Source organism: Schistocerca piceifrons, unplaced genomic scaffold (genome assembly GCF_021461385.2).
Source record: "Schistocerca piceifrons isolate TAMUIC-IGC-003096 unplaced genomic scaffold, iqSchPice1.1 HiC_scaffold_441, whole genome shotgun sequence".
Lineage (NCBI taxonomy): Eukaryota > Metazoa > Arthropoda > Insecta > Orthoptera > Acrididae > Schistocerca > Schistocerca piceifrons.
Genome location: NW_025728669.1, coordinates 56341 through 128429, shown reverse-complemented (window position 1 = coordinate 128429; position 72089 = coordinate 56341). Strand labels below are relative to the sequence as shown.

The 72089-nt window shown below is 39.4% G+C and overlaps 1 protein-coding gene across 1 annotated transcript; it reads right to left on the bottom strand.

The window, feature by feature from the left end:
• Positions 1–35638: 35638 nt before the first annotated feature.
• On the bottom strand, positions 35639–67563 carry LOC124749570 (ankyrin repeat domain-containing protein 16-like). Its single transcript, XM_047248971.1, has 3 exons — positions 67304–67563; positions 47818–48216; positions 35639–36183 (listed from the first exon to the last, which is right to left on the bottom strand). Exons 1-3 carry the CDS (start codon positions 67521–67523, stop codon positions 36152–36154), a joined length of 651 nt encoding a protein of 216 aa, XP_047104927.1. The 5' UTR covers positions 67524–67563; the 3' UTR covers positions 35639–36151.
• Between the last annotated feature and the right edge of the window lie 4526 nt (positions 67564–72089).

Sequence of the window (72089 nt, the reverse complement as noted above, 5' to 3'; positions counted from 1 at the left end):
CCTGCCATTCATCACACCAAATAGAAGTTCTGTCTTTTTCCTAAGCACTGTAGCATCATCAGCAAACAATCACAGTTTGTTGCTCATCCTACCTGTCACATCGTTCATGCGTATAGAGCAAGAGTGGTCGTATCACATTTAGGGGGCACTCATAATGAATCCATTGTCTCTGGTGAACACTCACCATCGAGGATAATTTACTAGGTTCTATTACTTACGAAGTTGGAACCACTCGCATATCTGAGAACTTATTCTGTTTGCTCAGACCATCGTTTACAGTATGTACTGGGGTACTATGTCAACAAATTTTCAGAAATCTAGGAATGTGGCATCTGCCTGATATGTCAATGGAAGCTTTTCACTCTCAAGGAAATTTATGATAGTCGAACATAGAATATGCTCAAGAATATTGCAGCAAACTGATGTTTTGCTTGTAATTTTATGGGTCTATTCTTTTACCCTTCTTATATACAGGAGTCGTATGCACGTTTTTCCAGTTGCCAGGGACCTCGTATTGGGTGAGAGATTCATGTTAAATGCAAGCTAAGTAAGAGGCCGATGGAAAGAGTACACTCTCTCAGTGGTGGATTAATGAAATTTTGTGGGTGGAGACAGTTGCCTGGAAGAGAAAGAAGGTCTATGGTTCCTCCCTTTAACAGTTAAGGGGGAAAACCTCTAAAAACTGCTATTTAACCTGTTTTGATACTTAAAAATATCAAAGAATTGCAAAAATTTGCTTTATTTTAGACAAAAATGCTCTAAATTTCTTGAAATGTGAAGCATTCACAGCCTTTTTCTAAGCAGCTATTTATATAAATGTCCATTTAAAATCCTATAAACTGAAATTGGAATAAAATAATTTTAAAATGGCAGTTTTTAATTTGGTGACAGTTACATTTTTTGCCACTTTTGTTCAGAACTATATATACTTATATATTTAAGATAATATCTGTATACAGTCTTGAAGAGTTACATAGATTTTTTATAATTTCCATTTTCGGTACAATATACAATTTTTTTGAAACAAACATAGCAGGAATAAAAATGTAATGTGTATATAAACTATATCAGTAAAACAATCTATTTGAGAGTAATACCTCCAAATAAGTACAATGTAGGCAGTGAGAATAATACGACCTATTCTTGTGTATTGCTCGAGCATTTGGGATCCCTATCAAGTTGGATTGAGGGAGGACATAGAAGCAAATCAGAGGTGGGCTGCTAGATTTGTTACTGGTAGGTTTGATCATTACACGAGTGTTACGGAAATGCTTGAGGAACTCGGGTGGGAGTCTCTAGAGGAAAGGAGGCGTTCTTTTTGTGAATCGTTACTGATGAAATTTAGGGAACCAGCATTTGAGGCTGACTGCAGTACAATTTTACTGCCGCCAACTTACCTTTCGCGGAAAGACCTCAAAGATAAGATAAGAGAGATTAGGGCTCGTACAGAGGCATATAGGCAGTCATTTTTCCCTTGTTCTGTTTGGGAGTGGAACAGGGAGAGAAGATGCTAGTTGTGGTACAAGGTACCCTCCGCCACACACCGTATGGTGGATTGCGGAGTATGTATGTAGATGTAGATATCATAGTGTTGCAGTAATTTGGAAGCTTAATTAAGGTGCATAAAACTGAAGTTTCTAATGTAATATTGTATTTTTTAGTATACTGAGTGGTTAAAATCTGACACAGAAGCATTTTTACAAAAAAATTATTGTATGTATATTTTTCATTTTAGTTCTCTACTTGTACAGGCACGCATCATGCATATTAGCAGCTGATTTTCACTTTTTTCAGTTTTTGTACGAACTTATACAGAATAATCTAAGTATGTGAAAGCTAATTACTCACCCTTTTAGCGTCACTGGAGAACAATTGGCTTATCTACCAGTACTTAAGAAAAATATCTTTTCTGTTCCTTCCAACCTGCTCAGTACACCTATCTATAGTTTTTTCTTTGTACATAATGATGTCTCTATGGACGTACAACAAAGTAAGCCCAGTTAAACAGTTTTGCCTACAACAGTTGCTCAACCAAGTCTCATTGAGTTTCACTGTTGAGGAAGATACCTCTGATGTTGCAGTTGCCACAAGAAGGAAAGAAAGAATCAACATTGAAGATCTAATTGGAGGGTAAATTTCTGGAGTGCTAAACTGCAAGCATTCAACTGCATAACCTGAGAGAAGTATTTTGTTTGCATCTTCCCTTTTTTATTTTGCCACCCATAGCTTGATCTCTGCCTTCAGAATAGAAATACAGCCACTTTCATCCTCCCTGATTTGTAGTACTTTGTAACCAGAGTTTCTGCATTCCTAATCACTAATGCCATGGACCTTGTTCAAGATGAGCAGATTTTTGGTAGGTCTGTATTGAGATTCTACAAATTGAGAAGATGTTTTCTGGATCAGTGTTTATTGTGTCAAGACATTCACCCTAAAATAATTTTCTATACTTGATGGAGGAGCAGTAGACCTGTTAACATGTCGGGAAGTGATCCTGGGTGTTTCAATGGTGCTTCCTATAATATCTGCCAGTTTTTTTAGCTTGATAGTACAGCAGGCAGAACTCTGCAGCCACAGTTTCTCACTTTATTTTTAAAACTGATGAGTATCAATAAAGATTACTGTTGCTTTGCTAACATCAGTAGTACAAAGGATCTGGTCAAGGATGTGCAGTAGCAGGGTGTTTGGTTATCAGGGAGGGCAGGTGGTCACTACTCATAGACATAGTCCAGTTACTCTTACATAGCTATTGATAACACGATACGTACATACACTATAGCAGTCAATGCTCTTGCGGCCTAATGTCCTGAAACTGACACAGTTGTAACTAGTGACGACTGCAACATGAGAGCTGACTGAAAAAACTACTTGTTACAATTCATTCTTAGTAGATGAGAAGTCAACTACAATGTCACTAAGAGTAACAGGTTTGAGCGCAGGTGGTGTTGAGGACATTGACCGATTTAGCTCCAAGGAACCAAAGGTGATCAAACATAACAAAATGGTTGGGAAAGTTGTTGTTAACTCAACTGAAAACTTAAACACTCTGCATAAGTTGGTGATACTGGTCAATATTGTTTAAGGCATGAATTAAATTGTTTGTACTATTTAGTTGTACAGTTTGTCTGTTCCACTGAAAATAAAATTGAATGAATTCATTGGCTGAAATAAATTGGTGTTATTGTGGAATACAGTAGAAATGGGAGTTAGGGATAGTTTGCTTTCTGAATATAAAGTAACTTGGAATATTTGGGTATGTAAAAAAGTCACTTGACAGTTCACAGTTTTCTATATCTACCAAAAGACTGCTACCTTGCATCTGTTTGGTAAAGGGAGAGTAAGATTTTTTACACATAAAAGTTAGGTCAGTTTTTGAGCTGGATGACTAGTGTTGCCATCTGCGAACTGTTGTAGGAAGGGCTGAGTTAATATTTTCAGTTTCCTGGGACAGTAGTTCCAAGGTTGAACATTAGCAAAGGGATCTTTCTCTCTCAGCTGTATGCACAGCTGTTGTGAAATACTGAATTTGAAGGACAGACAGATTTTCAGATGTGCTCACATTCACGTAAAGCAGTTTGTGACAAAGCTATGAAATATTTTCAGTCTGTTTATTAAAAAGTATGCCTGTAGGTGGTACTGAACAAAGGCATGGAATGGTGCCCAGAATACTGGATAAGCTTATACCCAGTGAACTTCAGAGTGATGCTTAGACTTAGCTAAGGGGATGGTGACAAACAGAATTGATACATTTTTCCTCATGATTGCATCACCACCACTCAGTTGATAGTGAAAATACAAATTTTGCATATTGACAGGTCAGGTCATAGTGGTAGGAGTAGTTAGTTTCCTTTCCACAGCCAACAGCAATGACAAAAAAATTTTTTAGGGTTAGCAAAGCATTCTTCAAGTGATTAACTACATTAGTTGCTATAGCATACCTCAAATAATTAGAAGCATCAAGCAGACTATCAGTAATTCTAAACGATAGAGTATATAGTTTTACATGCACATTCAAGATGCTGTATTCTTTTTTAAATTCTTTCTGGATCATTCTAGTCCAGTTGTAAATATCACTGAAATGAGCAATGAGCAGCTTAACAACCTTACGTAGGATGGTGTTATTGTTAACTGCCTGTTGTGTATTGTGTAATGTTACCAAACGTTCAGAAGATTTTACAATATTAGAGTATACTTTTCATAGCTGCTGTAACTTGCCTCTCACTTCAACAAAGTCATCATTAGTTAAGGTTCCAAAGTCAGTTCGAAGTAATTACCACCAAAATCAAACAAAGCCACTTTATGTCTAACCAGACTGTTGGGGGAGGGGGGTAAGGATCTAAAAAGCAATCGATTTTCTTTTTATGGGCCATAGCTGCTACTTTAACTTGTGCTTTAGCTGTTACCCAACTATGGTACCATGAGATTTCTGAGTCCCATATGATGTGGTTGAAGGGAATTGACTCAATACGACTCATGATTTTGTGTATGTGCTGGAACTGCTCATCTACTTCAAGATAAGTTTAAATTTACCACTAGCTACTACCATACTTGATTGTGGCTTAAAAAGAACACCAGACTGATGTGGAAGGATTCTGATAGATAGACAAAACTCATAATAAGAAATAGTCATCAATTCAAAAACAAGAATCATTATCATTAAGCATAACTTAATGGAGTCAAGGAAGTTGAACATTTCAGTGAAAGAAAGACAATGTTAACGTTTGACTCAGTTGTCAGCTTGTTGCTTACAAGAGATGATCACACTTTCCACTTCTGAACATGGGAACTTAAATACTCACTCACTCACTGTGATCAACGTATAAATACTTAGCCCACATTTAGTGCCATCTGGGGCATTGTGGATACTGTCTTGAGTGCTGCTCATGCCCAGACCCTGGTCTGTCCGATGCCATATCATGGCTTAACAGTTTCAAACAGCGGATCTTGGTGTTGGTGGGTCACTCGTTGGTTAACATCTGGTGTGTTCTGTGGATGTCTCAACTGCTTCCAGGGTCTGATTCATGGTCATTCTTCTTGTACATCAGCTGGTACCTGCTCAAATAGGGCTATACATGGTTCACATGCATTGTGATAGAGCAAAATGGCAACTGGACGTTTAATGTGACTGGGGAGATGATTTCAAGGACTTTACAAATTACTTTATGATGCTGTTTAAACCTCCTGATGCAACCCTTCTTCAGTACTGGATTGCTCAAATAATTAAGTCTCCAGTAGTTTCACGATCACGCCGAGCGGCCTACTGGAGAAATGAATGATGATTTTGAGCCTTCAAATGCTTCCCCACGTCATGTAGTTTGCTGGCTAAGTGTCTGTCATGTTCATTGCTGCTGCCTCTTGCTGATGTTGCGAGCCGGCCGCTGTGGTCGAGCGGTTCTAGGCGCTTCAGTCCGGAACCGCGCTGCTGCTACGGTTGCAGGTTCAAATCCTACCTCGGGCATGGATGTGTGTGGTGTCCTACTTAGGTTTAAGTAGTTCTAAGTCTAGGGGACTGATGACTTCAGATGTTAAGTCCCATAGTGCTTAGAGCCATTTGAACCATTTTTGATGTTGCGAAGTCAAATGGTGAGGTCAGTTGCCTCCCATGGACGATTTCCTAATGACTGAGTTGTGTGCTGGTGTGGACCTTTGTGTTGTAAGTGGTGAGCACATACGGTAGGTAGATGTTCCATGAATCAAGCTTACTGAAAACATAGTGATTTTTCATTTTCATGAGGATTCTATGAACTCTTCCCACTCGGCCATTCCCCTCTGAATGAACAGGTGGTGTCCTTAGCTTGTCAGCCTTCAGTAACATGCATACTTGCTGTAGGGAGTTGGAAGTAAAATTGTAACCTTGGTCACTAATTATAGAAGAAGGTGAGCCATATTGATCCAGTATTTAACAAACACACATCTTATAGTCTCAGCACTTGTCGTCATTAAAAGGTATCACAAGAAATGATCCAGAATAATCAAGATAATGACATGCATCTTGTGTTTCTGGTAGAGGACCTACAGTATCAAGGACCTACCCATTCAAATGGTGCACTCAAGTCTGGGAGTTCTTACAGAGGTGCTTTGATTTTGCCCACATCATTGCACTTACTGCACGAGTCACAATGTGAAATGTAACTGCAAGCATTAGCTTTCCAGTTGGCCACTGATAGATTTGTGCTGTTTGTATGTTAGTTCCTCTTTTGCCTTTGTGTCCTGCCAATTGACTGTTATGACAGTCTTTTAACACTTGTTCTTGTAGAGCTTCAGGTAGAACTATACGGTGCTCTTGTACAGTATGCGATCAACAACTCTGAATTAAGGATCTTGTTTCCAGCATTGATGCTGCGCGTCAGTCTCTTGCACGTTTGTCAATTCCTCTTCCCTGCTGATTGTGTGTGCCACTTTTAAGTTGGGTTGGACTCCATCTGTGGTTATCCCATTTCCTAAATATTCTATTTGAGGCACAGCAAAATGACATGGATGTGGAAAGATTTGCACTGTGTAGTCTCTCAAATATGACTTATAGTCATGCTATTGCATGTTTTAGCAGAAATTGATAACATCGCCAAGCTATACCAGACATTGTGTGGGTGTTAATCTCCTGAGTACAGTATATATCAGTCGTTGGAATGTTGCTGGTGCATTCTGAGGATGGAAAGGAAGACAGTTACACTTGTATACACCTGTAGGCACAATAAATTATGCTTTAGTCCTATCATCTGGATGTACAGGCAGCTGATTGTATCCTCTGGTTAGGTCACAAACTGAGACAAGTTTGCACAGATCAACTTATCTATGGAGTATACTCGATTTAGCAATGGATGAATATCCAATAATGTCACAGTATTTAGCTTTCTGTACTCAAAACAAAGCCTCTGCTTCTATTCTCCTGTAGGAGATTTCTTCCTTGCAATTACTGTCCTATGAGTTATGCCCAGGATGGATCTGACAGTTCTCTAGGTTCAATGAACCCCACTGCTAGGCATTTCATAATCATAATTTCGACTATATAGAATTCTGTATGCTAATGGGCACTGCTCCTCTTTTATGTATCCTGTGTTGAATGAGGGGGGTTGCTAGAAGTTTATCCTTTTTTCAGAAAATATGAGAGCAGGTAAGTAGCATTGGCAAAATTATTTTGTGGCCCTCTGGTGACAAGTGATTTAATTTAGTAAGCAGTTCTTGTGTATTTGGTCGAGTGCTTCATCAGTTGATTTCTTCACGCTCTCATTAGGTGGACAATAAGGTACTACCTGCATGTCTTGCTTCCTGGTAGGTACTTCTATCACATCATTTGGTCCTACATTTGACACTGTGGAAACAATAGTTCCTCACAGTAGCTCCGCTTATGCATTACCCGTATTAATGATTCTGATTTCCCACTTGGTCCTTCTTTAATGACACTGACAGTTCTCGTTACATAGCAATGCCTCTGGTCTAGCAAGTCACTGTTTACTGATGACTCTGTTAAAAAACAAATTACTTCCCATGCTCTTCGGCATCTTCATGTTGATATACAGAGTTTTTGCTGTTACTAGAGGAGGCACTCACTTTAGTCAAATGTACAGTCGTGGACAAAACGAGCGAGACCCCTTGCCTTTTCGTTATGCTGATCCGCACAGCTTTCAAGTCTGCTACACAGCATAACAGGCAAGGCGACGAAGTGCTACCAATATACTACACACAGGTGTGAAATTGAAAAACTATTCGAACTTTGTCAGACTGTTTTCAATCATGTGTAAGACTATATTAATGCTGATTAGTGTGTTAAACACAACACGTAAATATAAGATATAAATTAAAGAAGAAACGCTAATTAGTATGAACTGTACTAATAAAAACTAATTTAAGCGTATCGAGATAACATAACTGTTTTAGTAAGACAAAGTACCCCAGATCGTTACGAATTAGCAAAATATTATTCACGTTCGGCTGCGAAATGGTCTGTGTCAACGTTCAGACCAGTCATATTGGGTTACAGTTGCTGACCTACCATGGAAGTGTGGAAATTCAGCAATGCATGAATATTCATAACGAAATTCAGCTAAAAATCATTCAGTATCACACTTAAGTCAATTCAATTATTGACTGAAGCGGAAAAAATAGGCAGTAGCAAGTACGAAATTCTACAAGAGTTCCATATTGACATCCACAGGGCGCCAGTACAGAATAAAGGTAGCAATAAAACGTGTTGGAGGCGCGAGAATTTCTTAAAATTGCTTTACTGATAGTCTATCTGCCTCCATCGAGATTACAACCGAAAACAAACCAGACCTTTTAGCGTGTAAGGATTCAATTGAAGCGGTGGCTCAGCTGCTAAAAGGTGTCCACACTATAGCAACAGCCCATTGAAAACTTTGACGGTTGTTTTCTCAGAAGCAGTCGAGTGTTTGCAGATTACCTGAGACTTATGTTCGCTTATTTTTGTCCCCTCTTTCACTGAGCGAAGCTTCAGCAACATCAGGGTATGACACTTGGCGGGTGCCCTCCGTAAGTGGCGTGCGTTGCGATGCAGTAGACAGAATGCGTCCACTTTCCTTGACTACTCATTGACTCGTTTGGAAACTTTCGTTCTAGTAGTGGCAGTTTGCATTAGGAGGGCTGGTTTTCCTGATAACGATCTACTAATGGACTTTGCCCCTAATTTACGTAACTATGTAGTAGACCTTCTGCAACGACTTGAACCGGGAATGTTTGTTTATTTGGATAGTGCGCTTCTTAGTTGCCATATTTCGCTATAATATTTTCCTTTGTTTCAAAACGGCAAGTTAAGATGACCACTGCAACTTGGTGACATCAGTAACAATTTAATACTTTGAAACAGCTACGTGTATGTACGAGGAGTGTACTCTGTTGAATGAGGAATACATTAAACACAAAAGCTACGTCCAGTAACAATAATTGACTTTCGGTTACATGACAAAACAAAAGTCGAAATACTGTCTATTCATTTCAGTACCCAGTAAAACTTACACTGGAACTATCGCAAACATACTTCTGTGGGGAAGGCAAACGAAAGACTACGTTTTATTGGCCGCACGCTAAGAATATGCAACAGGTATATTGAAAACACTGCCTACACTACGTTTGTCCGTCCACTGCTATAATTTTCCCGCGCAGTATGGCATCCTTGACAAACGTGATTGATGGTGCACGCCAAAAACGTCCAAGGGACGGTAGAACGATTTGCAGTGTCACGAAATAGGGGAGAGAGAGAGTCACAGATTTGATAAGCGAGTTGGGGTGACATTCATGAAAACAAAAGCGTTTTTCGTTGCCGCGAGATCTTTGCACGAAATTTCAATCACCAACATGTGTTATGAATGCCAAATCATTATTTCCTCGCGAACTTACACAGGAAAAAATGACCATAGTAATAATGTAATTCTGGGCTCGTAAGAAAAGATTTAAGTGGTCCTTTTTCCCGCACGCTGTTGAAGATTGCGACGGTAGAGAAATAGTCCAAAGGTGATTCGACGAACCCTCTGTCAGGCACATGTCTGGATTGCAAAGAAATCCTGTAGATGTAGTCACGTAAATGTAACAACGAAATTATGTTGTAATATGCTACATGTAAGTTACATTTGATTTGAACATTGAGGTTGTTTGCTGTTTATTTATATTTTGTTCATTATTTTCAGCCATAGACAACACCTAGGTGCGTTAAATTGATACTGAAATAAAGTGTCGTGCATGGACCAATAGCAATAAATTAATTACTACGTGTTGTGGTACTGCAGTATCTACCAGCGTCTTCAGGAGTGGATATCGCATACGACGTTCCAAGAGTGTTTATAAGTGGATATTGCAGACGACTTCGAACAAAATTTGAATGTAGCTTCGTAAAAGTTCCGTGATCAAACGATCTGAGTTACTGGCGAATACAATTTATCCTTACTAGACAGTATATATTATCATTACACATGAGGTGAAAAGGGTTTTCCGGGTTCGGTGGCCGAGAGGTTCTAGGCGCTTCAGTCACGAACCTCGCTGCTGCTTCAGTCGCAGGTTGGAATCCTACCTCGGACATGGATGTGTGTGATGTCCTTAGGTTAGATAGGTTAAAGTAGCTCTAGGTCTAGGGGTCTGATGACATAAGCAATTTGGTCGCATAGTTCTTAGAACCATTTTTTTATCTTTCTCGTAAATTTTCTTTACATAAACGGCCGTATCTTTAGATTGCGTTGACATAGAAGCTCACTTTTTTACACCACCAAGGGACCGTATAACGCAGGAAGTGCGAAACATTTCCGGCTATTATGTCTACTGGAGGTAAACGGGTTTTAAGCATTGGGTAGACAGATAGGCGGTCAAGAATGTGGGACTAGTAGGGTTCCATTTTTACCGATTTAGGTGATGAAATCCTAACAACGAAAATAGCTACGACAGTTACTGAAGATGAGGGCCGCATAAATAATTCCCCCTACTCTTTATTCTAATGTTCTAGTCACAGTCGATACATCAGCATATTAATCGTAGCTACGCTTTCGATCCAAATCACGTTTACAGGAATGCAAATAAAATCCATTTGCCTATACATGTGGTAATTCAGATCCCAGTATTAATGCCACCGCGTTTTAGAAATGCGATCATTCTCATAGTTAGCTCGCTTAAGAAACACTTCGGCTAATGAACGGTTTCTGGCTGTGGCGAGTCTAATGGAGAATTCGAAACATTGTAGAATACGTTTGGCAGCTATGTCGCCGTTTATGTCCTAGGGTGGTGCAGAATTATCCTACTAAGTTTACTCGCTAATAACAGTATTTTGTTATTTCGATAAACAACCCTGAATGATTGTCACATAAGTGGTGACATAAAGGTAGAAAATTCATGTTTTCAAGTCCAGAAAGCTCTATGCAACAGAAACTGCAGATCATTTTGCCATTTTCATTACGAAATTGGCGACTTTTCATGTCTAGGGTAATAATAGAGGGCTGTTTACATGGGTTGTCTGCTAGCGTAGTGAAAGGTGTTTGCTACTGCAAGGGAGGTCTGGTTTGTATTCGGTTTTAATCTCGATGGAGGCAGATAGACTATCAGTAAAGCAATTTTAAGAAATTCTCGCGCCCCAAATACGTTTTATTGCTACCTTTATTCTGTACTGGCGCCCTGTGGATGTCAATATGAAATTCTTGTAGAATTTCATACTTGTTGCTGCTTACTTTTTCCGCTTCAGTCAATAATGAAATTGACTTAAGTGTGACACTGAATGAATTTTAGCTGAATTTCATTATGAATCTTCATGCATTGCTAAATTTCCACTCTTTCACGGTAGGTCAGCAACGGTAACCCAGTATGACTGGTCTGAACGTCGACACAGACCGTTTCGCGGCTGAATGTGCATCATATGTTGCTAATTCGTAACGATTTGGGGTACTTTGTCTTACTAAAACAGTTATATTATCTCGATAAGCTGAAATTAATTTTATTAGTACAGTTCATACTAATTAGCGTTTCTTTTTTAATTTATATCTTATATTTACGTGTTGTGTTTAACACACTAATCAGCATTAATATGGTCATACACATGATTGAAAACAGTCTGACAAAGTTCGGATAGTTTTTCAATTTCACGCCTGTGTGTAGTATGTTGGTAGCATTTCGTCGCCTTGCCTGTTATGCTCTGTAGAAGACTTGAAAGTTGTGCGGATCAGCATAACGAAATGGCGAGGGGTCTCGCTCGTTTTGTCCACGACTGTACATCAACTCAGAATGGCATTATTGTGATGCTACTTGGTTTATGCATTACCTCAGTAGCACTAACATTAATTCAAGTCTGACCTATTGCAGCCATAATTGTTATGACTGAATTGGATTTCTCTTTCCGCTACACTGATCTGAGCATGGTCAACTGCCAGGACATCTAACCTCAATATACCTTTGTAACATTTCTCTCTATTCCTTATCGCTTGCATTTCAGCCACATAATCATATTGGTCTATCACGAAGTTAATCACTTCTCCATAATTGTACACCCATTGCCATTTAACCCTTTACTTGTACAGCTAGGCTGCCACCAACTTTCTTCCGTAACTGTATGGCACCATGTCAAAGAAATTTGAGCCCCAGTATTGACTAGAAAATGGACATTTTGTCTATGGTAAATTGTGTCAAGCAACCTACAGAACTGTCATCAGTGGAACTTGCAGAACTACTGCTTCTTGTGGTGTGGAAGTAGTGGTGGCTCCTCTGTCATTTAATGTACTCTCCCAAAGTTCTCCACCTTCGGCCCTGAATTCCCCCTCTTACAGTTTCGCACTATGCGACCTTCCACTTCACAGGCGAAACATTGAATAATTTTCCTACGAAAATTTGGACTTTGTTGCCTGTTTTTGTTATAGCTGATTCCCCCGAGTACACTTTGAACACGCGACCCAGATTTGATCAAGTTGAGATATCCATATCTTCTCAAAAAATCGAACTGCCATCTGTATTGCTTCTTCAAAATGTCTCGGAAATCTCATCGCTCAGCTAACTGCACACTATAGCCAATTCAAAGATGTATCTAATGCCGTTTGTATGGATTCAAACAATTTTGCCTCATTGTATGAATTGTTATTACTGAGCTCATATGTGTTAGAATTAACTATCCTAATTCAATGCGCAAAATGTTCAATGAATTGTCTGTTAAAAATATGCATGCTGTGGCGTTGCACCCTGTGAAACCTTGGTGGGTTTTTCTTCTTGTATGTTGTACAAGTCTCTGTTTAAATTCATCGTAAGTAGTTGCATACCTGCATATGGTATCAGATATGACAAAACGAGTACATCATCTTGGATTCACAGTTTTGCAACAGTTTCTTTGTCCGGGTCACTCCAGAATCATAAACTAGCTGAATTTTCCAGTTTACTAAAATACGCACGAACATACTCATCTGATCGCCTGTAGAAGACTAGGACTGCAAGGATCAAAGAGAAGTTCTTAACTACCACTGAGCCATTGTAATTTCATTGGTTATACCCTGAGGGCTGCTATTTATTTGATCAATGTCCCTTCTACCTTCTGTATCTGCTTTTATTGCTGAATTTCTAAGCGTAACTGCGCTATAACAGTTTACAAATCCACACCTTGCTGTGTGTCCATCATGACTGATTGCCTGATTACTCCAATTATTAAAAATTTGCCATCATTACCGTTTGCATGCACATCAAGCCAAGCCTGTATCTACAGCAGATTTATCTTCAGTGCTGGGTATTCTGACAGAAGAATGCTATCTGCATCAGCCTTGCTCCACTTCCTCATACGGTGACCAAACATGAACTTCTGTGAGTAATACTGATCACTGCTACACCCCATGGAAGACTGTAGGTTTCATTCTCTCCTCAGGAATAGTGATGGATAAAGGAACACTAACGACCCCACTGCTGACAACATTTTATAAGGGATATGATACAGGATGAGTGGTGGCGTGGTTGAGGTTGTGAGGGTGAAAAGTTGGTTAGCCTCATAGTCATAGTCCAGTTACTTTTACTTTATTCATAACACTACACATACATATACTCTAGTAGTCAACACCCCAGCAAACAACCATCACAATCACGATGCAAAAAAGCTGCAACTGGTGACGACACAATAAGACAGGCGACGAAAAAGACCCACGCGTATTCAGTGTGAGTTGCTGTATCCACTGCCGACAAACTGTGTGTGGATTCAAAGGACACAGAAATGTGTGAACAGCACTGGTAGGTGATTGTTCAATTATCCTACTTCCACACTCAGTCGGGTTCCCACAGGCACGAATTTCTTACACGTGCATCCCCCCCACCACTAAGCTTCTTACATGCGCATTAGCATTTCCACATTTCAAAGTTGGAATGCTACTTAGGCGACTTTCAAGATGGCGACAAGCAAAACTATTCATATGGATGTTCAGCAGCTTTTAGCCAAAGAGCTTACAGTGATGCTGATGAACAAACATCAGACACACCAATGTTGGACATGGAAATGGATATCTCGTAGGAATTGTTTGGGAACATGCAATAAGCTAACAAGGGAGTTATCTGCTGAGGAAAACACTTCATTCAAAAGTCACTTTCAAATGAGTAAAACCAATTTTTAATCATTTTGAGACATATTTCTGGTTCCATACAAAAGTTTAACATGTGTAAGATGCTGTGCCAGCTTGTATTAAATTGCAAGTAATACTGAAATACCTGAGCACAGAAGTCATTGCAATATACACTCCTGGAAATGGAAAAAAGAACACATTGACACCGGTGTGTCAGACCCACCATACTTGCTCCGGACACTGCGAGAGGGCTGTACAAGCAATGATCACACGCACGGCACAGCGGACACACCAGGAACCGCGGTGTTGGCCGTCGAATGGCGCTAGCTGCGCAGCATTTGTGCACCGCCGCCGTCAGTGTCAGCCAGTTTGCCGTGGCATACGGAGCTCCATCGCAGTCTTTTAACACTGGTAGCATGCCGCGACAGCGTGAACGTGAACCGTATGTGCAGTTGACGGACTTTGAGCGAGGGCGTATAGTGGGCAAGCGGGAGGCCGGGTGGACGTACCGCCGAATTGCTCAACACGTGGGGCGCGAGGTCTCCACAGTACATCGATGTTGTCGCCAGTGGTTGGCGGAAGGTGCACGTGCCCGTCGACCTGCGACCGGACTGCAGCGACGCACGGATGCACGCCAAGACCGTAGGATCCTACGCAGTGCCGTAGGGGACCGCACCGCCACTTCCCAGCAAATTAGGGACACTGTTGCTCCTGGGGTATCGGCGAGGACCATTCGCAACCGTCTCCATGAAGCTGGGCTACGGTCCCGCACACCGTTAGGCCGTCTTCCGCTCACGCCCCAACATCGTGCAGCCCGCCTCCAGTGGTGTCGCGACAGGCGTGAATGGAGGGACGAATGGAGACGTGTCGTCTTCAGCGATGAGAGTCGCTTCTGCCTTGGTGCCAATGATGGTCGTATGCGTGTTTGGCGCCGTGCAGGCGAGCGCCACAATCAGGACTGCATACGACCGAGGCACACAGGGCCAACACCCGGCATCATGGTGTGGGGAGCGATCTCCTACACTGGCCGTACACCACTGGTGATCGTCGAGGGGACACTGAATAGCGCACGGTACATCTAAACCGTCATCGAACCCATCGTTCTACCATTCCTAGACCGGCAAGGGAACTTGCTGTTCCAACAGGACAATGCACGTCCGCATGTATCCCGTGCCACCCAACGTGCTCTAGAAGGTGTAAGTCAACTACCCTGGCCAGCAAGATCTCCGGATCTGTCCCCCATTGAGCATGTTTGGGACTGGATGAAGCGTCGTCTCACGCGGTCTGCACGTCCAGCACGAACGCTGGTCCAACTGAGGCGCCAGGTGGAAATGGCATGGCAAGCCGTTCCACAGGACTACATGCAGCATCTCTACGATCGTCTCCATGGGAAAATAGCAGCCTGCATTGCTGCGAAAGGTGGATATACACTGTACTAGTGCCGACATTGTGCATGCTCTGTTGCCTGTGTCTACGTGCCTGTGGTTCTGTCAGTGTGATCATGTGATATATCTGACCCCAGGAATGTGTCAATAAAGTTTCCCCTTCCTGGGGCAATGAATTCACGGTGTTCTTATTTCAATTTCCAGGAGTGTATGTATTGCATTCCAAAGAGCACTGTTTCTAAATGTTTATGTTAACTACAATATAATGAAGGTAGATTGGAATGTAAGGTTTTTGTCTCAACAGTTCATCTTTGATACTATTTTCAGGGATAGTCAAGGTTCCGATAGATCACAGGTGCTGTAAATGAATGTTTGTTTTATTGGTGCAGTACTTAATTTTGTAACCAAATTTTATACTTCTGTGCAGAAGTCATTACTGTAATCAGTGATAGCATAAATGTAAACATTGTTATACATGCACAGGATTTTAATGAGGCTCAAGTCATTTTCTTTGCAAAACATTTATTTCTTGGGAGGCAGAACATATCATTCTCCAATGAGAGCTGCAGAGAATGTTGTTTCTGGTTTTGAGCTTAGCAGATGTCTGTCAAGTGCTCTTAAAAGAAAGCAGCCTGTCTAATGTGATCCCAAGGTATTTTGGATGCATATTATGATGAAGTTTGTCTCCTTCAAAATAGCATCAATGGCCGTGTGTCCCAATTTATTGGACAGATGAAAACATGACACTTCTGTTTTATTTGAGTTTGGTTGTAACTTCCATTTCCACAAATAGTGGCTTAAGATGTCTAGATCAGAATTTAGGATTTCTTCAGTTGTTTCAAAAGTTTTGTGTTGGGTATGTAATTTTACCCTTCCACACATCACCATTAAAATTCTCAATCTTTGCACAGCTTTTGAGAATTATGAGATGAGTAAGATTGCAAAAGAAGACCTTTTTACTTATCTTGATTATCTCATTGTTGTTGTCAATGGTTTAAAGTTTTGTATAGGAGTATTTCTTGCAGCTGAAAATTTTTATTTCTTAGGTTCGTGATGACAAAATAACTGTTGAAGGGTTGCCTGTTGCTATGAATATCTTTTTATTTTATCCCACTCTTCTAAATCACACTGACTGTAAAATTTCCACATTTAAAAAAACCAATAATTACATTGTAGTTGAGAAGTTCAGCAAAATATGCATGTTTCCATCAGAGACGTGCCCACCACTAATTACATTCTACAATACTCATGTTAGTCCAAAGAGTTTACAAAGCGAAAGTGTTTACAAAACAAAAGATGAATCATTGATAAAATATATAATTATTTTATAAAATAATCCAGAAATGAATTTAATAAATAGTGTTAGATTGTTCAATTAATAATATGAATTTTAAGTATGCCACAAATTTTGTAATTTCAAATATTCTGAAATGGAGAGTAATTTTAACTGCTAGTACATATCAACTGTAACACATTAATTTCTTTTATATACATTTAGCCTGTAATATAATACATCATATGAATTATTTTAATGAAGCAGCTGAGATAATTTTAACCTATGCGAGATTTGAGATTACACATGGCATCGGTAAAAAAAAAGGTATTATTAGAGGAGGATGAGTCATTACAATATCCCCCTCACAAAATCTGGAAACAGGGTGTTTCCAATATTTTGTGACACACTATAAGGTTTGCCAAACGGCGTACAAAACGATGCCCAGGATAGGAGAAGGATGTATAGAAGTGTCTGAGGCATAACATATTACAGAGAACATAAGAAAAATATCTACTATACAAATCATAATCTGTATGTCTATCAAGATGTGATATTTAGATTTTCAGATCTGGGGAACATACTGTCACAAGACAAATAACAGAAGGTAAAAACTAAAACATTAGACCACTAAACTATAGAAATAATTACAGAGATAATGTAAATTACTATAAATTATTAATTTTGAGTTAAGATCTATACAATCATCTTCCAAAGAGAAGAGAAAAAAAAGTCAGAACCTACATGTACAATGAGTGAGCCAACTCGAAAAAGTCACAATGATGGGTACAGACCAAAAGAATATACTCGATCACAAGTAGGAATCACTCAGCCATATAAACCATAGTATTTACGGATATGTTGACTCATGAAAGAACAAAATAATGAAAAAATATTACACACACACACACACACACACACACACACACACACACACACACACACACAGAGTCACGATGACCAGGGATACCCAAAACTGAGAGTCAAGTAGGAGTCTGTCCAGACAGCCACTCGACAATGAAATCCAAGTCTTCTCACCTCCTGCCTAACTGTCATAGTACTTGCAGTGGCTCCTGATGCAGTTTGGATTTCCTGTGTGATGGTCTGGATAGATGTCTGCCTATTACACATTACGACCCTCTTCAACTGTTGGCGGTCTCTGTCAGTCAGCAGACAAGGTCGGCCTGTACATTTTTGTGCTGTACGTGTCCCTTCGTGTTTCCACTTCACTATCAAATTGGAAACAGTGGACCTAGGGATGTTTAGGAGTGTGGAAATCTCACGTACAGATGTATGACAGAAGTGACACCCAATCACCTGACGACGTTTGAAGTCGGTGAGTTTTGCAGAGCACCTCATTCTGCTCTCCCACGATGTCTAAAACGTATGATTTTGGGGGTGTCCTGATACTTTTGATCACATAGTGTATATACATCTTGTTATATTGTCCATACTAGTAAATGTCTTCCACACTAATCTATGTACACAAAAACCTAGAAAGTTCATTTACAATTAATAAAAAATTACATACTGATTTAAAGTTACATAATGATTGGATAGTAAATCCTCAATAAAATAAATAAATAAATAAAAACAATATGCATTTATGCTGAACGACCCTGTATTTAGCAGTCTTGGTTAACAATTCACAAATATCAGACACAACACACATTCCAGTCGACAGATGCTCAAGTATGTTACCCAGCACCCACGATCTCTTGCAAGATGACTGGTCCAGAAGGGTACAGCCATACAGCAGTGTGGGGAGTGGATCTACCCACATCTTTCAGTTTCCTCCTTAGAGTTATCATCACATGCTCCAATGGATAGGTGACTTCCTGTCTAGCATTCACATCAAATACTGAAACATTGTTTTGTGTACTAACTATGTTGTTCAGTACCTTCTACAGGTCACACGAGATATGTTCGCCACCTTCATTTAACACAGTCAATTATAGGGGATTTAAGTCAGGTGAAATTAAAAAGTGTTCACATATGAAACATTAAAAATCAGAGTTAAATGCAATAAAAATATGGACTAATAAGGTAATGCACACAGATATGCTCAGATACTATTCCTAATCTCTGCAGTGCAAGTTATGAATATTTTCCCATTTCAAAACTGTAAAAATCTCTACTCATTTAGTCTCAAGGCATCTACATATTAATTTCTAAAGCAAAAATCCATTGCAGAACACAATTATATAGTGTATCACAGATTTTAACCCAGTCAATAGGTAAGACAAAATTTTAAAAATCACATCTTACATACTAAACTCCAGAAAACAAAACACAGTTATATAGTCTTATGAATCTACATATAGATTTAAACTTGGTCAATGGATAAGATCTTACATACTAAGTTCATGAAAATGAGAAAAGAACAAACAAAAACTGGATACTTACGGACCATGTCTATATGCTTTCAGTTCAGTGATATTGCGTAATCCAAACAACTTCTTAGGTTTTGGATACACAAGGCTATATGCATTAGGATGTGGATTTTCAAGAGCTTTGAATGGTCCAATATAAATATCGAAAAATTTCACCAACACAAGATCTCCTACTTCAAAATTAGAAAATCTACCCATCCCATCATTTCTCTGCTTTCTCCTGTCCCCCTGTTTTTTTGTCATCTCCCAAACACATTCTTCCCTCTCTTGTAGAGACAGAATTTTACATGGTGGAAACTTAACATTTTCAGAAATAGAGTTAGCTGGTCCATGATTAAACTTGATTCCAGATGGTGAAAAACCTGTTGAAGAATGTTGTAAGCAGTTCATAATATCCTCAAAGTCACTGACATGATCTATCCAACTGGTATGATTCTTACTACAATATGTTCTAAACAGTATTCCAAGCTCTCTCATATATCTTTCTGGAGGGTTACTTGAAGGATGGTACACCGAGGTTAGAACATGCCTTATTTTTGTGTGATCAACAAAATCTTTCCAAGCTTGTGATGTAAACTGAGAACCATTATCAGATAAAATTGTCTTAGAATACCCACCTGATGAAAATATGTGTTTTCAAACTCTGATTTGCTTACTGGTAGCTTTCTTGAGAGGAAACAACATTGTGAACGTCAAAAATACATTAACCATAAGAAAGAACACAACAAAATCCATTCTTAGACTCAGGTAAAGGTCCAGAAACATCCACAGACACGAGATCTAGGTTAGTATTAGGCAGTGCATTTGGCCTCTACTTGTTTGGTTACTTACCTTCACTCTTTGACATCTGTCACAGCTGGCAATCTTTTTCTTGACTCTCCTTCCAATATTATAAAAATAGATGTTTTCCTGAATCTTTTCTGTGCATTTGGTTGACCCAGAATGACCAAAACTCTCATGTGTATAAGTAATTAAAGTATCAATACATGATCCCAGCCAACATCGTTTCCAATCCTCTGAGTCAGTCTTATGTCTCCTCAATAAAATACCCTTGTGTACTTTATAATACTGTCCTCTCTTTTTCTCCTCCTTTCTAACCCAACACGCTCTTAACCAATTTCCAATTTTGATCTTGATTTTGATATCGACGGATGTCTTTGCAAATTTTCAAGATCTCTTTTTCCTCTTTCACACCTTTCAAGTGCATAATTTTAAACTCTTTTTCTCCTTCTCCAGAGTTGTTAGATAATTCACCTTCAAAATGTAGCCTAGGTAAAGCATCAGCAACTACATTATCTGTGCCCTTAATGTATCTGATTTCATAATTAAACTGCTGAAAAAACAAGACCCAATGAGTAATTCTGTTATGGTACAGTTTACACACCTGAAGATAACATATTGCTTTGTGATTGGTATAGATGATGACTTTGTGACCTAGTAAATAATTTTTAAATTGTTGAAAGTCCAAAGTACAGCCAAAAGTTCTTTCTCAGTAACAGTGTATGCCTTTTCACGTTTCTGCAATACTCTACTAGCAAATGCAAGGGATCTATGTTCAATAACACCATCAATTTCAACCTCCTGAAATAAATGAGCACCCAATCCAACATCACTAATGTCTGTCATAATACACAAAGGAAGAAAGAAATCTGGTCTGAACAATATCTGACTTTGACACAACTGTCATTTGATCTCATCGAAAACATTCTGATGCTCCTGATTCCAATCTCAAATAGTATTCTTCTTCAAAAGTTCACACAAGCATGGAGCATTCAAAGCTTGGCAACTACAAAATTTTCTATAAATCCAGTTAATCCAAAAAAATGATTTAAGCCGTTTTTTGTTGTGAGGAGGAGGAAAATTAGCAATAGCATCAAGTTTCTGTCAGGTACAATTCCTTTTTCAGATATAACATGTCCTTAAAATTTAGCTTCTTCCACACCAAATTTACACTTACCTGTTTTCAAAGTCATGCCTGTTAATTCTGATTTTAAAAACCACATCTCTTAACAGATTCAACTGTTGCTTCCAAGTCTTTTCTGTGACCAGAATGTCATCAACATACACAATTAATTTTGAACTCACTTCATTTCCTAAAACAGAATCCAGAGCTCTAATGAATTCAGCTACAGATACATTTAGCCCAAATGGCACCACACAATATTGAAAACACTTACCTCCATACAAAAATGCTGTATACTTTCTAGAATTAATTTCAAGTGGGATCTGGTGAAATCCAGAGGTCAAGTCCAAACTAGTCATGTAGTTTACATAATTAAATTTGCGTAACAGCTCATCCATGTTCTCGGAATGATCATTCTCTCTGATAAGAAATTTATTAAGATGTCTAGAGTCCAAAAAGATTCTCATTCCACCATTTCTCTTACTTCCCACAACTAAAGGATCATTGTAAGCTTCTCTCTATTACACCCCATGTTTCCATTTTCGGAATTTCTTTCTCTACATCTTTCATTTTTGAAAATAGTATATTATATGGCTTGAGAAAGAAAGGCTGATGATCTCTAAGGTCAAGTATACACTGATAGCCTTTCCCTTTGCGTGGTTCATTTTTGAAAATGGTATATTATATGGCTTGAGAAAGAAAGGCTGATGATCTTTAAGGTCAAGTATACACTGATAGCCTTTCCCTTTGCGTGGTTTTACACTAAACACATTTCTAAACTTCAATAACAAATTGCTAAGTTGTTCCTTTTGAATGTCATTAAGAGTCATAGCTTCCTTTACTTTAGAATCCACTACACTTTCAAAATCCTGATCCTCAATCTCTTGCCTGGTACTCACCTTGGTTCACGATATTTTGCAAATAGTTACAATTTATCCTACAGTTTAAGATATGGAAATTAGTTTTCACATAAGTATTAGTTTTAGGTTCCAAAATAAACAATTCTTTAGCATTCCATCCAAAACCAGCCTCAACTTTGACTACCCCATCCATACCGAGAATTATATTTTCTTCCAGACTAGGGATTATTAAGCATCCATGTTCAAAAGTCTTGCCTTCTATACTAAATGTTAAAAGCACCTGAGATTGCACCAATTTGCTTTGCTTACCTGTAGCTCCTTTTGTCTTTACACTTCAATGGACATTTCCAAAAAATTCTTACAATACTGAATTTTGTCTTTAATTTGTTCAGATATACCACAAATTGAGCTACCTGTATCAATCAAACAATTCCCTTCCCACTGATCAATCTTAATCTTAATGTAAGGACATCCAAAATCTGAATTATCATCTCTGCTATTAGACACTTCATGTGAAAGATCACTTTCAATTTCATCAAATGCTACATCTGCACTGTTTTTGGAGGGTTTTTGCCAGGTAATGATTGAACACACTGAATGGCTTCCATAGCACAATTAACATTACATATTACAGAAGGAACACAGAATACATTACTGTCACTATTACATGTCCTACTTGGATCTTCTTTTATGTCATTCCACCAATTTGGATACAAAATTTGACTAACTACAGGTAACTTATTCCAGAATGCAAATTTATCTACATTATCATCAATTTGGTCCCAAATAAATTTCAAAAAATTTTCATCTTTATTCTCTAAGCTAACAGATAACTCACCTTTACTGTTTGGATCATTACTCGGCAAGACATTAATGAAAAACTGCTTTGACTGGACTGGTATTCCACGACTCTCACTTACAAAATCCAAACAATGCTTACCTTACCTGTATTCACAAACTACTCTGAAACTTTATTAAATCACAATTCTCATCACTATCAAAGTTACACACCTCACCTACATTTATTTGCAATATGCTACCAGTCTCAGACTTACCAACATCAGTCATTTTACAGCTCTCATTCACATCTACATCAAAAAGACCACCTAATTCAGATCCAGTACAGTTATTACCTGTTTTACATATATCAATAACAATGTTTTATGACCAAGAGAAGAAATCATTAGTACACACATCAAAATTCTCATCAATCTGACATTCTGGTTTGTGATTAATATCTACATCATTATAATTAAACACAGTATTCCAAAACTTTTGATCAAAACATAAACAAGAAATCTGATGTTCCTTCTGTTCAAGTTCAGATACCTGTGCTACACTATTTATACTATTATTATTGTCTAAATGTACGTGTAAATTGGGGGTCTTGTACTTGTGTTTCCTCGCCCCAAAACTGTGGACCTTCATTGAGGTGAACCACCGTTTCCCGAATAGTTGCCTCTATGATTGTTTTTCCTATTATATTGTCCATGGTTATCCCCATTATCCCTGTTCTGCTGAGGATCAAAATTTCTGTCTCTATTACCATGTTGACTCTGATTAAAGTTACCACCATCTCTGTTTCTGTAGTTGTTACCAATGTGACCTCTATCATTTTTGATTGTTATGGTACATGTTTCTTTCTACTGCCATATCCAACCTGTCAACATATCTTAAAAATTGTTCAAGGCAATTGTCACGTCCGTGTACAAAACCCCACTGCAACCTTTCTGGTAATCTCCTTTTAAGAGCATCAATTAATGTTATTTTGTCAAATGGCCTGTCAAGGTGTGCTAATTTCTTAAGTTGATTCTTACAAAATTCTTTCAGCGTGCCATCCTTATTCCTATAATCTGGACCATTCAGAAATTCACTTTTAATTCTTCCTTGTTCATTTTATGACCAAAATTTGTTTAAAACACTTTTTTCGAAACTTTTATATGTCTCCCACTGACTTAAATTTAGGTTTACTCATGACAGAGCTTTGCCTTCAAGACATCTTTTAACAAATGTAATTTTTTGATCATCACTAATCCCCGAAACAAACCTATCTCTACGGTAGTCTAGAAAATCCACTGGATGTAAATTATCTGATGGAAAACTTTTGATTGGAATGTTGGACCATGCAATACCATTGTTTGAAAACAGACTGTTGTGAATGAAATTTTCCTGAACTAGTGAAATGTTTTGATCTAGAACATTTACAGTATTTAGCATACTGTTTTCAACATTTAAAATTTTTTGATCTAAACTACTGAAGTTCTGTTCCATTTTTTCCTCTATGACCCTCTGCTGAGCTCTGACATCGTTAACATTCTTCTCCTGTTGCAAACATTTTGTAACTAACTCATTTTGCAAAACAATAAATTTATTTTCTAATACATTGACTTTCTCATTCACACTTTTTAATCCATCAGACAACCCATTTTTTAGTTATGAAACCTGATTACTTAGTTGGTCTATTTGGTATCGTACCCTGTCCATTTTATCATCGTTTGCAGATCATATTTCATTCAATTAACGGATCACTGACTGCACTAAATTTGCAATTTATGTCTGTTTTTATTTCTATTAACTAATCATTATCTGCACTAAATTTGCTATTGTTATCTGTTTTTATTTCTATTAACTGATCATTAACTGCACTCAATATTGCCAAAATCAACTGCATAATGCCAGTTTACACAGTTTCTTTGCCTTCTACACTTTCACTTGGTTCAAACATGTCTAGGCTGTGTCCTGCAGCTTTCACTTCATCACCACTACCCTCGCCTCTATTCATTTTGCTAGCAGTCACGAGTCCACCAAGACAGATTAATTTCACAAATGATTTGTACTTATCTTTTCTGATATCCTTCGTTGTAGTTGTCAAGTCCTCTTTCAATTCATCTGGTCCGTCATTGTTGATATTATATGGAATTCTTGTCACTGTTGATATGACTTTGTTGAGCAGCTCTCTGGTCTTCTTTCTTAAGGTGACTGGAGCTTCCGAATCTTCATTTATATAAAAACTGTAAATACACATATCCAACATCCATTCTTCTTCTGCAACAGACAAAACTTCGTTATCAGTCAACAAATCCCAGACGAGCCAGCTCCCACTTGTAATCTTACCCTCCCACACATCATCATTAGAGTTCTCATTCTTTGCACAACTTTTGAGAATTACGAGAGGAGTAAGATTACAAAAGAAGAACTTTTTACTTATCTTGGTTATCTCGCTGTTGTTGTCGATGGCTCAAAGTCTTGTCTAGGAGTACTTTCTTGCAGCTGAAAATTCCGATTTCTTAGGTTCGTGATGGCAAAATAACTGATGAAGAGTTGCCTGTTATGATGAATATCTTTTTATTTTATCTCATTCTTCTAAATCACACTGACTTTACAATTTCCACATTCAAAAAACCAATAATTACATTGTTGTTGACAAGTTTAGCAAAACATGTGCGTTTCCATCAGAGGCGTGCCCACCACTTCTTACATTCAGCGTTACTCACATTAGTCCGAAGAGTTTACAAAGCAAATGAGTTTATAAAACAAAAGATTAATCATTGATAAAATATATCATTATTTTATACATTAATCCAGCAATGAATTTGATAATTAGAGTTACATTGTGCAATTAATAATATGAATTTCAAGTATGACACAATTTTTTATAATTTCAATTTTTTTAAAAGAAGAGTAATTTTAACTGTTAGTACATATCAATTGTAACACAATTTATTTTTTATACATTTTGGCCTAAAATACAATACACCATATACAAAATGATATGAATTCTTTTAATGAAACAGCCGAGATAATTTTAACCTATGACTTTTCTGGAGACTAGAAATCTACTCTGTAGGAATCAGCATGGGTTTCGAAAAAGACGGTCGTGTTTCTTGACTTTCGCAAGGCGTTCGATACAGTTCCCCACAGTCGTTTAATGAACAAAGTAAGAGCATATGGACTATCAGACCAATTGTGTGATTGGATTGAAGAGTTCTTAGATAACAGAACGCAGCATGTCATTCTCAATGGAGAGAAGTCTTCCGAAGTAAGAGTGATTTCAGGTGTGCCACAGGGGAGTGTCATAGGACCGTTGCTATCCACAATATACATAAATGGCCTTGTGGATGACATCGGAAGTTCACTGAGGCTTTTTGCAGATAACACTGTGGTGTATCGGTGTAACAATGGAAGATTGTACTGAAATGCAGGAGAATCTGCAGCGAATTGACGCATGGTGCAGGGAAAGGCAATTGAATCTCAATGTAGACAAGTGTAATGTGCTGCGAATACATAGAAATACAGATCCCTTATCATTTAGCTACAAAATAGCACGTCAGCAACTGGAAGCAGTTAATTCCATAAATTATCTGGGAGTAGGCATTAGGAGTGATTTAAAATGGAATGATCATATAAAGTTGATCGTCGGTAAAGCAGATGCCAGACTGAGATTCATTGGAAGAATCCTAAGGACATGCAATCCGAAAACAAAGGAAGTAGGTTACAATACCCTTGTTCGCCCACTGCTTGAATACTGCTCAGCAGTGTGGGATCCATACCAGATAGGGTTGATAGAAGAGATAGAGAAGATCCAATGGAGAACAGCGCTCTTCGTTACAGGATCATTTAGTAATCGCGAAAGCGTTATGGAGATGCTAGATAAACTCCAGTGGAAGACTCTGCAGGAGAGATGCTCAGTAGCTCGGTACGGGCTTTTGTTAAAGTTTCGAGAACATACCTTCACCGAAGAGTCAAGCAGTATATTGCTCCCTCCTACCTATATCTCGCAAAGAGACCATGAGGATAAAATCAGAGAGATTAGAGCCCACACAGAAGCATACCGACAATCCTTCTTTCCACGAACAATACGAGACTGAAATAGAAGGGAGAACCGATAGAGGTACTCAAGGTACCCTCCACCACACACCATCAGGTGGCTTGCGGAGTATGGATGTAGATGTAGATATTCGAGATTATACATGGTATCAGTTATCTCTCTCTCTCTAATACAGTGGAGGAGGAAACTTGTAGAAGCGTGCGGTCCACTGGGCTTGATCATGTAGGAGGAGGAAGAGGAGGAGGAGGAGGAGGAGGAGGAGGAGAAGTAGTAGAAGAAGAATGTTAGAGGAGTATGATTCATTACAGATAGCTATTGCCCAGTTGTCTGCTTAGTCAAACTTTCTGGACTGTGTTGGAGGAGGAACAACGATGGATCCCTTTGGTAAGCCATTACCATTACTCAATACTTTGGGGCAGCTAGTGTCTTTTTCTGTAGTTACGGTAAATGTCCTTCCAGTTAACATGTTGTCAATTAGTTTTGCTGTCCATTTGCACAGGACAAGCTGCAATAATTTATCAGGCAGTCCATGCCTCATATGCTATGTTTAGATCAAAGAAAGCAACTGATGTTTTCTGCTTCATTAGGTATCCTGCCTCAATAAATGTTGCAAAAGATAAGACGTGATCAGTTCAGCTCCATCCTGATCGGAATCCAGCTTGCTCAAGAGGAAGGTTCTGAAAGATTACTGGACTAATCCGAATTTAGTATTCTTTCAAGAACTTATAAATAGTGCTCGGCAGTGTGATTGGGTGGCAGTTCTTAAGCTGGTCTTGTGCCTTGCTGAGCTTGAGTATTGCTATGATTTTTGATTGCTTCAGTTTTTTGAGAGACTGAACCAGATAGCATAATGTCAGAGAAGAAATCCGTAGCCATCTTTTTGCGTAGTTCCCAATACGCAGAAGAAATTCTGGGCAGATTCCTTCACTTCCCAGTGTCTTTCCGGGCTTTACAGTTTTAAGAGAAGTAGAAATTTCAAGTATAGAGAAAGTTCTTGAGAAGTCAGATTGTTCATCAGTGTTCTTTTTGAGTGATGTAAGGTTGTATCTGATGTATCTTGCATGAGTTTTATCTCTTGGTGCTCTTGATGTGGACAGTTAATGTGATGCAATCCTATTAGCTGATATACGAGTGTTGTTCCTTACCTTAATTTTGTTTCCATCAAACTTCCTTAGTAATGACCATGCTCTTCTACTCGATGTTTGAAAACTGAGTGACTCAACTGCCTCTGTCCATTAATATGCCTGGCTGTATTGAAGTTCTGAAGCAGGTTATCCACTATTTCCCGGTGCTTGCTTTTTAGAAATTCATCATATTGTTTCTCATTAGTTTCATTCCAACCTGGAATATATTGCTTCCAGTATCCCCAATGGGTTGCTTCTTTGCTGCACTTATCATAGCTCCAACAAGCCTTTAATAGTTTTTTTGCTTTTGGGGGAACCCAACCAAGACACTTGTCCAGATTTTTAGCACATACATCCCAGTTTGCTTTTCTGAAGTTCCATCTAGGCCATGGAATGGATGAAACGAGTGGGATATTTGTCCCTATTTCAATTAAGATTGGATGGTGTTGGTTGGGTGGGAAGACTTGTAATACAAACCGCAAACTCTGGAGAGGTAATTTATATCCATTAGTTGCTACAAAGCATAGATTCGAATTATACTCGTCTCCAAGCTTCTGATTTGAATATTACCTTATCCTTTGCATCAAATGGCAAATATAAGCTATTGTCGTCTGCCCAATTTATGACAACTTCACCATTTTCATCACTTTCCTTATATTTCCATTGAGTAAGGTGGCAGTTAAAATATATGGTATATGGAGGGTTGTTATGATACCGGGATGACCTGTGGTGCCCAAGAGATAGCTGGGGGTCTGTATACATTAATTACTGTTAGTTCCCTATTTTTACTGTAACTTCATGGATGTTATTGAGATCAGATAAGGAGCATAGATGTGTATTCTTAATTGATGATCGTACATATGCTGCCACTCCATAAGCATGGTGGTATGTTGCTCCTAGTAATTCAAAGCCAGGAATTTATCTTCTGATTCACTTGCTCTGCATTTTCAGTGAACATTTCCTGATCAACAACATCAATGTTATATTTTGACAAACTCTTCTGTAAGACTTGGCATTCTGATTTACTTATGCCTTCAATGTTGATTCGATATATCTTGATCACAGGTAAAAAAAGTTTATAGCTGGAGGGTCCTGAGAAGAACTGTGAGAGTCCATGTCTTGTGACAAATTCATTTTAGCCAGGAGATCTGTAAGGTTATCTGGCTGCCTCTGCTTCTTGGATTTATATATTTGCCTGGACGTGACTGTTCTTTGTCACCACTTAGAGGACACGTGTGACTTACGGTATGTCATGAACATGAACACCAATGAGTTGGATGGCTGGAGGGGCAAAATAATCACTATTGGGCAAACACTGCAGAACCTGCTAGTAGCAGACAACATCCTGTGGTACATAACGTTTCCTTTGTTATTAAACATATGGAAGGTGCATTTGAAAAACTTTTTCCTTTCTACATAGATAAAGCATTAGAGGAATATGCAATACAACTTAAATCTATCTTGAGACTGTGTAACGGCACGCTGTGGGTTGAGACAGTTAAATCTACTGAACTAAACTTGCTGTTAAATGCTAAATCACTTGGAGGGCAAGACATAACAATGCACTGCACATCACATTTAATTTCTGTAAAGGGGTTGTAATTCACTGGGATATCATGAATATTGATGCCAAAGATGTGCAACAGGAATGGGACAGTAAAGTTGTCACAAGAATTTCACGAGAAAAGGAAATACGAGCTAGAGAAGACACCACCTTTTTTTCTGACATTCAGTACACCAAAGTTCCTGAGTGCACTGCAGCAGGCCTTATCCACCTTAAAGTTAAGTTGTCCTACCTAACACTACGCACTAATTTAATTGTAAACATTTCAGTTGCACCACCCCAATTTGCAAAGGACAGTAATATGCAGAAGATGTGGTTCAGCTCCTCATGAATCAAGCACTCAATTCCCTGTTCCATCCGTGTGTGTTAATTGGTCCCAAAACCATCCAGTCTGGAGCAGACACTATCCAGTACATGCGGAAGGGAAGAAAATACAGGAGATCAAGGTTACGCAATGCATCTCATATTTCAAGGTGAAAATTTTTTTGGCCACTCAGCCTCCTGGTTTTGTAAAGTCTTTCACCTTAGCATTGAATCAGCCTGTACCAAAGAGACACCCAGACATTGATGTATGAACGGAGTACAACAACCTGCAGTAACAAATGTAGCTACAAACCTATGCCTTTGTTTAAACCAAGTATGCGTACAACACAGACAATGCTGGCAACCCCATATCCAAAAGATACCATTTTCATACTATGACCATTTCAATTCTGATATTTAACTAATCCACTTCTGTCTGAGGCACTGAATTAGGTGTGAATAAATACTAGTTATAGGTAACATTTCGAAAGGAAACATAACGAAACACCCATTAATCACTTAATCACATTTCTTTGTATTAACACTTAAACATCAGGTGTTTATATTACTCCAAAACAAAAAAGGAACCTGGGATACTGTATGTACAGAACAGTACCGATGCATTACAACAGCAGCTCGATGTGGTGACCACCACTGTTGTTACAGACATTGTACGAGGGTTGAGCCAGAAGTAAGGTTCCAAAAGGCCTCCAGTCACACGGGAAGGTGCTAGGCGAAATCAGTCAACAACATTGTGCACAGCTGTTCCCAAACCCTTGATTCCATCTGGCCGCACTTTGCTATGCCGCTCAGTATTGGTTCAGCAGCCGTCTGCGATGGAGGTGCCCATTGTTGATCCCGCCATGTGTGAGGTTCGTTCCATAATACAGTTTTTGCATGCAAAAGGAACTCCACTTGTAGATACTCATCATCAGTTGACAGAAGTGTATGATGACAAGTGTATGTCCATTCAACAGATCCGAAAATGGTGCAGGGAGTTTAGTGCCAGTTAGGAGGTGGTCCACAATGAAGAATGGAAAGGAGGACCTTCAGTTTCTGAGGAAGTTATTGAGATGGTCCTATGTGAAGAGCTTCAAAATGGGGGGGGGGGGGGGGGGAGATCACTGTCCTTGAACTTGTTGCTTGGATTCCTGGTAGTTCTTACAGTACAGTTGAAAGAGCTTTGACAGAAAAATTGGGGTATCACAAGTGCTGCATTCGACGGGTACTTTGTATGCTGACAGCAGAACACAAGGAGAAACGCACTCACTGTGCACACACCAGTGTCAAGAAGATAAGGAAGGATTGTCGGACTCCGATGTTACAGGGGACAAAATGTGGGTGTTGCGTTTCACTCCTGAAATGAAAGAAAAATCCAAACAATGGTGTCACTCAGGGTCATCAGTTGCAAAACAGCTGGCAAAGTCATTGCCACTGTGTTTTGGGATCGTAAGTGGAGAGTGGTGATCAATTTCATGGAATATGGGGCAACTATCAATCCAGGCAGTTATTGTGAAACACTACAAAAACTCATGCAAGCTATCCAGAACCGCAGGAGAGCATGACTGACAGAATGTGTACCGCTGCTTCACGACAACACTAAACTTCACGTTTCCCACCAAACACAGGAACTTTTGACAAACTTCGGTTGGACTGTCATACCTCACCCACCTTATAGACCAAGACCTCAACCCTAATGATTATCACTTGGGCCTCAAGTTAAAGGAACATTTGAGAGGCCAACACTTCCAGCGTGACGATGAAGTCAAAGAAGAGATGAAATGCTTCCCCAGTGGGCTGGTGGTGGAGTTCTATAACATGTGGAGACAGAAATTGGAGCACGGTCTACAAAAATGCATAGTAAAAGATGGTGATTATGTAGAAAAATAGACCTAAGTTTCTTCTTTCCAACAATGTAAATTTCTATGAAAATAAAAAATGTTGTCTATTTGTAAAAATGAAAAGAACCTTACTTCTGGATCAAATCTCACACCTATGAAGCATATTGGTACACACTCTCCATCCCATCTGGCGTCTCTCTGGTTTCTAGTGCAGCGGCCAGAACTCATGCCAGCAAATCTTCCCCCGTCTCTACAAGTGTCTTGTAAATTAAACTTTGTACATGAACCCTTGTCAGGTGACTGTGACACATCACCCTATCTGCCCCACTGCATACCAGGACAAGCAATTCTGAGATTTTCCCTTTCCACCAGCAGACATAGACGTGTTACAGATCTGAACTAAAACCGACGTAGAACGGAAATGGTACTTTTACAGACCTGGATTTCTATTCGAAATGTTATGTGCTCACCCCCATATTACAAATCCTAGAAGTCTGTAATGGGAATTGCTGAACACCCTGTATGTTCTCTCTACCTGCCTACCCCAGCCCACTTCATGAAGACACTCCGAATGAACTCATTATTCAGCTACTACTCCTTCATCTACACAGATTTTACCACATATAATGTGCTATGAGACCAAGCAAACAGCTGCCCCAGCAGTACAGTCATTGAGGACCTCTTAGTCATCACATACATGTCTGCTGAACAGAATGCAGAGGATGTGCTTCATCACTGCAGCAGGATTATTCATACCCATCTTGATATGCTCTCCATCTCTCACATACACTGCTCAATGGGAAATTGTCACAGAGTTGCCCATGAGTGACCATACCACAATCTCAATTCACCTTCCAGACATACCAGTGTCAAGTAAAACCTGCCATGATGGATGCTCAGTAAGGCAAATTGGATGCTATATAGACAGTTTTCTGCATCTGAAGACTGTGACATCATCCACAAATGGGAAGATAACATCACCAAGATGATCAACCACACCACTGAAGCATCCACTGCAAAGGCTCAGCCCACAACAGCAAAATGTTGCTGAATTATTAGGGAGAGCAAGAAGAGATCATGAAAAAAGTTCTTCAACACCATTCCAATGAAAGTAAAATTGTATGGGAGAAGGAGTTCTGTGGGTGTGGGAGATGCACAGTGGCAGCTGTAATGTGGAATGATAGTCACCAGACCAGATAATGGTGGAATATTTTGCCAGCTTTCCAAAATTACTGAGTGGCAGTTGAGAAGAGCAATTGGGAATTCACATCCAACAATAAAGAAGAATACTACTGCCCCTTTTTCATGTGGGAGCTAGAGTCAGCATTATGTAGAGCTCCAGACACATCAAAAGGATTCTGCACACCTAGGAGGGAGCAGATCTACACCTTGGCTCCTGAAGAGACCTAGAATTATTTAAGATCCGATAAATTTTGATGAAGAATGCACTCCAGATCTAAACTTTAACTCTTTCATGCACAAAACAGTCCAGACTAAATAGTATATAACTGTTATGATCAGTCCATGATGAATTAGGTCATCTTCAGATTTACAATTAGAATAATGAGAATACATTAGTATTCACTATCATCTAAGCTATTTATAGTAATATGTGGAAGAGATAAATATGTAAATATACCATCTTACTTAAAATAATGGAGAGTTGCTACCACCAGCATTAGCTACTGTGCATTGTTATAATTAAGAAGACACATTAAGCTTTGTGACTATATATGACAGTATCAGAGACTTGGTATTACCAATTATAATAGAATGACAGTGCCAAATAATGTATATGTTGTTGAGTGTTCTTGTGTTATTGGTACATTTATTTCGTAGTCTAAGGTAAGAATAAAATGTATTCAAACATAGCAGCTTAAAAAAATTAAATTAAAAATATGTGGTGCTACCATTTTATGGGCTAGTAGTTTGGTTATCAACATAGTGTAAAATGTTAAACAAATTGGTTGACTGGGTTGTTATATGAGGATTTTAATATGAAGCTATATTAAATGCAAAAGCTTGTGACATAATTGCCACTGTGTCATGTGTATTGTAGATGGCACAGTTGTAGTGTAGTAACTATTCGCTTCTGAAGAAGCTAGGCTGGTGCTGGTTCAGCTGTAATTTTGCTGGCAGTGTAGACATAGCTCCTCACGGCACTGCAGCACCATCCATTTCCACACACCACAAACAGCACAGCTTCCAGAATAGTGTGTTCTGAGGCAAATCTCATTCAGTAATGTGCATCTACACTAAAAATCTGAATATCATTGAATAGAGTCTCTGTAAACGTTAAAGTAAGCACTATGATTAAACTGAGTTTGTTCACAGGGTGTTGACTCTGGTTTGTTCTTTATGTTTGTGTAAATTTCATTATCTTGTAAATAGGTTAATACGCTGCCCTTTTGTTCAATATGTAAAATAGTTACTTGCTCTCCTTTATTTTTAACACAGAATGGTTTCTGTTTAGTAGGTGCTCTCCAAAAGCCATTTTGTAGTTTTGAGTGTGTGAATGCTCCTTGAACAATATTTGAAAATTTCCCCCCGTTTATCAAACGTATTGTTTATTGCTATCTCCACATGTAACTTTGTAAGCACCTGTGTACATGTATTACATTTTTACCATTATCAGTTTGACTTAAAAGCAATTTTTACATCAGATTTTTGAAACCAGTTAGTGATTATGTCCAATAATTTACTACTGTATTTTGTCACGCCAAAATTATTTTTCAGATGATCTTTTGTAGTTTTGGTATTATTATTTTCTCTGTTTTCTTTCCATAAATAATCTGTCAATGTCAGCTTCATGATACAAAAAGAACTAGCTACCTTAAAGTAAATAGTGTTCGCTAATAGTCATCATGAATGAGTTCACCCAGTCAGTCATGTGGATTGGGGACAATTTGTGATGTTAGAGGAAAATAAGGGCATATACTCTCCAATAAGACACCATCTGATGAAGCACTGTGATTTTCAAACCAACCTTTAATTTGAGGGAAAAAGTCAGGATTTGGAAGTTTTTTAATTTACTTTAATATTAGCAAATTTAATCACACTTATTTTACTGCACATGCATTGTTTTAATATTGTATTTTTCCTTTACTTCCGTGCAAACTTCATTCTCTTTTTTGCATCAAATGTCTCACAATTATACTTCAGTTTTTTTTTTTTATTTTTTTTATTTCCAGAACACCAAACAGTATCACAAGATAAGAACCATGATGATTTGTTGAGACCACATTACAAGATTTAATCAAGAAACCAACTGTATCAATCACTCACAAACATTAATGCAATCATTGGTAATTGTAATAGAGCTCTGCTTATGTAGTAAAATATGTATGAGTATAATTATGAAAGAGAAAAAGACACCAGTATAACTGAAATAATGTAACATTACATGGGCCATATTTGCTACCACACTCACTGATTTTAAGTAAACAACATTTTTTCGAAAAAAGAGACAATTGTTTAAGTTTCTTTGTAGTTTGAGGATTTTGATTAATATGGAGCAAGATTACCTATTGGGAGTCATTTCTAATGGAACCATATGCTAACATCTTACGAGACTGCGTGAAGAATGCAGTTTTAATGCAGAGGGTGTTGTACAGTGAGGTGATGTGGTTAAGGAAGAAACTGAATAGTATATTCAGCACATTATTTGTAAAATAACACAATAAGGAAATAGAGATTTTCAAATGTCTGAGTTGCTGAGTACATGAGGAAGATAAATTAAGTAAAGAACACATTAATTTTTATTTTGCATTGTATGCCATAGTACCTTTATGTGAGGCTCTCACTAGAACTGAGTGTGAAACAACAGTCTTAAAGAGAAGGGGTCTACACCCAAGAAAGAGATGTTCAAGATTGCAAAAGAGGTGGCAGAACTTTACCATGTCTTAGAGAACAAACAAAGTTAAAACTACAGGACACTTCAGCAACCAGGAAAGAGAGAGCCATGTCCAAAAAAAGGCACTGGAGTCCGCAGTTAAGAAAGGCTACATTCTTCAGAGAAAATCACAATAAGATGTCAAGGACTCTTTCCTTCATGAAAGCACTGGACAGAAAACCTTCAGAAGATTCTGAGACAAAAATTGTGTGTGATGATAAGAAATTCAGGTCATCTAAAGAAAATACGAGGAATTTGAAGAATGAGATACATCTTTTCAAGAAGAGGTTTTGATGAGAGAGAACTACATTAATGATGTATAAGATAATCTCAGAAAACTGTCTGTATATCTTCATGAGACCACAACTTATGAAGAAAATTTCTAAGTACCATCACAGCCACTAGTATTTGAACTGTAACAGCTCAAGAACACAAAATATGAAGATGTGAAATAAGGAAGTGAGAGAATATCTCCTGTACCTAAAAGGTATCAAAGCAGTAATTCAGGAGCTGTGGAAGAAGTTGTGTTTTGGAAAACATCAGCTTTTATCATCACTAGGGTTTTACTCTGAAGCAAGAATTTAAGCCTCATTTCAACATTTGCATTGTTGTTGTACTGGACACCACATTGTGTATTATTTACCGGTTCAATAGTGCAAAATTGAAATGGATCAGAAAGACCACAGTTTTAACCAGTTATGAATGGAGGGATTGTACCAAGTAATAGCTGTAGTTCTGTCATCAGTCCTCTTGGTTACTTGTGGAAACCTTTACATTACTCAGGTGACGGGAGCTGCACTGTAATCCCATACTGTAAGAGAAGAAAAATGATATTATATACATACTACTGCTTCTTCTTCAAAAGATGCTTAAAAAGACAATAAAATCAAACAAGTATATTTTAAACACAGAAGCGTTTTTTCAGCATATAAAAAAACTGAGATGTTTAATAACGCCATAATATGGTAGAATGGATTTGTGATCCCAAATAATGAAAATTTTGGTAAACTCCTAAATAGTTTTTTAAATATCTTAAATAACACACTTCCAGTTAGAACTTGGGACAATGAAGTGACAAATAAAGTAAAGTGGATCATCCACATCATTAAAAGTTCCAGTGTAAGAAAAAATGCAGCTGCACAGGTAACAAAAATATAGTAGAAATTATGATTTTATTGAATATTGTAGACTTCATAAAATTATAGTTAAAAGAGTTGTCAATGCAAAAAAAAAATTGAAGGATAATTTTAAACCATAAAAATAATATGAAGGCCGCACAGTCAGTTACTACATCTGTAGTAGTTGTTAAATTCTGTATCCATGAAGTTTGAAAAATAATCCTTGAAGGAAAGGCTATTGTAGGTCCCAACTCAAATACCAGAGTGCTACAATGAAATCTTCATAACTGTAGCAAAATCTGATCTCAGTACAACAGATTATCAAAACAAATACCTTTGGTCTTGATGAAAATTCTAAACACCTGTCTGTGACAGATGTAAAATAAATAAATAAATAAATAAATGCAAACTTAGCATTAAAAACACAGGCACAGGGCTGCAAAATTCCATTTTTGTTCAATGCTTTTAATTGTGAAGGGTGATTTTCATTCATTGCTGGCCTCTGTTGAAGAATGTGAAGTCAGATTTGGGCTTTCACATATGAAAAAACTGTAATAATGCTACAAAGCACTGTCTTATTTATACAATATTAAGATATTTTAATGTAGTAATAAAGACACTTACAGCTATACTAGTAAAGTCTAAATAGTTTAAAATTGTAGTCATTAAACAGAATCAAACCGCCCTCATTTATTCATAAAACCTAATCACAATTTAAGTCCAACATATTCCAAGTCTTACAGAGACACTGCACTTTTCCATTACCATACTGCTTCCTCTTCATATTGAAATTTTGTCTTCAAGATTTTCTTCTATGCTGTGGACCACTTATCTCTTTTTAGAAAGCAACAGTAGTCAGGCATCATCCTTCATCCTGTCTTGATAATATGATACTATTTCTTTCATATCTTGATGAAGCCTTTCTCCACATTCTTTACTAACATCTCCAAGATTTTCATGGAAGAAGTCAAGGTGACTATGAAGAAAATGGATTTTAACACTCATATTGCATCCTAAATTTTTCAGTTATCTTATCCATGTACTGATGCCACCTTAGTTTATTATGCAACTGGATGCCTAGGAACTTTACATGTGGAGCATCATTCAATGTGTGCCCATTGACCTTTATTTTTGCTATCTGTTAAGTCATTTTCATTTGAAACTGAGTAATATGAGTCTTTGTAAGATTAAAGGTTAAGCTGTTTGTTGTGAAACAGTTGTAAGCCTTTTTCATTATTCTCCTGGTGTATTTGCGCCCTTCATCAGTATTACTGTGTCATCAGCATACATCAGTTACTGAAGTACATATACTTTGGGTAGTTGGTCTGTTGAACATACAAAGAAGTCCTTACATAGTCAACAGAAAAAGTAGCTGTTGCAGAAAAGAAAATGAAGCTTGCTGGGCAGAAGACAAACAACTGAAGTGAATTTGAGAAAACATTAACATACTCAACAAAATCTTTTATGTGAAGCAAATCTCCCACTGTAGATCAAAGGAATGGCCAGGAAGAACACCACACAGAACTACAGAAAAGATTTCAGTAATTGCAATCAACAAAACTTGGTATGCAGCATTTATGTGGTCAGTTTGATAAAATTCTATGGAATATTATTCAAGAAGCTAAATTGTAAACAACAAAGTTGTATTTGAGAGATGATAAAGTTACTAAACGAACTATAAGAAACTACATACGTCAGTAGAATACTCATGGAGTGAGAAAAGCAGTAGAGCAGTATAGCTCATTAAAATGCTCTCCATGCACAACACAGCTTCTGCATCTATGTCTACAAATGTACTCTGTAGGCCACCATACGATGAATGGCAGAGGGTACCTTGTATCATTACCAGTCATTTCCATCCCGTTTCATTCCCAAATGGAGCAAGGCAAAAACGACAATCTGTATGCTTCCTTATGAGCCCCGATTTCTCTTCTCTGGCATTTGTGGTGCTCTGATGAGATGTATGTGAGTGACAGCAGGGTTGTACTTTTCGTACACTATAGTTTCATCAGCAAACAGTCACAGATTGCTGCTTACCATCAGATTGTTTACATATACAGAAGACAAGAGTGGTACTATCACACTTCCAAAGGACATTCTTATTTTATCTTTGTCCCCAATGACCACTCATAACCCAGGACAAAATACTTAACAACTATTTGAGCCACTCACATATATGAGAACCTATCCTTTATGCACAGATCTTTGTTAACAGTCTACAGTGTGACACTGTGCCACGAGCTTTCCAGGAACTTACAAATATGGAAGCTGTCTGTTGAGCTCCATCCATGGTTTGCAGGATATCATGTGAGAAAATATCAAGTTGACTTTTGGATAAGCAATACTTTCTCAACTGGTGTTTATTTGCGGATAGAGGCTTTTCTCTCTCAAGGTAATGCACTATATTCAAACTCAGAATATTCTCATGAATTCTGCAGCAAACAGATGTTAAGGATTGTACACTTCTTTTACATGGGACTCACCAGCACTTTTCCCAGTCACTTGGAGCTTTGCACAAGGCAAGGGATGCACGATGAATGCAAGCTAAGTAAAGGGGCTATTGGGATACCATCTGGGTCTGTAAACTTCATTGTCTTCAACTCTTTCAGCTGCTTTTCAGTGCCAAGGATGCCTATTTCTACATCATAAATAGGGGAGTTTGTGCAGTGGTCAAACAGTAGTATGTCCATACTATCCTCCTGTGTGAAAGATTTTTTTTTTTAATGTAAAATATAAAACTTCTGCTTCTTCTTTCTGCCTTCTAGTGCCACACCAGGTTGGTTTATGAATGACTGGGTAAAAGCCTGCGCCTCACTTATCAATTTTATGTAAAACCAGAATTTTCCACGATGTTTCACTAACTTATGACATAGAAATTGTTGTACACTTCGTACATTAATCTTTTTACAGACACATGATTTTATACTACCTTTTGCCAGTTGACATTTCTGCATTATTTTTTGAACAGAGTGTGCAATAGTGTCTGTTTTCTCAGAAGTTCCTAAATTTTCTTTTTGAACCACTGTGCGTCTTTTCCAGTCTTAATCTACTTACTCTGCACATACTTCTTCAGCATGTGATTTATAACCAGTTGAAACTTTACCTACAACCCCTCTATGTTAATCCCATACTACCAGCAATAAACACACATATTTCCCAGGAAGCTTCAGGAAGGGAATGGGTGGGATGTCTGTGATATGTCAATTGTGTTCCTCAGACAGGAAGAAACAGCATTCTGAATATAACGACAACATTATATCAAAACATGTACAGTTGTGCAGGTGCTGATGAAGAAGAGGAAGAGTAGTAGTAGTAGTAGTAGTAGTAGTAGTAGGAGTTAGAGATGGGCAAACTCGTTCACCTTGGGAACTAGTTCACTGGTGATTGCTCTTTTTTGGGAACCATTCATATTTACTTATTCACCATTCATTTGTGCATGGTATGTGGTTCTTATGAAAAATTGAAAATTAACAGCATAGGTGACTGAAGATGGAACGTGCCAAGAGGGGACACTTGCCTCCCCTCTGGAGTACAGAGTTTTTATTCATTACAGAATTCTCACACACTTGTAGAAGTAATTTTCATGACTCTGCAAAACCTCTCGTTTAGCCAACTGTGGCATTATGTGGCTGATCACAGTGAAATGATATAAGGTGGCACACGAAAAACTGGTCCTGAGTGCAGACAGCTTGCCAATTATGCACAATTTGTTGACTGCTACAATCAGAATAGATAAACGTGTAATAATTAGGCAGAAATAAATAACAAGTAAACTAATGCAAACAAAAACTTTAGAACAATAGATGATAATCGGTGGGCAACAATGAGCAGTCTAGTACTCAGGGCTGATTTTTCATGCGCCACCCTGTACCATTGAAATAATATTGTAGAAGTTCTTGTATTCTCTTTACAAAATGTGACACCAGACGCTTTATTATGGAGCGCGGGCTTCATACAGTTGTAAGTTGGTCTGCTTTCCATAACAATGAACATGCTGTTTTACCATGGATAACAAAAAGATGGAAAATGGCCACTCCTGTGTGCCGTGCCAACTTCCTTTGCATGTGTAATAACAAAAAAACTTGCCATTTATAAGTATATCTTCTGCTGATTATTGAAATATTGAAGTAAGCCGATATGCCCTTTTGCTACCCGAAAAGATGTATGTATGACATACCACATAATTTTTATGTAATTATAAAATAATTTTAATTACCAGTCATGGACGCTGAATAGAATATGAGAAGAACCACAGTCCAGATTCCAAGAAAGGTTTGAAACAGATCTAGAATGGGCATGCACAGTTAACAAAACGAACAACAACTCGATACTGAACTAACTAGGAGCAGTCGGCAGTGGAACTGCTACGAGTAGTCACACAAAGAAGGACGAGACCGGCCGAGGGAGACCAAGACCGAGACATACGGGAATGGGACCGAGGCTGGAACGAGACCGGCCAACATGCCGTTGCGGGAATGAGACCGACTGTTTCCCATTCCCAGAAACTATAAGAAGAAAGCTGTGACCGAAGTGAACTATGAAAGACCTTTCCTTAGAATTCATTCCTCACTCCTTCCGTCCATCCTGGTGAACTGTTCCTTTAAATCCATTAGTTTGTGTACGACCCATCTTGAGTAGGAGTAGGAGTAGGTTGGTTGGTTGGTTTGGGGAAGGAGACCAGACAGCGTGGTCATCGGTCTCATCGGATTAGGGAAGGACTGGGAAGGAAGTCGGCCGTGCCCTTTCAGAGGAACCATCCGTAGGAGTAGGAGTAGGAGTAGAAGTAGAAGTAGTAGTAGTAGTAGTAGTAGTAAGAGGAGGAGGAGGAGGAGGAGGAGGAGGAGGACTGTTGATATTCCACTTATAACAGCTGCAGAAATTCAGTATGAACCAACAAAAAATAAAAACAGCAGGCTTGATTCACATGGAATAACACCTGTAATTATAAAAAAGAAGTATGCAGCGTATCCCAGGATGAAAGGTCAATACTAAGGGATATGAAACAAGCAATCATTCAAAGCACGAATGTCAATTTTTTAAATGAACACACCGCCATTTGACTGTATTGTTGTTTATTTAATTACGACCTAGGTTTCGGCCTTTTATGCCATTTTCAATTGATTGAGTTGATGTCATTAACATGCATTGTAGGATATGAAGCTCAAAATTGACCGTGAATTAAGAAAAATATTGGTTCCCCACACAATGTAAGATGTAAAATCTTCATCGAAAAAGATCAACAAATAATAGTGGGAGCACATCATATTTAGTAAAAGCATGTTTACTTGGTATGAACCATCTTTTATATACCTGTTTTTACTAAATATGACGTGCTTTCACTATTTTACTCCCAATGATTTTACATCTGTCATTTCATCGGGAGCCAATATTTTTCCTAATTTTAAAACCAATTTTGAGCTTGATGTCCTGCAACATATGTTAATGACATCAGCTCAATCATTTGAGCTTGATGTCCTGCAATATATATGTTATGTTAATGACATTAACTCAATCACTTGAAAATGGCATAAAAGGCCGAAACCTAGGTCATAATTAAATAAAAAACAAGACAGTCAAATGGTAGTGTGTTCACTTAAAGAATATTGTATGATTGTTGCTCAGCAACATCAAAAATGCCTAGTAAACATGGCCTCTAGGAAAGAGCTTCGAGCCCTTAAACTTCTACATTGTGAAAGAAATCACTTCTATAGTAAGCTCTTTGCTTTCCATGTTTTGGGAGCAGATAGTATGGACCAAAACAACAAAAAATTGTCTAGTAAACATGGACTCTAAAATGCATAACTTAAAAGCTAGGAGGACTTGTTGACCAGGAGAGATGATGTCACAGTAGTGAAGAAGAACAAGTATTCACAGCTCTTAAGGTATGCACTTGAGACCCCATGTTTATTGGATTTTTTTTTTCTTATTTTGGTCCATACTACCACTTCTCAAAAAATGGGTAACAAAGAGCTTGCAGTGGAAGAGATTTGTTAGTTGATGAAGGCTGGTTGGTTGTTTTGGGGAAGGAGACCAGACAGCGTGGTCATTGGTCTCATCGGATTAGGGAAGGAAGTCGGCCGCGCCCTTTCAGAGGAACCATCCCGGCATTTGCCTGGAATGATTTAGGGAAATCACGGAAAACCTAAATCAGGATGGCCGGATGCGGGATTGAACCGTCGTCCTCCCGAATGCGAGTCCAGTGTCTAACCACTGCGCCACCTTGCTCGGTTGATGAAGGTTTCTTGGGTCTCCAGCCATATGGTAGCGTTGACATCTCGCGAATCTCTCCAAGAATCTCGACACTTCGCCAGAAGATGGGTAGTATGAAACTTCCCAAAACATCGTGAGATATCAGCGTTACCACCCGGCTGGAGACCCGAGAAACCTTCATCAACAGTTCACGCCAGGAAAGCCTACAGTCACATATACGACACCTCTACGGGAAGATTTGGTAGATTTGTTGCACAGTATCGAATATGAAGAAGTGCTCATCGCTCTTAAGGTATACATTTTCGAGGCCATGGTTACTAGACTGTCCAGCCTGTTTTGCTTTCAATGATTGCTCCTGTCATATTCCTGAATACTGACAATTCCTCATGGGATACACTGTATAGCTTGGACAGGTTATATCATTCGATATGGAAAACCATGAGCAAAAAGCATCTCTAAGAAATTTTATACATAGCTCCACCTGCCTCTCTGTGTACACACACACACACACACACACACACACACACACACACACACACACACACACACACAGTGGAAAACTAAATCACAGTGATGACAAGGGCAATGGAAAAAGAGGATAGTGAATGTAACATGATGAGACTGGATTAGAAATAAAGACATTACAAATAAAACATGGGTACAGGATTCCTTGGCTCAAGCCGAAATTGGCAGTGTGCTGGTCATGTCAGGAGAATAACAGATGAAAGATGAGGAATATCAGTAACTGAACTGGTGTCTCTGGAAGAAAATAGGAGAATAGGAAGACAGACAAGATTATGGTGAGATATGCTGAAGGCTTATGAAGGACTGTTGTGGTCAGCAACAGTGCTAAAGAGAATTTGTGGAAGAAATTGGGAGAGGCATTTCTCTGACAATGGGGCACTAATGGCTATCATCATCATTAAAATTCTGAGAAAATGGGATAAGTGTGTCTTCACTGTGGGCCCAGATCTTTAATTGGAAGGTACAAAAACTGCAGGAATGTTATAGGTTAAGGTCAAATGTGGACGATTACCATAAAATACAGTTTGGAACTGAGTGTAGGAAAATTATGTTCGTTCTAGTGGTTCCCAAATCTTGAATACACAACTAAACAATTAAAAATTTACTTTCACAATGTCCATGAAGTTTCTTAAATCTCCTGTAGCTCTAAAGTTCCAGCACTAATCAATCTTTCACTCAATGATACCTTTGCATGTTAAAAATGTTTGTGATCTTTAAACAAACGATCACAAAAATATTATACAATAATAGTAACACATGAGCCAAGCTAAGAACAAATGCAGTGTCTTCAAACCTTTTTTTTTTTTTTTTTTTTCAAATGGAACTATCCTTTCCCCCTCCCTCTTGCCCATTTTCCTTCCTCTCCAGAACAGTAAGTCTCATTGAATCGTACTTAGTGATACAAATATTTCACAGAGTTGTTAAGATATTTCAGAGTATAAATGCATTTAAAATCCAGAGTCTTCTGTTGTTATTATGGTGTGTTGAGTGGCACACTACTCTCAAGTTTTGGCACTGTCAATAGACAGATGCATTGCTGAGATTCCTTATTGGCTTTCTAGTGCAGTTGGGCATTCAGTAAAATGCAGTGGACTCTCCATGTACAAGATCACATCTATTGGCATCAATTTTTTCTGCATTATTATAGATGTTCAAGAACTATTACTTTGGATGCTATGTGGTAATATCTTTACTTCACAATTGTTTTCTTGGAGTAAAACTGGGGTTTTAAAAAGCCTTTTGACACTATCGATGTTGGTGCAATGAATTAGATACTATTCCTCAGAAACTTTTCTTCATAAAGTTCTGTTTTGGTTCATTTTAGCATCATTCTTCATAAATTAATATTTTCCTAGCATTTCTGTGTTTCTAAAAATAGTTTCAACCTAAAGAAAGATTTAGAAACTAACTGACAATGTAGGCATTTTATACATAATGTACTGTAAATTATTGAAGGCATACCTCAAAGTAAACTTGATCTATGGAGTTAGTTGTCACAGCAAGCAATGCTCAAACCTTTTAATTAGTCAAGTATGTCTTATCCTTCTTCTTATAATTTCCGGGTATGCAGCCGGATCCCGTCGACATTCTGCCACGATATTTCGGCCCAGAGATGTCTGGCCATCATCAGGTGAGTACACAATTACTGAAGAGCCCAGGTGCAGTCGCGGTATTTATGCTGAATGTCGAGCACACGAAATGTACTGGCATCCTACAGCGCATGCGTCAAGTGTTGACATGCGCGGCAAAGCCGAGTTGTATGTGCTGCCCTCAGTGGTGGAAGTAAAAGATCATCTAGTCATTGAGTATCGAATGACACCGTCGATTCTGCTGTGATTGTATAATTTTAATAACCGGATTCCAATTTTCATCCAGCTGAAAGCTGGGCATAGTTCCACTGATTCTTTGATTATGGAATCCCAAAATCCGGAAACCGGAGCTAAAAGTTTCGTTCCATTGTATGTCCCAAAGAAATACAGTGCTCTGCTACTGCTGATTTTGACGGTTGCCGCAGACGGGTGTATCTTTCATGTTCTGTACATCGTTCATGGACAGTTATTGTCATCTGGCCAATATATGCAGAGCCACACTCACAGGGAATTTTGTAGATGCCTGCTTTCTTCAGTTGTAAATCATCTTTAACGGATCCAATGAGGGCCCGGTTCTTTGCTGGTGGACAGAAGATAACCTAGATTTTATTTTTCTTCAGTAATCTGCCTATTTTCGATGACACATTCCCGGCGTATGGAAGGAACACAGTTTATTTATAGTCGTCATCAGCGTCCTCAATGTGTTGCTTCTTGTTATGATAGTTGCGCATGGCCTTCCTTATTTGGTGTGAAGTGTACACATTCTCTTTAAAAACCTTCTCCACGTGTTCTAATTCTGTGTGGAGGTTTTCATCATCCGATATTACATGCGCTCGATGTATTAAGGTATTGAGAACACCGGCTGTTTGTGCTGGGTGACGCCTGGAGGTACAGATGTGTGTGAGTCGGTTTCCTGTACACAGAATGTCCTAATGACCTAACATTTTTACAGCGTACTAGCACATCTAGAACTGGTAAAGTGCCATCTTTTTCAATCTCCATCGTGGATTTGATGTTCTCATGTAATGAGTTTAAGTGATGAAAGAATGTCTCCAGTTTCTGTCTGCCATGGGGTCATACAACAAAAGTATCATCTATGTACTACCAGAAGACCATAGGCTTTGAAACAGCAGACTCAAGTGCTTTCTCCTCAAAGTCCTCCATAAAGAGATTAGCTCCCACAGGGGACAAAGGGCTCCCCATGGCGACGCCGTCTGTTTGTTCAAAGAATTCATCATTGAATAAAAAGTACGTTGAGGAGAGTATATGTTCAAATAAGGCTGTCGTTCTGCGCTGAATAAGTTACCACTAAGATGTAACGTTTCCATTAAAGGCACTTTGGTAAAAAGTGAGAAAACATCAAAGTTGACTAATAAATCCGAGCTGCTAAGCTTAACTTCCTTCAAGTGACTGACAAAATCCTCGGAATTACGTATATGGTGGCAACACTTACCCACATACGGATTTAGTAGTGAGGCCAGATATTTTGCTGTACAATAGGTTGCAGCACCAATATTACTCACTATTAATTGTAGTGGGGCACCATCCTTGTGTATCTTGGGAAGACCATAGAGTCTTTAGTGGTACTGCATTGTGTGGTCTCTTGATAACTTGTTCAGGTAGAGAACATGTCAACACCTGACACATGCGCTGTAGGATGCCAGTACATTTCGCATGCGTGAGATTCAGCATAAATACCGCGACTGCACCTGGGGTCTTCAGTAGTTGTGTACTCACCTGATGATGTCCGGACGTCTCTGGGCTGAAATACTGTGGCAGAATGTCGACAGGATCCGGCTGCATACCCGGAAATTATTAGAAGAAGAAATGCGCCAGGAAAATTTCAGAAATCACATGTCTTATCCTAGCAATGCGTATTTCTCACGACAGTAGTATTAACTTTTGGATGGTGCTCCACCCTTCCACTGGCAGAATGGAAATATATGAATTTTAAATAATTTTTTACTTAACTTCCTATCAGGTCTAAGACATTTTCAAGACACCAAATTTACCTTATTGACAAAAACAATTTTCATTCTGAACAACGGCATAAGTCCACTTTTGAAGAAAAGTGTTGGATGTCAGTTTTGAGCCCCTTGTGACTATTTGTACAAGTGAAAGCACATCAGGAATATCTTTAATATACTAAAAGATATTTGAGATGATACAGTGGCACATCTTGTACATATCATTTTTCTTCAGCCCGTCCCCGGTAGCTGAGTGGTCAGCGCGACAGAATGTCAATCCTCAGGGCCCGGGTTCGATTCCCGGCTGGGTCGGAGATTTTCTCCGCTCAGGGACTGGGTGTTGTGTTGTCCTAATCATCATAATTTCATCCCCATCAACGCGCAAGTCGCAAAAGTGGCGTCAGATCAAAAGACTTGCACCCAGCAAAAGGTCTACCCGACAGGAGGCCCTAGTAATGCGACATTTTTTTCTTCAAAGTTTTAATGATTTTCTCATAAAAGGATCATTTTAGCTATGAGTGGTTTACTATGTTTATGCTCTTCAAGACAAGAATCATCTGTAAATGACATTGCTCTTTTAAGAATGTATGTATTTCCTTTAAGTTTCTTGAGAGTTCTTTCCTTTACTCATCAAAGTATAGGCTTAAACATCTTAACAGTGTCATGACACTTTGATGATAAAATATAAATAGCAGCTTGAAATACTGCATCTGAACAGAAATAGGAGAACTTTCGGGTTACTCTTTGGATTAGTTAGTTGGTTGATTTGGAGGAGGAGAGCAAACAGCGAGGTCATCGGTCCCATTGGATTAGGGGAGGATGTGTAAGGAAGTCAGCCACAGACTTGCAAAGGAACCATCCCAGAATTTGCCTGAATCGATTTAGGGAAATCACGGAAAGCCTAAAACAGGATGACCAGACACGGGTTTGAACCATCGTCTGCCCAAATGTGAGTCGAGTGTACTAACAACTTTGATCTTTAGAGATACTTATGTTACAATTAATGCTTTCCACTAAACAGTTCCACAGAACGTACCACTGCGGCCATGTGCATCAGTCAGAGAAGTGTCAGCTCCCAGCTTCATCAGAAGATGAACAACGTCACTCTGTTTCTCACGAGCTGCAACATGTAATGGTGTCACTCTGTCAATGTCTGAAATACTGTTAACATCTGCTCCTAGTTCTTTTACCAGGAACTCAATCACCAATACACTTCCTGTGCGTGCAGCATGATGAAGTGCACTCAGTCCTTTCTTGTCCTTGTCACCTAGGGCATCATAATATGACAGGATAACCTTCACTGTTTCCAGGCTTCCACTAGCAGCTGCGTCAAGGAAAGGTGAAACACCACACATGTCAGTACAACTCAGCATCTCCCTGCAGCCACACTCTGAGCTCAAAAGGAACTGTAGTACTGATGCCCTACCATGGAGAGCTGAAAGAAAAAATTGCAAGACACACTTATATCAATCATAACATTGATAAAAGAGAAGCAGGCTTTATCAGCCTTAACATGTAGAGTAAGTTATGTAGACAAAACTGCAGAAAAACAGAACATTATTTGCCTTCCAGTTTCAATGCCTTTAGGTATAGAGAGATTTTAAGAAATGGGACAGCTGCAATGCAGTGAAGGAATAGTTACAGTTTTCTTTCACTGTGTGCTTGACTATCAAGAACCATGGAAGGGTGCATGTTGAAATAATAATATCAAGTGCCACTCTATGGCACCATTAAATCTGACAGTTGCCACTCCGAAACTCAACAGTCTCTCTTTTATAAATTCCTTTTTGTAAAAATTACCCCACAAAGAAATTACATCCAGCCTAACAATGAGCTGCACTGGTGCAAATAAACAATTCCAAAAACAAAGCACTCATACAGTGTGACATTTTTATGCATACAGAAACACCGCCTGCTAAAAGACACATAACTTGAAGAAACAGCCTCTTCTATCTTTTGTTTAACCAGAAGTTTAGTCAATAATTAATGTCAATTTTTTGTTTATATAACAACCTTCAAAAACCACCTGTAGCCCGAACAGGCAGCCGTGCATGATCTGCACAGAAGGTGTCCCCATTCAAGTTGAGAAAGAAAACCTTGTGGCCAACATGTGTCATCAGGTGAAGCAGTTTCATGAAACACTTATAATGTGATATTCTGTGCATGAATCAGTTAGTTTTATGTTCTCTTAACTTTCATTTGTGAGCTAAAGAAAAGCAGTGATAGCTTTGTAAATACTGGTCTGCATGAAAAATGATTCATGGACTTTTTATTCTTTCCAGCATTATCCGCACATCTTTGTTTATCTGTACACAATGAAAAGTCACCCTGTACAATATTGTGCATTCAAGACTGATATCTGATAAGGCTCCAGAACTAGTCTCAGTTATAAACACATAATGCCCACATAGTACTAGGAACAGAAAGCTGGCTGAAACCATATGCTAATAGCAATGGAGTTCTAAATTCTGACTGCAATTTATATTGGACAGGTAGGCTGGATACCGGGAGAGGAGGCGTGTTTATAGCAGTAAACCTATTACTGGTAGTACAGAATCAGAATACAAATACTGTAAGTGTTAAAGATAGCTCAAACCTGGTACTCATATGATTTTATAGATTACCTACCTCAGGAGCAGTACTGACAGAACATTTAAGTGATATCTTTGTGAATGTTGAGGATAAGTTTTCTGATCATATTACAGTATTACGAAGGGATTCCAATTTACCAGATGCAGACTGGGAGACTCAAATTATTAGAGTGAGTACTACGGACAGGGTATCATGTCAGGCAGTAGCAGCTGACCGAGACAGACGCAGCAACAGGGAAGTAACAGCTTTTGTGACATTTCTGAGTTCCTAACCAGGAGCGAATTTTATTATATCATCTGTGTGCTTTAATAGTTTAGTTTCTTAAGTTTCTGCATGTAAATTTAATATCTAATAGCCACAGTTCTCCCGTTTTCACTTGCGTCGGAAAGTAAACAGATTTTGCGACATATTACAAGTTCCTAATCAGGGGCACATTATTTAGTTTCATCTGAGTGCTTCGGTAGTTAGGTTTTTGAATATCAGCGTATTACTAGACACAGTTTGTGCATTTTCGTCAGGGTCTACAGTAGAGTTGCGCAGCACGTGCCAATAGTCCATTTATCTGCATAGTTTAGTTTTCCACAGTCTTCAGTATGCACAGGGACAGCGATTGTTGTGTGCAGATGCAAGCCGAGTTGGTGAGACTTCGCTCTCAGCTTCAGGCTGTGATGGCTTCGGTTGCACAGCTTGAGGCTGCAGTGGATGGGCACCACTGTTGTGGGCAGGCCGTGGGGATCCAACAAACGTACAGCACGTCAGAGTCCTCCGATCGGTCCTCGCAAGTGGCCAACCCAGTTACAGCTCGCACTGAGGCTGACCCCTCACCTGTGGTCGAGTGGGAGGTTGCCCTGGGGCGAAGCAGGTGGCAAAAGACTTCCCAGGTGGCCGCTGTCTGTGGCTGACACTGTTGCTGAGCCAGATACTGTCGCCTGTCCTGTTTCAGAGGAAACCACTCAGCCTGCAAGACCCGAGCAATCACAAAGGGTGGAATTATTGGTAGTTGGGAGCTCCAACGTTAGGCGCGTTATGGGGCACCTTAGGGACTTGGCTGACAAGAAGTGTAAGAAAACCAATGTGCACTCCGTGTGCATACTGGGTGGAGTCATTCCAGATGTGGAAAGGGTCCTCCCGGATGCCATGAAGAGCACAGCGTGCAACCAACTGCAGGTGGTTGCTCACGTCGGTACCAATGATGTGTATCACTTTGGATGAGAAGAGATTCTCTCTGGTTTTGAGCGGCTAACTGAAGTGGTAAGGGCTGCCAGTCTTGATTGCAAGATGAAAGCAGAGCCGACTATTTGCAGCATAGTCAACAGGACTGATTGCGGACCTCCGGTACAGAGCCGAGTGGAGGGTCTGAATCAGATGCCAGGGTGGTACTGCGACTGTGTAGGCTGCAGATTCTTCGACTTTCGCCAGAAGGTGGTTGGGTTTCAGTTTCTGCTGAATAGGTCTCGTGTCCACTATACGCAGGAGGCGGCTACATGGGTAGCAGGGGCTGTGTGGAATGGACTGGGCAGTTTTTTAGGTTAGAGGGTCTCAGGAAAACACAAGAACGGCTTCAGTCACAAAGAGTGCAGGATGAACACAGAACATAGATACAGGAACCATTGGTATAACAGTTGTAAATTGTCGTAGCTGTGTTGGGAAAGTACCAGAGCTCCAAGCGCTAATAGAAAGCACTGATGCTCAAATCGTTATAGGCACTGAAAGCTGGCTAAAGCTGGATATAGGCTCAGCCGAAATTTTTTAAAAAACCTAATGGTGTTCCGAAAGGATAGGCTAAACACGGTTGGCAGTGGCGTGTTTGTTGCTGTCAGAAGTAATTTAAGTTGTCGCAAAGTTGAAGTATATACTTCCTGTGAGTTAGTATGGGCAGAGGTCATTGTTGGCAACCGGAATAAAATAATAATGGGATCCATTTACCGACCTCCCAATTCAGATGATACAATTGCTGAAAGGTTCAAAGAAAACCTGAGTTATTTCAAACATGTACCTGACTCATACAATAAAGTTGGTGGTGACTTTAATTTACCCTCGATATGTTGGCGAAAATACATATTTAAGTCCGGAGATATGTATAAAATATCATCTGAAATTGTGGTGGTGGTGGTTAGTGTTTAACGTCCCGTCGACAACGAGGTCATTAGAGACGGAGCGCAAGCTCGGGTTAGGGAAGGATTGGGAAGGAAATCGGCCGTGCCCTTTCAAAGGAACCATCCCGGCATTTGCCTGAAACGATTTAGGGAAATCACGGAAAACCTAAATCAGGATGGCCGGAGACGGGATTGAACCGTCGTCCTCCCGAATGCGAGTCCAGTGTGCTAACCACTGCGCCACCTCGCTCGGTCTGAAATTGTGCTAAATGCATGCTCTGAAAATTATTTCGAGCAGTTAGTTCATGAGCCCACGCAAATAGTAAACGGTTGTGAAAACACACTTGACCTCTTTCCAACAAATAATCCTGAGTTAATAATGAGCATCAAAACTGATTCAGGGATTAGTGAACACAAGGTTGTCGTAGCGAGATTGAATATTGTAATCCCCAAATACTCGAAAAATAAGTGAAAAATATACCTATCCAAAAAGCAGATAAAAATTCACATGACGCATTCCTGAGAGACTCATTCCAAATTAATAATATAAGTGTAGACCAGATGTGGCTTAAATTCAAAGAAATAGTATCGGCAGCAATTGAGAAATTTATTCCAAATAAATTAACAAACGGCGGAGCTGATCCTCCTTGGTACACAAAATGGGTTAGAACATTGTTGCAGAAACAATGAAACAAACATGCCAAATTTAAATAGACGCAAAATCCTCAAGATTGGCAATCTTTTACAGTAGCTCGAAATTTATCACGGACTTCAATGTGAGATGCTTATAACAGTTCCCACAATGAAACTTTGTCTTGAAACCTGGCAGAAAATCCAAAGAGATTCTGGTCGTATGTGAAGTATGTTAGCGGCAAGAAACAATCAATGCCTTCTCAGAGCGATAGCAATGGAGATACTATTGAAGACAGTGCTGCCAAAGCAGAGTTACTAAACACAGCCTTACGATATGCCTTCACAAAAGAAGACGAAGTAAATATTCCAGAGTTCGAATCAAGAACAGTTGCCAACATGAATAACTTGGAAGTAAATATCCTCAGAGTAGTGAAGCAACTTCAATCACTTAATAAAAGCAAGTCTTCTGGTCCAGACCGTACACCAATTAGGTTCCTTTCGGAGTATGCTGATGCATTAGCTCCATACTTAACAATCATATACAACCATTCGCTCAACGAAATATCCGTACCCAAAGATTGGAAAGTTGCACAGGTCACACCAATATTCAAGAAAGGTAGTAGGAGTAATCTACTAAATTACAGGTCCATATCATTAATGTTGATATGCAGTAGGATTTTGGAACATATATTGTGTTCGAACATTATGAATTACCTCGAAGAAAACGTTCTATTGACACACAGTCAACATGGCTCTTTATTCACATGAAGTGTTGAGTGCTATTGAGAAGGGATTTCAGATAGATTCCCTATTTCTGGGTTTCCACAAGAGTGGCGCGTAGTAAAACTGCGTGCTTATGGAATATCGTCTCAATTATGTAAGTGGATTTGTGATTTCCTGTCAGGGAGGTCACAGTTCGTAGTGATTGACGGAAAGTCATTGAGTAAAACAGAAGTGATTTCTGGCATTCCCCAAGGTAGTGTTATAGGCCCTTTGCTGTTCCTTATCTACATAAACGAGTTGGGAGACAATCTGAGTAGCCATCTTTGGTTGTTTGCAGATGACGCTGTCATTTCTTGACTAATAAAGTCATCAGAAGATCAAAAGAAACAGCAAAACAATTTAGAAAACATATCTGAATGGTGCGAAATGTGGCAATTGACCCTAAATAATGAAAGGTGCGAGGTCATCCACATGAGTGCTAAAAGGAACTCGTTAAACTTCAGTTACATGATAAATCAGTCTAATCTAAAAGCCGTAAATTCAACTAAATACCTAGGTATTACAATTATGAACAACTTAAATTGGAAGGAACACATAGAAAATGTTGTGGGGGAAGGCTAACCAAAGACTGCGTTTTATTGGCAGGGCACTTAGAAAATGTAACAGACCTACTAAGGAGACTGCCTACACTACACTTGTCTGTCCTCTTTTAGGATACTGCTGCACTGTGTGGGATCCTTACCAGATAAGACTGATGGCGTACATCGAAAAAGTTCAAAGAAGGGTAGTACGTTTTGTGTTATCGCGAAATATGGGCGAGAGTGTCACAGAAATGATACGGGATTTGGGCTGGAAATCATTAAAAGAAAGGCGTTTTTTGTTGCAACGGAATCTTCTCACAAAATTCCAACCACTAACTTTCTCCTCCGAATGCGAAAATATTTTGTTGACACCGACCTACATAGGGAGGAACAATCACCACGATCAAGTAAGGGAAATCAGAGCTCATACGGAAAGATATAGGTGTTCATTCTTTCCGCATGGTATACGAGATTGGAATAATAGAGAATTGTGAAAGTGGCTTGATGAACCCTTTGCCAGGCACATAATGTGATTTGCAGAGTATCCATGTAGATGTACATGTAGATTTAGAACTGTTCTACATACCATATCCTAAAACTACACTGAAGTTCCAAAGAAACTGGTATAGGCATGTGTACTCAAATACAGAGAGATGTAAACAGGCAGAATACAGCACTGTTGTCGGCAATGCCTATATAAGACGACAAGTGTCTGGCGCAGTTGGTTAATTGTTTACTGCTGTGACAATGGGAGATTATCAAGATTTAAGCGAGTTTGAATGTGGTGTTATAGTAAGCACGAGCGATGTGACACAGTATCCCTGAGAGAGTGATGAAGTGGGGATTTTCCAGTCTGACCATTTCACGAGTGTACCATGAATATCAGGAAAATGGTAAAAGATCAAATCCCTGACATCACTGTGGCCTGAAAAAGAGCCTGCAAGAACGAGAACAATGACGACTGAAGAGAATCGTTCACCATGACAGAACTGCAACCCTTCCGCAAATTGCTGCAGACTTCAATGCTGGGCCATCAACAGGTGTCAGCGTGTGAACCATTCAATGAATCATCATCAAAATGGGCTTTCGGAGCTGAAGACCCACTCATGTACCCTTGATGACTGCATGGCATGAAGCTTTGTGCCTCGCCTCGGTCTGTCAACACCGACACTGGACTTTTGATGACTGGAAAGTATCGAGCGGATGGATGTGTATGGGTATGGAGACAACCTTATGAATCCACGGACCCTGCAAATCACCAGGGGACTATTCAAACTGGTAGAGGCTCTGTAATTTTGTGGGACGTGTGTAGTTGGAGTGATATGGGACCTCTGATATTTTTAGATACGACTCTGACAGATGACATGTACAAAAGCATCCTGTCTGATGACATGCATCCATTCATGTCCAGTGTGCATTCCGGTGGACTGGGGAAATTCCAGCAGGACAATGTGACATCCCACACATCCAGAATTGCTACAGAGTGGCTCCAGGGACGCTCTTCTGAGTTTAAACACTTCCACTGGCCACTAAACTGCCCAGACATGAACATTATTGAGCATATCTAGGATGCCTTGCAACATGCTGTTCAGAAGAGATCTCCAGCCCCTCATACTCTTATGGATTTATGGAGAGCCCTGCAGTTTAATGGTGTCAATTCCCTCCAGCACTACTTCAGACATTAGTCGTATCCATGCCACATCATGCTGTGGCACTTCTGCGTGCTCGCGCGGGCCCTTCACGAGATTACGCAGGTGTACCAGTTTCTTTCGCTCTTTAGTGAAACTTGAGCAGTTAAGCATAAAATTAACATGTGAGGGAAATATAATTGATTTCGAGCTTTAAAAAAGGCCTGAACTTTTCAACTCAATTAATGAAGGGTGGGGAATCTGTGCTTACAGGGGTGTTATAACAACATTGATTGCAGGTGCAAATAGGAATGTAAAGAAGGTATATCTGCTAGGTAAGTGCAACGTGAAGATTTCAGATTATCAGAACAATTAAGGGGACCACACTGTGATTAAAAAAAAAAAAAAAAAAAAAAAAAAAAAAAAAAAAAAAAAAAAAAAAAAAAAAAAAAAAAAATCGATTTTCAGTTTTCATCATATTTCGATAGAGTAATGTTTTATTTAAGTACCCTAAAAAGGATTTTGCTGAAAATTTTTTTTCGAGCATTTAAAGAGCATTTTCCTACCATGTGTGTTTATGTACCACGCCCACTTTTCTGCATATATTTTAGATCTTTATATCCCCTACATTGCACTTTTTTTTTTTTTTTTGCTCCCGAGTGTGTTGGCTATCCTTGGAATGCAACGGTCGGTATTCTTTTGTTTCTGCTGTTTGTAAACAACACAAGTTTGATTGTGAGTAGTTGTTATAGAAAACTTGCAGGTATACTCTGGGCTGGCAATTAGGAGAAATAAAGAAAATCTGGAGGCAATGAAAAGAGATGATTGGGCCATATTCTTCCATAAGTCCTCTACTGATGATAAGCCATGTCATGGATTGTGCCCATCAGGAGAAAATTCGTGGTGCAAATACAATAGGGCTCGGGCAACTGGAGAATCTTATTCTCACCAGCATTCTCTTCCTGCTTCTCTTATTACACCAATTAAACCTATTTTCAGAGACTTGGCTCATCCTGACCTTCTAAGGAAGTGTCTGCATGGGCAGACACAGAACCCAAATGAATGTTTCAACAGCATAATTTGGAACTGCCCTCCTAAAACTGTATTTGTAGGCATGCATATGATGAAACTAGGAGTTCATGATGCTGTTATTACATTCAATTGTGGTAATATTGGAAAGTGTTGTGTATTGAAAAAGCTGGGAATTAATCCTGGTGAAAATATGATCACTGGGCTGCAACATTGCGATAAAATGAGGATAGCCGATGCAGACAGGTCTGCATCTAATACGGCCAAGAAAGCAAGACAAACATCCAGGAAGGTGAAAAAGAAGCTGGAAGATCTGCTAGAGGCCAAAGAAGGGCCATCACATACAGCAGGACAGTTTTAATTAACTGTAAGTAACAAATTTCAAAAGTTTTTTCTTTAAAGTCAATTTTCCACAAACTAAAATTTTCAGTTCATATGCCCCATTATATAAGAAACTATCATAGATAAATGAATGAAATTTTCAGAGACTCTGCATAACATAAAAAGCCACCTCTGGTACTATATTCATTAATATTCCCCCATTAGGAAGTTCACAGAAAAATATTTTCTGCAGAAAAAACTTAATATTTTTTGTTAATAAATCTAAAAAAGTATTTCTTGAAAACTATAAAATGTATTAAGTAGATTTGAGTACAGTTGACTATTAACATCATGTAGCATACAGTAAAAATATTAAGGTCCCGCATCAAATAGTTTTTTTCTGAAATGGGTCAAATACATGCCTAAATTAACATGGGTTAGATAGGCAAGGTGTGGTCCCCTTAACAGCAAAAATTCATTTCTGAGAAAAAAAATGTTGAGAATAAATGTACAAAGTTCAAGACTGTTGTACCATATGCCTTAGAGGGGTATGTGTCGAGCATTTTTTGAGGACTCAGGAAAACCTACTGGGGTTTGTGAAAGCTAAAATTGAATAACATGGGTCAGGAAAATCTGTCATAAATGGTGTGTGTGTGTGTGGCACTCAACAATGAGGCTATCAGCACCGAAATGAGAAGCAAACTAGTCTGGAAATTAAGAAGCAACAGTGAAATGTATCGAGAGAGAGAGAGAGAGAGAGAGAGAGAGAGAGAGAGAGAGAGAGAGAGAAATAACAGAAACAATAAGAAAAAGAATAGCATGTTTTGGACATTTATACAGAAGCCAACAGACTGACAAAGCAGACCTACAAATATCTCTGCGTAAAGAAATTAACAACAAGCCGGATTCAAGAATTTAAAAAGAATTTAGAAACACACAACATAAAAGTGATGTAGAAGGACATCAAGGAAGAAGAAGTATTAACAGGGACTGAAGAAAGGGGGGAAAAAACCATGGTTGAAAGATGCAACAATACTGGAGGGAAAGAAAAGAGGAGACGAGAAGGAACTGAAATTGTCATGTGGTCCCCATTTGGGCATGAGGAAAAAAAAAAACCTCTTGAAGACAAACAATGTAATAGTAAATAAGAATAAAATACAATAAGACCAAATCCTACAGTTATGCACCAGATATATACACTACTGGCCATTAAAATTGCTACACCAAGACGAAATGCAGATGATAAACGGGTATTCATTGGACAAATATATTATACTAGACTGAAATGTGATTACATTTTCACACAATTTGGGTGCATAGATCCTGAGAAATCAGTACCCATAACAACCACCTCTGGCCATCATAACAGCCTTGATACACCTGGGCATTGAGTCAAACAGAGCTTGGATGGTGTGTACAGGTACAGCTGCCCATGCAGCTTCAACACAATATCACAGTTCATCAAGAGTAGTGACTGGCATATTGTGATGAGCCAGTTGCTCGGCCACCATTGACCAGACATATTCAATTGGTGAGAGATCTGGAGAATGTGCTGGCTAGGGCAGCAGTCGAACGTTTTCTGTATTCAGAAAGGCCCGTACAGGACCCGCAACATGCGGTTGTGCATTATCCTGCTGAAATGTAGGGTTTCGCAGGGATCGAATGAAGGGTAGAGCCACGGGTCGTAACACATCTGAAATGTTAAGTCCACTGTTCAAAGTGCCGTCAATGCGAACAAGAGGTGACCGAGACGTGTAACCAATGGCACCCCATACCATCACGCCAGGTGATACGCTAGTATGGCGATGACAAATACACGCTTCCAATGTGCGTTCACCGCGATGTCGCCAAACACGGATGAGACCATCATGATGCTGTAAACAGAACCTGGATTCATCCGAATAAAATGACGTTTTGCCATTGATGCACCCAGGTTCGTTGTTGAGTACACAATCGCAGGCGCTCCTGTCTGTGATGCAGCATGAAGGGTAACCACAGGCATGGTCTCCAAGCTGATAGTCCATGCTGCCGCAAACGTCATCGAACTGTTCGTGCAGATGGTTGTTGTCTTGCTAACGTCCCCATCTGTTGACTCAGGGATCAAGACATGGCTGCACAACCCATTACAGCCATAGAGATAAGATGCCTGTCATCTCCACAGCTAGTGATACGAGGCCGTTGGGATCCAGCACGGCGTTCCGTATTACCCTTCTGAACCCACCGAGTCCATATTCTGCTAACAGTCATTGGATCTCGACCAAGCAAGCAGCAATGTCGCGATATGATAAACCGCAATCGCGATACGCTACAATCCGACCTTCATCAAAGTCGTAAACGTGATGGTATGCATTTCTTCTCCTTACACGAGGCATCACAACAACGTTTCACCAGGCAACGCCAGTCAACTGCTGTTTGTGTATGAGAAATCGGCTCGAAACTTTCCTCAAGTCAGCACATTGTAGGTGTCACCACCGGTGCCAACCTTGTGTGAATGCTCTGAAAAGCTAATCATTTGCATATCACAGCATCTTCTTCCTGTCAGTTAAATTTCGCATCTGTAGCATGTCATCTTCGTGGCCAGTAGTGTAGTATACATACTGCTCAAGAGAATTAAGAGGAACATGACTTAGGGTATCTGTCATACTCCACTGAGCAGTAATTTTGGACTGGGAATGTTAGCAAATTATACCTCTATCTTTTTCAAATTAAGCTCATTTTTAAGTACATAACAAAACATCATTACAATCTCGTTAATTTGCACCATAAGAACTGAAATGTCCAACAGATGTCAAAAACAAAGTGGAAACAATCATTCAACCTGTCATCCTGGGTGTTTTTCATTGGGCTTTGAGAGTTTCAATAACGTGTAAGCCATCCATGCGTGTTTATCATGGCCCGACACCTATGTGACATGCTCCTTATAATTCTACAGAAGTCAACCAGGTCATGACCCACTGTGGTCATGCCACTATTTAAATGCCCTGGCTTTGCAAGACATCACATAAGTGACGCCCACCACACATGCACAAGAAGGAGTTCAGGACAACCACCATATGCAGCAGCCTACAAATAGTCCAACTATCTATTTGGTGTATTGCCCGGTAGTAAGGTAACTATGGACCACGACAAGATCCATACAGCTGTTAACACTGTCTCTCCACACCAGCACAGAACTTTCCTGGACAATGTTTGGCAGGTACCACACACCACGTCTCCACACATGAACATGGCCATCGCGTCGTGTCAGAAGAAATCTTGACTCATCTCTGAGTAACACACTTCGTGAGTGGCAAAGTTGCCAGTTGACACAGCAATGGCAGAACTGAAGGCGAACTGCAAGATGTTGTGATATCAAGCAAGGTACTCGAACAGGATGTCTGGGTCATAAGGTTCTTTCTCATAACATACACCCTACATTACAATAGGACACAGTGGCTCTTCTATGATCATCTTGCAGCACTCTGGAGGTAGCCGTACAATGCCACAATGCAGAGATGCTCACATAGCGGTCTTCAAGTGGGGGTGTAATGCATCGGTGACCTTGTCCAACTCGTCTTGTGTACTGACCTGTCTCCCTGTAGCATGTCCACAACCTATGGAAGAAAGATGGAGAACCATTTGCATCTGCAGCAAAAGAATGGAAAGTTCATCCTGCTTGGCTCAGACAACTCTTGCAATTGATACTGCATTAACATGTCGCATTGCATGTACTTGCACTTGAGTAAAACATTCACAAATGACAACTGCAGTCTCTGTACATCATTAGAGGTTACTGGGACACCAGTATTCACTTCCTTCTGCAGGGTCAGAAGTCATCTGATACTGTAACACAAACACAGCCAATAGATGGCAAATGATTTAAGCTGTTGCATACATTAAAAGTGAAGATCTCAAGCTATGCAATAAGATCACAGATACTGTCTGTATCAAAACAGATTTAACATGCCAGGCGTTGATGCATGTATTCCCCTAATTCTTTTGAGCTGTACATAAGCCTTCATGAGTCCTAAAATTAATTCTAAACTAAAACCCCAAAACCCACCAATTTTGCACTGACTTTGGTAAAACTTGAGTCACAGTGCTGATGTACCTCAATGGGATTTTTATATTCTGAATAAATACCAATAGTTTTCTGAGACTCTAGAGGACTCGAATCACTACACTCCAAGTCAGTTGGTAGTGGTTAAGTTTTATGGTAACAGTATCCCTACGCAAACAATAAATAGCATGCCAAATCAATTATAAACAATTACATAAGGTATAAAAGGAAACACAGAAAGAACTGTTACATATATTGTAAACAATAATCTACTGGATGCTATTCAATCTGTATATTGAGCAAGCAGTAAAGGAAACAAAAGAAAAGTTAAGAGTAGTTATTAAAATCCATGGAGAAGAAATAAAAACTTTGAGGTTCACCGATGACATTGTAATTCTGTCAGAGACAGCAAAGGACTTGGAAGAGCAGTTGAACGGAATGGACAGTGTCTTGAAAGGAGGTATAAGATAAACATCAACAAAAGCAAAACGAGGATAATGGAATGTAGTCGAATTAAGTCGGGTGATGCTGAGGAAATTATATTAGGAAATGAGTTTTGCTATTTGGGGATCAAAATAACTGATGATGGTTGAAGTAGAGAGGATATAAAATGTAGACTGACAATGGCAAGGAAAGCGTTTCTGAGGAAGAGAAATTTGTTAACATCGAGTATAGCGTTAAGTGTCAGGAAGTCGTTTCTGAAAGTATTTGTATGGAGTGTAGCCATGTATAGAAGTGAAACATGCACGATAAATAGTTTAGACAAGAAGAGAATAGAAGCTTTCGAAATGTGGTGCTACAGAAGAATGCTGAAGATAAGTTTGGGTAGATCACATAACTAATGAGGAGGTATTGAATAGAATTGGGGAGAAGAGGAGTTTGTGGCACAACTTGACTAGAAGAAGGGATCGGTTGGTAGGACATGTTCTGAGGCATCAAGGGATCACCAATTTAGTACTGGAGGGCAGCGTGGAGGGTAAAAATCGTAGAGGGAGACCAAGAGATGAATACACTAAGCAGATTCAGAAGGATGTAGGCTGCAGTAGGTACTGGGAGATGAAGAAGCTTGCACAGGATAGAGCAGCATGGAGAGCTGCATCAAACCAGTCTCAGGACTGAAGACCACAACAACAACAACATCTGAACATGTAACTGATGCAGTAAACAAGCGCCTGACACTTCTGTTATTTGTATTCCCCTGCACGTTTGAACCTTGTCATATCTCTGTGGGAACTGTAGTACGCAATGTTTTTATACTTGCCCAGGAAAGAGTGTTTCCCAATGTGTAGAGAAGGTTCGCAGCTACAACACTGTTGCCCCTACAATGAGCAACCTGAGAGTAAACATGTGAACAACAATGAAAGGAAGACAAACAATAGAGACAGCACAGCAGAATAACAAGCCCTGAGAGTAAACCAAGATCGAAAGCCTAAGATGTAGCGAATTCACAACCATGACAGTGATCTGTTGTGAGATTATTACAATAGCCCAGAGAAACTGAGACTGACTGCAGAGCCACTCACTGCTGTCTTTAAAGGGCAGCCACAGGTGGTGACAGACTGGCAAGGAGGGCTAGTCCTCACAGTGGTGTTTGCAGCAGCAACACTAGCACGGCGTCTAGCAAATGTTGTCAAGTTACCCCCGTGATGTGGGGCCTCATTCTTCAAATGTTCTCCCGCTAAGTGGACTTGGTGCTGAGCATCACCTAATAGTTTCTTCAGTTCAACCTGGAATTTGTCCCAGCTATTGAAATTCTCTTCATTGCTCTTCAACTGCTGCTGGACTGTACCATTCAAGTGAAGGTACAAATCATCTCATCCCACCTCTTGTATTTGGTGTCTCGGTTGAATGCTTTCATCCCTTTCATTAGGTCCTCACCAGTGTCTCCAGAAAATGCTGATGGATGCATGATGTACAGTTGACATAATGCTCATTTGGAATCCACTAATCTCCTGAACATACAGGCCTTGGGAACAATGTGCTGCTTGTATTTCAGTTCCTGGCCATGTAGAAAACAGATTTTATGTTGCTTTGTTGGAGCAGTGATGTTGAGATTTTAAACTACACGGTATGTGCACCAAAAAATATCAAGTCATAACCTCATCCAAGTCCAAAGTCTAAAGCAGGGTCATCAATGAAGTTCTCCACTGAAAGCACATTTAGTACTGATACCAACATACTGACAGAACAGAACTACATCCTGGATGGAGGATGCTGTTATTTATACAAACAATAAATATTCCATAATACGCAAATATTATGAACATAAGAGATTTTGAGAACATTCTAGAAATGATAAGTACTAAATAACGAATATTTGCTGGTGACTGGAGTTGCAGCACGTCAGCCAATGATGCAGCACAGCTCATGACAGTATCATTGGTTCAAAGAATTTCTGTGCACATCTAACCATTCCCACAATACCCTATGTTGTGAAGGGCAGTCGAGAGGCACAGTCAACATTATAGCCTTTTTTTTTTTTTTTTTTTTTTTTTTTTAATGCGGCAAAGTCTTGTGGACACTTGCATTTCATGGGGCAACGAGATCGAGGTACACAGCCCTTTTGCTTAAGACTTCCGTTTGCATGTGCAGTCTGGTACGAAGGGCCAGTCAGTTACTCAGTTACTTTACCCATTTTTTAAATCACTTTCACATTTAGTAATTCCTGGTGGTGACATTCAAGCACACTATTCTTCATGCTAGCTGGTGGCAACTGGAATCATCTAGGTAAACATCAGGGTACACAAGCTTGCCGTACACGCTATGTCACCTTTTCATTCAACAAAAACATTCAAACATGTGAGTTGTTCATTTATTTCACAAACCATAATGAATTTGATGTCAGGACACAGAGAGTGACTCAAATACTGTTTGGATTCAAAGGTCATTTTGCAACATCCCACAAATATTGTTAAAAATCTTAAGAAATAGATCAGTTTTAAGTGCTGCAAGTTAAGAGCTATCTTTTCTGACAGTTCCATAAACAGACTGAAAACCACTTGTGACAGGGAAATACATGTCCACATCATTCACTTGTTTGTAGTACCCTCTACTGAACAGACGGAAGGTAGTTGGTAGCTCTTGTTTGAAGAGTTAAGCTATAAGCTAATCAAACTTGTCACTGATGAGCTGGAGTTAGTCTTCAGTAAGTATTTTAGTGAAAAATGACATTACAGAAAGTAACAGAACTACCAGCATTTTGAAAGTGTAATTCTTGCAGACAAGTCAGTGGAGTTCTGTAAATGGTATTCACAGTGCTTGACACATGGACTGAGAAGAGTTTTGATGTATTTTACAGGTAGTAAATAAGTAACCTCAGTAGTTCATAATGGGATTGGCACGTCTGCAATCTTGAAGACACCACATTATCTTGGTCAAACTATTCCATGAGATTGAATTCTTCTTATAATCTTCTAAAGTGGTTCAAAACTGTTGCAAAAAGCTATAGTTTTTCTGAACATTCATTGTGTAGGATCAACAATGCGTTTGGTATAGGTGCTATTATCTAGAAAGGCACTGGTTCTTCCTCACTGTGTTCATCTTGCTAGCTGTGAATAGGAGAGGCTATAAGATGTGTTGATCAGTAACTTTTCTGGAGGTCTTCTCATATTTTAGCTTGGTAGCCAGTTGTTGTTAATATCAGTGCAAGAACCCACACTACATTAAGTTCTAGGAGTCTTGGAGAGACAGATATTAACAAACTTTTGACAAAACAGTCTACAAATACGGAAGCTTGTGTCATGATTTTTGTGTGGTAGTATTTCAACACATGTTTACAGGTGATAATGTGTTACCCAACAGCTGGTTTATTTCACTGCAGAAGTCTGGTGTAGTAACAGCATTTTTGAAAACTTCCTCACATCCTTTGTATCATGTGTTAGAGACTTTTCTTTTCACTCTAGGACCTGTGACATACTTGCTCCAACTCTTCACAGAGGCCATCACTAAACTCCTCCTACAGATGCAGTCACCCACATTCTATGGTTAATGGTAAGTATTATCAGTAAATATAGGGTGTGGAGAAAGGCTGCCCCATATCCAGTGGGTGCCAATCTGTTTGTGAAATAGTTTGAGGAAACAGCTCTGAACTTGTCACAAGTGAAACCAATCCATTTCTTTAAATATCTTAATGGCACCTTTATGGTATACTAATGCACGCCTGTGGAACTGGAAACTACTTCTGCATAATCTGAGCTCAGTACTTCCAAATGCCAAATTCATGATGAACCATGAAAAGGATGGATAACCCCACTTCTGTACATTCTGTTGTTTTTTATTTTTTATTTATTTTTTTCCCTGTCAGATCCCAATATGAATATGTAATCCATAAAGAAAGCCAAGCTTGTTGAAAGCAGAACACTGAATGAAAGCCAACAACTGGAACAAGGAACTTCAAGCACAACACAGTGTCGAAACCCAATGAGCAGAATGGTATGATTGATATTAGCTCATGCAATGGACTGTACTAGAATGAATCATGGCTGGCTGCTTGGCTCCATTGGCATGAGTGGTGTGGCCCATATGACATGCTGTGCATGCTCCTGGTGGTGATCGACAACTGTGAGCTGTAGCAAAGCATGAAGGAGCCGGAGAATGAAATCAAGAGTTTGTAGTCAGTCAACAGATGGAATTTGCTGTCATACAAACACTCATGAAATTTCTTTGCCTCACAAATGATTGTCAGAGCCGGCTTGTCAATTTATAAATGGTAGAGGTGTGCTGCAGTTAACGTTTTACAGGTGAAGGCAACTGGCCACTCAGAATCCTCTGACAACTTATTGGAAAAAAACTCTCATTATTCTGTACTGGGACACATCTATCATGAGTGGCAACAGCAGGCCCAATGTATATCACATTCTTAAGGTGCTGAAAAGCCTGTTGATGGGCATCCAACCATACTCATTTGATGTCGTCCTTGTGCAGCTGATCTATGGAGCATAAAATTTTCACTAGCCATGGAATAAACTTGGGATAGTACACAATCAAGACATGAAGAGAATAGAGGCTTTTGAAATGTGGTACTACAGAAGAATGCTGAAGATTAGAGGGGTAGATTGCGTGTTATCTTTCTTGCATCACTCCGAGAACCAAGGCTTTAAATTTGCATGCATGTCGCCTGTCCGTTGCAGTTTGCCTTGAAAATGGCAGGGTGTTCTCCCACCGAAATATCGGCGGTCACTGAAAGTGTTACCTGGCTGAATTCCCGGACGTTATTCGAAAATTGTGTCACTTGTGCACTCACATCTGTCAAAGTATTCAAACAGATATTTCTTATAAATATCTGTGGTTATGTTAATGAAATTTTAAGCTATTACTAACATTTTACATAAATGAAATATTTTCATAACTTATTTTTTTAAATTATTGTCTTTTTCATCACATTAAGGAACAACAATCACTTTTACAATATATACACACACTCTAAGACAATAAAATAAAATAAAAAATGACGCACCTCGAAACAATTATCCACACGGCACGGAAATCTGTAGATGTGATGAACGTGTATAGACAAACAAATCATAACAAGTTCAGAAAATTGGATGATTTATTCAAGAGAAAGAGCTTCACAACTTGAGCAAGTCAATAATGTGCTGCTCCACCTCTGGCCCTTATGCAAGTCATTATTCGGTTTAGCATTGATTGATCGAGTTGTTGGATGTCCTCCTGAGGGATATTGCGCCAAATTCTGTCCAATTGTCATGTCAGATTGTCAAAATCTCATGCTGGTTGGAGGACCCTGCCCATAATGCCCCAAATATTCTCAATTGGGGAGAGATCTGGTGACTTTGCTGGCTAAAATAGCATTTGACAAGCATGAAAGCATGCAGTAAAATCTCTCATCATGTATGGGCGGGCGTTACCTTGCTGAAGTGTAAGACCAGGATTGCTTGCTATGAAGGGCAACAAAATATGGCATAAAATATTATCAATGTAGTGCTGTGCTGTGAGGGTGTCATGGGTGACAACCAAAGGCATCCTGCTATGAAATGAAATTGTACCCCAAATCATTACTCGTGGTTGCTGGGCCACACGGCAAGCAACAGTCTAATTGGTATCCCACCACTGTCTGGGTCATCTAGAGACATTTCTTTCACTTGGAATCTCATTGACTGGAGTAGAATTGTCTTCAGCAACGAGTTCCACTTCAAATAGAACCCTGATGACCAGTGAAGGTGTGCCTGGAAATGCCCCAGACAGTGGCGGGATACCATCCTGTCTCTCACTCACCATATGGCCTGACAACCATGAGTAATGGTCTGGGGTGCCATTTCTTTTCATAGCAGGACTCCTTTGGTTGTCATCTGCAACACCCTTACAGCACAGCAGTACGTCAACGATATTCTATGATGCATTTTGTTGCTCTTCACAGCAACCAATCCTGGGCTTGCACTTCGGCAAGATAATGCTCAAAAGCACACAATGAGAGTTTCCGCTTCTGTCTTCGTGATTGCTAAATCCGACCATGGACAGCAAGGGAGTTGGATCTCTCCCCAATTGAGAACATTTGGAGCATTATGGGCAGGGCACTGCAACCCGCTCAGGATTTTGACAATCTAATGCACCACCAATTGGATAGAATTTGGCACTATATCCCTCAGGAGGACATCCAACAACTCTGTCAGTCAATGCCTTGCCAAATCATGACTTGCATAATAGCCAGAGGTGTACCAACGTGTTGTTGACTTGCATAATTTGAGAAGCTTTTTCTGTTGAATAAATCAACTTGTCTGAAATTGTATCCATCTGCTTGTCTGTACATGTACCTCACATCTATTGATTTCTGTGCCACTCAGATAATTTGTGGTGTATTGTTTTATCTGTCTTAGGCCAGCTCAATTTTGCTTGATTTACTCATTACAAACAGCAAAATATATACCTGCAGTATGTAGTATGGTTCGTTGGTTGTTTGTCTTGATTTTCAGTGCATCAATATCAACAGATGCTAGAAGTTTTATTTTGTTTTCATCACCTAAACGCACAGCAAGACTGACTGGTGTCCATCCATCTTTGTTCTGAGCTTTTGTCTTTGCCCCAAATCTGAGAAGCAAACTGACAATATCACAAGATGACGTGCCAGAATTAGCACAAGCAAGCATAAGTGGGGTCCATTCGCCTCGTTTCACAGCATCCACAGTTACACCTGAAAATAATTAACAAAATTTTATTGCAGATTTTCAGCTCAGAAAAAAGAATTTAATGCATCAGTTTTGTAATAGTGATATCAGCAGCTGGAGTGCTTGGATTGTGCAAAGCAATTAGTTTACTTACTTTACTACAAATTTCTGAATGGACATGAATGTTTGTTACCTTCTGTGTTTGTAAATTAGTACTTTGTTCTTGTTTTCTTTGGTTTTCTGATTGTGTACATGAGTTAGGCTGGAATGTAAGAATTTTGTAGTGTAGTTTTCACTCACCTATAAGTGCCACTGTCACCTGATTTGAATAGATGAAAACTTATCTCAGCAGTCTTTCGGCGGCTTTCTCAGGAAGGAAGATTAAGAGCACCACTTATGCCAGCCAGAATACTTGGTTTGTGCAAAACATTTAGTTAATAGACAGAAGCAGTAGTCATGTCAAGTAGAAACATGGCCGTAGTATGACCGTTGGAGGGTCATCTCATCCAAGATGTGAAGGAGGCTCAATCAGATGGGATTCATACTGGATCAGCTAACAACAAGTAATGATACTTGTCACCATCAATAATACCAGTTATATGGTTAAACTGTAGAATACCACTTAATAGGTCAGATACACTTTACACTGAGAACGAAACCACTTGGGTAGCAGTGTATGTGTTGCTTCCACATGATGGTTGCTTTTTCAGGTCAGAACTACTCTTATATCAGACCAATATGTAATTAGGTGTAGAGGTTCAGTAACAAACAGAGCAACAAGCAAGTCATCTGAATTTCTTATAGAGATGAATACAGATCGTCGAATGTCAGAACAAGTAAATGTAATATTATACAACTGAAAAAGCATTCAGAGAAAGATGTCAGAATTACTTTCACTAATTAATGGTAGCAAATCACATTTAATACTTTGAATAGGAAGGTAGCTAAAATCAGAAACAATGAGTAGCAATCACAAGTACATGCAGGATACCAATGGTGAAGATATATTTCTCGATAAATAAAATGACAGAAGTGTCAAAGGTGGGCCATAAGTAGTCTTTTGGTGTTACTATCACAAATGCACAGCAATCATCATGTGTGTGGAATTTTTCAATAGAAATTATGAAAGTTTCATATGCGAATGGCCTTCACATGCCATAGAGATAGTGGGAGTTTTTAGTAAGTAAATAATGTGGTTCACATAGTCCTAAACACTATCACAATACTGCAAAATAGATCACTTCACAAAATGCTGAAAAGTAGTATTCTATGATTACAACATCAAAGAGTAACAATTGGAATCTGTCAACTCATTCATTGGAGATGCCAGGTGAATAAATTTCAGTTAATTTGTAAGATACTGGGAAAATATTGAAGGATACAGTCTACTTACAAAACACTTGTGCGTCTCATCCTAGAATACTGCTCAAGTGTATGGCACCCATACCACGCAGGACTAACAAACGATACTGAATATATACAAAGAAGGACGATGTGAATTATCATCAATTTCTTTTACTCATTGAAGAGTATCACAGAAACACTGAAAAACCTGAATTGGCAGAGGTTTGTAACTATGTGTGAGCTATCGTGTGAAAGCCTACTTACAAAGTTCCAAGAGCCGTAATTATTAGGTAAATAATCTAGGAATATATTACAGCCTGTTACATGCTGCTCCAGTAGGGACTGCAAAGACAAGATTAGACTAATTACAGCATGCACAGAGACATTTAAACAGTCATTCTTGCCATATTTCATTTGCAAATGCAATAGGAAGAAGCCAAAATATGTGGTAAAATGGGAAGTACCCTGTCCTATACAGTTCATAATAGTTGTCAGTGTAGAGATATTGATGTAGATTCAAACATAGAATATTGGATGTACAATTCCCAGTTTGCCTTGCTGAACATATTGTTGCTAATTTATTTCAGACACCACATTGTGTAATAGTTATATCCACTAAGGGAAATAGTCATTGGAGTGCAGATCATTGATCACTCCCTACTGAGGAGTGTCTGTGAGGGCCGGAAAGCACATTGAGTAATCAACATTGGAGAACCACATCATAGCAATGATAAAGTGTTGGTGCTGTGCCCCATTTTTAAATAAAATAACTCATGTTTTCCAAAAGCATGAAGCTCTCTCCAGCTCAACTCATGGGTTAGGCTGTTGCAGAGACCCATCACACATAATCAGTGAATCCCCAATCCTTTAAAGAATCGTACTTTCATGTATAAAATACGTAAAAAAAAGTTTGATTATTTTACAAATGAATTAATGTGTTAAATATTCGATGTTAAGGATGTAAGTGACAAAAAGTTTGGAAAAGGTCTGAAATTATGTTTAAAGTTTGTCAGAAATTGCTACATGCTCTCATTGTGAAACACTGAATGAATACAATCTGGGTAATTTGTGCTGCATTTTAAGCAAGAGCTAGTATTTCATGCCTCTCAATGTTTATGATGTCATATCTCATGAAGTATGTGTTGTACAATTGTATATTTTGCATGTACATTCAGTGGTATATGTGGATCCTGTGTGCAAACTGTGTTTTGAATAGTCAGTAGTAAAAAGTAATAAATTAAAAAATCCTGTCTGATGCTTAAGCTTTACTGCATGCACAGTGAAAATGTAGTAAGTGGTAAACTTGATTCCTTCGATTTTAATTTCTTAAATTTTGTCAGTAATTACACAAAATAATGAAAATGAAAATTTTGTAACCAAGGCCTTCATCAACAAAAAAAAAAAAAAAAAAAAAAAAAAAAAAAAAAAAAAAAAAAAAAAAAAAAACACACACACACACACACACACACACACACACACACACACACGACAGCAGTCTCCGGCAACTGAAACGAGAGAGAGAGAGAGAGAGAGAGAGAGAGAGAGAGAGAGAGAGAGAGAGAGAGAGAGAGAGATGGCCAAAAGCTATAATTGTGAGTAGCAACCTATCTTTTGTTTGACCGCACGAAAGGATTATTCATTTCCAATTCACATAAATTGGATTTCTTTCTTTTTTTGTGGATTTAGGGCGCACAACTACAATGCAATGGTCATTAGCGCCCAGACTAAGTTAGGAATGCCATCATGAGAAGAAAAAGAAAAAGGTGAAGCAACAAGGGGTCACCTCAAAGGCCGCTGAGGGCCTGGCTTCGAGCGAGCACTGCCGCCGCTATCAGTAGGCGGAGAGTCATTGTCCATTGGTTCAATAGGTTCATCGGACATCTTGTTAAGATGGCCGGGAGGGGGAGCTTCCTCCGCCGGAGAACGGCCAGATGTTCGGCTACCAGCGGTGCGGCCAGGCGAAACGGATGACGACTTGGGGCGGCAACCACTGGGTGGCGCAGGAGAAGAAATGCGCCGTGGCAGAGAAGGAGAACTGTGCTTTTATGAACCTTCTTAGAAGGTCGTTTAGTGGAAGTACTGGTCGATGGCTGGGAGTTCGAGGTACGTAGGAAGTCTGCACGGGATGGTTCCTTCTTGAAGGCCCGTGCATCTGACTTCTGGGTCTTCGTCTTGGCAGAAGCTGATGAAGGTGCTTGTGTCTGAGGGGTGATGGGAGGAAGAAGAGACATCGACCGGGCGATCTTAGCACTGGCCGAACGGACGACCATAGTGCTGAAGGTCAGATCGCATGTCTGCGTCGCTACCTCCCTGTTAGTCCAAGGAGAGGCGAGGACAGTACTGTATTTCCCCGCTGGGAGCAGCGTGGGCTTCCTACTAGCAAATAGCTTGCGAGCAGCCGAGGTGGACACTTTCTCTTTGACCCGAATTTCCTGCATACAGCGTTCTTCCTTGTAGATGGGACAGTCGCGGGAGGACGCTGCATGGTCACCCTGACAGTTCACACAATGAGGAGACAGAGGTGGACAGTCACCCCCATGGGCATCCCTGCCACAAGTGACACATTTAGCCACATTAGAACAAGACTGGCGAGTGTGATTAAAACGCTGACACCGGTAGCAGCGCGTGGGTGTCAGGACATAGGGGCGAACAGAAATAACCTCGTAGCCCGCTTTGATGCGCGATGGCAGCTGAACACTATCAAAGGTCAAGAAAAGTGTCCGGGTCGGTACAAGGTCTTTGTTGACCTTTTTTATGACCCTATGGACAGCCGTCACGCCCTGCTCAGCGAGGAAAGACTGAATCTCCTCGTCAGTCAATCCGTTGAGTGATCTAGTATATACCACACCACGAGACGAATTCAAAGTGCGGTGAGCCTCCACCCGGACATGGAACATGTACAGGAGTATGGCCTGAAGCAGTTTTTGTGCCTGAAAGGCACTCTCAGTTTCTAGTAACAAGGTACCGTTACACAACCTGGTACAAGACTTCACAGATCCGGCTATGGCATCTACGCCCTTCTGGATAACAAAAGGGTTGACAGAGGAAAAATCCTTTCCGTCCTCAGATCGAGAAACTACGAGGAACTGTGGGGCAGGCGGTAGTACTTTTGTCACTGGTGGCTGGTCAAGTTTCCGTTTTTGGGCAGATGTCAAGAGAGTAGAAGAGAAATCCATTGCGGAGGAATCCCCCATGATTGCCAGC

What these genes read in the sequence shown, in the direction of transcription:
- LOC124749570 (XM_047248971.1), bottom strand. Translation starts at nt 67,523, where the DNA reads ATGCTTGCTTGTGCTAATTCTGGCACGTCATCTTGTGATATTGTCAGT. An exon ending in AACCATACTACATACTGCAG is followed by an intron (nt 48,217 to 67,303) that starts GTATATATTTTG and finishes TTTTTCTTTCAG; the next exon opens with CTCTCCATGGTAGGGCATCA. An exon ending in TGATGCACATGGCCGCAGTG is followed by an intron (nt 36,184 to 47,817) that starts GTACGTTCTGTG and finishes CTTCTCTTACAG; the next exon opens with TATGGGATTACAGTGCAGCT.